The sequence below is a fragment of the Papaver somniferum genome, chromosome 1, assembly GCF_003573695.1.
Source record: "Papaver somniferum cultivar HN1 chromosome 1, ASM357369v1, whole genome shotgun sequence".
Taxonomy (NCBI): domain Eukaryota; kingdom Viridiplantae; phylum Streptophyta; class Magnoliopsida; order Ranunculales; family Papaveraceae; genus Papaver; species Papaver somniferum.
Genome location: NC_039358.1, coordinates 39,752,746 through 39,824,834, shown reverse-complemented (window position 1 = coordinate 39,824,834; position 72,089 = coordinate 39,752,746). Strand labels below are relative to the sequence as shown.

General features: G+C 36.3%; 6 protein-coding genes, 1 long non-coding RNA gene and 1 pseudogene across 29 annotated transcripts; 6 read left to right on the top strand and 2 right to left on the bottom strand.

Annotated features, from left to right (window-relative positions):
- The first annotated feature begins 1,323 nt into the window (after positions 1-1,323).
- LOC113283879 (probable mitochondrial saccharopine dehydrogenase-like oxidoreductase At5g39410) lies at positions 1,324-4,275 on the top strand. Its single transcript, XM_026533264.1, has 2 exons — positions 1,324-2,121; positions 3,283-4,275. The coding sequence occupies exons 1-2, from the start codon at positions 1,453-1,455 to the stop codon at positions 3,976-3,978; spliced, it is 1,365 nt and encodes a 454-aa protein (XP_026389049.1). The 5' UTR covers positions 1,324-1,452; the 3' UTR covers positions 3,979-4,275.
- Positions 4,276-4,807: 532 nt separating this feature from the next.
- LOC113328017 (monooxygenase 2-like) lies at positions 4,808-6,630 on the top strand. The gene is made up of 5 exons (XM_026575117.1): positions 4,808-5,068; positions 5,154-5,216; positions 5,307-5,502; positions 5,601-5,832; positions 5,926-6,630. Exons 1-5 carry the CDS (start codon positions 4,839-4,841, stop codon positions 6,483-6,485), a joined length of 1,281 nt encoding a protein of 426 aa, XP_026430902.1. The 5' UTR covers positions 4,808-4,838; the 3' UTR covers positions 6,486-6,630.
- Positions 6,631-13,070: 6,440 nt separating this feature from the next.
- LOC113283864 (putative F-box protein At5g62660) lies at positions 13,071-18,290 on the top strand. 3 transcript variants are annotated; one of them, XM_026533247.1, is made up of 5 exons: positions 13,071-14,458; positions 15,886-16,225; positions 17,138-17,203; positions 17,399-17,571; positions 17,684-18,285. In XM_026533247.1, the coding sequence occupies exon 1, from the start codon at positions 13,123-13,125 to the stop codon at positions 14,440-14,442; it is 1,320 nt and encodes a 439-aa protein (XP_026389032.1). In that variant the 5' UTR covers positions 13,071-13,122; the 3' UTR covers positions 14,443-14,458; positions 15,886-16,225; positions 17,138-17,203; positions 17,399-17,571; positions 17,684-18,285. The 3 variants fall into 3 exon arrangements, with proteins under 3 accessions (XP_026389032.1, XP_026389037.1, XP_026389026.1); XM_026533252.1 differs by having other exon boundaries at positions 16,129-16,225; positions 17,684-18,283; XM_026533241.1 differs by having other exon boundaries at positions 13,071-16,225; positions 17,684-18,290.
- A 919-nt stretch (positions 18,291-19,209) lies between these two features.
- LOC113290253 lies at positions 19,210-20,244 on the bottom strand. The gene has a single exon (XM_026539871.1). The coding sequence runs from the start codon at positions 20,242-20,244 to the stop codon at positions 19,210-19,212; it is 1,035 nt and encodes a 344-aa protein (XP_026395656.1).
- A 934-nt stretch (positions 20,245-21,178) lies between these two features.
- On the top strand, positions 21,179-22,945 carry LOC113327997. Of its 4 annotated transcripts, none has more exons than XR_003349260.1 (2): positions 21,179-22,494; positions 22,612-22,945. XR_003349260.1 is itself a non-coding variant. In XM_026575108.1 (2 exons), exons 1-2 carry the CDS (start codon positions 22,086-22,088, stop codon positions 22,631-22,633), a joined length of 411 nt encoding a protein of 136 aa, XP_026430893.1. In that variant the 5' UTR covers positions 21,179-22,085; the 3' UTR covers positions 22,634-22,945. The 4 variants fall into 4 exon arrangements, 2 of the variants coding, with proteins under 2 accessions (XP_026430893.1, XP_026430885.1); XR_003349259.1 differs by having other exon boundaries at positions 22,609-22,945; XM_026575108.1 differs by having other exon boundaries at positions 21,179-22,474.
- A 19,184-nt stretch (positions 22,946-42,129) lies between these two features.
- LOC113283833 lies at positions 42,130-49,753 on the bottom strand. Of its 18 annotated transcripts, XR_003327737.1 has the most exons (10): positions 49,422-49,753; positions 48,000-48,213; positions 47,178-47,220; positions 46,541-47,020; positions 46,027-46,075; positions 44,767-45,877; positions 44,621-44,626; positions 43,114-43,785; positions 42,910-43,038; positions 42,130-42,528 (listed from the first exon to the last, which is right to left on the bottom strand). It is a non-coding gene; the product is annotated as an uncharacterized LOC113283833 (long non-coding RNA). The 18 variants fall into 18 exon arrangements; XR_003327725.1 differs by having other exon boundaries at positions 43,114-45,645; positions 45,760-45,956; XR_003327761.1 differs by having other exon boundaries at positions 43,114-45,651; positions 45,862-45,956.
- Positions 49,754-54,404: 4,651 nt separating this feature from the next.
- LOC113327989 lies at positions 54,405-55,472 on the top strand (annotated as a pseudogene).
- A 3,439-nt stretch (positions 55,473-58,911) lies between these two features.
- Positions 58,912-63,623, top strand: LOC113290193 (F-box/kelch-repeat protein At1g57790-like). The gene is made up of 2 exons (XM_026539793.1): positions 58,912-59,182; positions 62,926-63,623. The coding sequence occupies exons 1-2, from the start codon at positions 58,912-58,914 to the stop codon at positions 63,621-63,623; spliced, it is 969 nt and encodes a 322-aa protein (XP_026395578.1).
- The last annotated feature ends 8,466 nt before the right edge of the window (positions 63,624-72,089 follow it).

Here is a 72,089-nt window from a genome sequence, read left to right as displayed (position 1 = left end):
TTCATTCTAGTACCAGTCATTTTACTACTCATAATCCAGTGTCTTGCATAAGTATTACAAACCACTGGCAACCTCCTCCTTTTGCACGGTTAAAGCTTAAACTTGATGCATCTATTATCCCTAATACTAATAAAACCGGTGTCTCTGTTGTTGTTTGCAACCATTCAGGAGCTTTCATGGAAGCCAAGGCTTGCACACAGAGGGCAAGGGATGTGCATCAGGTTGAAGCTCTAGCTCTACTCATGGCTGCTCACTGGATAGAGGCTAAGGGTCTCAGTAAAGTAGTACTGGAAGGTGATAATTAACAAAACTATAATGGAAGTTTTGAGAATCAAATAGAGAATGTTAGATGGGAGGATAAGTATATTTTGTTTAAATGTTTGAGTTTAATTAGGTGTTTGTATGAAGTTGAAGTTCAGCTTAGTCTAAGAGTTTGTAATCGGGTAGTTGATGCCTTGGCTAAATATGCTAGAACCAATGCCTGTAATCAAGAGTAGTATGCTGATCCTCGTAGAGTTATCATTCCTTTCATTCTTAGAGATAAGTATGAAATGGTTATAAGAGAACAAGAAAGGGATGAATACCGCTACTTGGAATCTTAGTATGTAACAGGAGTATTCTTTCAAGTTTGTGCCTGATTATGTATTTGTATTTGTATCATTTGGTTATGCTCATAAATTTTTATGTTTCTTGAAAGAAAAAAACAAACATTGTTTGGCTATTTCAACATGCGGATTGTGCTTGCCAGCGATCTATTTAGAGATGCAGAGAAGGAAAAGTTGTGTGAAAGAGTGTGTACCTAGTTAGAAATCAAGAAACTCAATTTTGAATAAAAGTTACATATAGACTTGGACTTCCACCTTGTTTGTTTGGGTCTGACTCGTGATCTGAATCTGACTCGGCGTCTGACTCAACCAGGCTAGATGTCAGATCGTTTGTTTGTTTGTTTTTTTTTTTTTTTTGACTCGGCTCATAAATCCGACTCGAAGGTGTTTGAATCGGGTACCATTTTCTATCTGATTCGTCGGACACATATCTGACTGGATTCAAATGCTTTCTATAACTCTACCACATTTAATAATTTTTGAGTTAGTTATGACAAGTCAAATCCAAATATCATGATGAGATAAATTCGGATGAGATAGATTCAGACGAGACAGTCGAGTCATGAAAAATTAAACAACCTGTTGGTCAGGGAGTCTATTACGATTTTTATTCTCTTCAAATCACGCCCTCCTACTAACAGAAATCTTTTAAAGCCTAAAAGGTGGGTGGGAAATGAAAACAGCGTTTTGGCATTTCCATTAATACGTGCAGTCAGGTTGTTGCAAGGGGAGGTGACAGAGAGTTGACTTGACTTACCCGACTCTGCTTTATTTTCTTCATCTAATTTGATGCAACAAGTGGAGTTGATTCCCAATTCACTTCTGTAAGAGAAGCTCTTGAAAAAATATGGCGAATTCCTGTGACGTTGTAATTTTGGGTGCTTCTGGTTTCACCGGTAAGTATGTAGTAAGAGAAGCTCTAAAATTTCTTAATACTACTTCTTCTTCAACATCTCCACTCATAACCCTAGGTTTAGCAGGAAGAAACCCTACAAAGTTATCTGAAACACTAAAATGGGCATTATCAAATTCAGAATTTCAAAACCCAGATTCAATTTCAATTATCAAAGCTGATGTTTCAGACCCATCTTCTCTAAAAGATCTCTGTAGCAAAACTAAGCTTATCTTGAACTGTGTTGGTCCTTTTCGTTTATATGGAGAACCTGTTGTTTCTGCTTGTGTTGAAGCTGGTTGTGATTACTTCGATATATGTGGAGAACCTGAATTTATGGAGAAAATGGAAGCTGTGTATCATCAGAAAGCAGTGGAAAATGGGTCTTTGTTGATTTCTGCTTGTGGGTTTGATTCAGTTCCAGCTGAATTGGGGTTCATGTTTAATTCTAAGCAATGGGAAGCACCTGCTGTGCCTAATCGAGTTGAGGCTTATTTGAGCTTGGAGTCTGATAAAAGGATTGTTGGAAATTTTGGAACCCTAGAATCTGCTGTTCTGGGTATCGCTAATGTGGACCAGTTGCAGGCATTGAGGAAGTCTAGACCTAGAAGAGCTAGACCAGTGGTAACACTCTATAAACATTCATTCATTTCTTCTCTTTATTTTTCAAGGATTACATCTATTTGTTGCTAAGTACCTAGGTTCCTTAAATTCCGGGTATATAGGATTGTAAGCAAATGTCAACTCTGGAGTTACTTCAAAAGTTTTTGTCTGGGATCTCACTGAACATTTTTTGGTTATAAACATGCCATATACTGCCAAAGATGGAATGTAATCTAGATGGAGAAACAAACAGTGGAAGGTATACTGCCTGATTGCCATGCTTATGATATTTAGCCAGTAAGAAATTTAGATGTCTAATTTCGGTTCATGTCGTCACATTAATTAGCCAGATGTTTGATGCTCTAATAGTGAGTTTTGTGTTTTTCACATCAGTTTCAGATTATGAGCATATATATCCAGTCGGCTAGATTGAGCCACCCGTCTCTAATAAATGCGAACTCTTGAAAAAAAAAAGTGATCAAGTTTACGCTTGGAATATCACTACCTGAGCCAATCCCTCAACTATAATAATCCTTGTTATTAACACCATTATCTTTATGGAGATTTGCGAGTCTACTGTTTATTGATTTATATTTGGTGTTAATGCTTGGCTAGATTATGATGCTAAACATTAAAAGATGTTTGCGTCTGTGATTTGTATAGAGGAATGGGAATTAGTTGTAAGTGTGCGAACGACGTACAAATAAAGAAGTATTAAGAAGAGTTTTTTTGAACTATCTTGCTATAATGGATAATGAACAGAAAGTTTTGTTACCTGGATTTGAATATATGATCCGTATAGTAAGGATAGAATCGATTAGATAAAATTCGGGGTCACCAAAAACAGTCAATGTGGAGGGTAATCATGAAAACCTTCTCGGTTTAAGTCAGTTTTCCTTGATGTATGATTCACCCTTGTGTTTCTGCAGAATTTGTAGGTGAAATAGTTAAGAATATGTTCCTGTTGATGTTTGGTCTTCAACACTACCTGGATACTTTCACTTTGTGCAAACCTTTGTATTCACCTAACCTAATATGCATTTCTTGTGTTTGCGAACCTATGTATAATATACTCTATGGTATGCCCGATTTTCTTCGCTGACTATTTTCACTTACTCATATGATTAATGGAACATGAGTTACTATGGAGTTTAACAGTAGAACCGCATTATTTGTGTGCAGATTCCAGGACCCCCTCCTTCTAAAGGACCATTAATAGAACACCAGAAAAATGTTGGGCTTTGGGCAGTAAAGCTACCTTCAGCAGACGCCATTGTTGTCCGCCGTACACTTTCAACACTGACTGAAAACCCTCATGGTCTTTCTGGGGTTAGTGAGAGTGATGAGCATATTGAAAAGCGAAAGAATTTCTGGCAGGCAGTGAAGCCCGCTCATTTTGGAGTGAAGTTAGGGTCCAAATCTCTTTTTAGTATCTTTCGGTATATCATGGTTGGGGTCAACATTGGCCTCCTTGGAAGTCTCAATATTGGGAGGTGGCTTATCCTGAAGTTCCCATCAATTTTCACCCTTGGATGGTTCAGGAAGAAAGGTCCGAGTGAAGAGGAGGTTGAAAGTGCTACATTCAAGATGTGGTTTGTTGGACAAGGTTACAGCAGCGCAAATCTTGCATCACAGGAGGCAAATAGCAAACCAGACACGGAAATAATTACAAGAGTCATGGGGCCTGAGATTGGATACCTGACAACACCGATAATCCTTCTGCAGTGTGCCCTTATTGTATTGAGCCAACGCAAAAACCTACCTAAAGGTGGCGTTTTTCCTCCTGGGATTGTGTTTGGTCCAACCGATCTCCAAGAACGACTCCAGCAGAACGGGATATCCTTCGATGTTATCTCAAAAAATGCTCTATCTTCTTGATTGTGTCTCAGCTACGGACTGTTTCAAGAAGGCTTCTGTTCAAAAACTGTAAGAACTGTCAAGGTTTTTCAATAAAATAGTCGTAGTTTTAGACTAGTGACAATTTGTATCTGCTAACAGGTAACAACTCTTTTCATGTGAAACCAAATAAAATGCTGGAAGCGATAAATCTGGTACTGGCTTCTATAGCCCTGGATTTTTATCTTCTATCAAATGCTTCCTGTTCTTTGGTTCTTTCAGGAACTTGTTGTTCTTTGGTTATTGTGCTTTTTAAATTGTCTACTTCATTTTCATAAATTCTGATGTTTGAAGCTAACTACTGAGCTGTCTGCCAAGTATGTAGCAGTGACTCATGGGCAGGTTTTGTACATTGACAATTGACACTGATAGATTCCATCATTCCAAACACGTTGGAAATTCTTAACTCCGATCAGATGACTCATGTGCCGTTCATCGAAGTTTCCCCCCTTAGCAGCTCATGGAATCGACCAAAGATAAAGAATACCCATAACAACAGAAAAAATTCATGCACTTTTGAGTTGCGTTTGTGTCTAGAGTTCTTGCATTGACTATACTAATGGATATAAAGTTAAAACCAAATTTGTTTTGCTTAAAGTTTGTCCAGAAAGTGCAAAAATGTCACTAAGAGTCACTGTCATTAATGTGTACCTAGCCAAACTGTAAAGACTAATCTACACATTCAAAATTGTACAAATCTTTTTTCCGTGCATACCAAGAATTCCCAAAATCAAATTCGTTGAAATTTCAAAAACGTGATATAGTGTCAAGTTCAACTATTCAACTATAAATACACAACCAACAGAGGTAAGCCACACAATTATTACAGGAAGAGATTAGATATGGAAAAAGTGGTGATGCATGAAGAAGTGGTGATAGTAGGAGGAGGGGTTGCAGGATTAGCAACAGCCTTAGCATTAAAGAGAGTTGGAATTAAGAGTTTAGTGTTGGAGAGAGCAAATGAGCTGAGAGTCACTGGTGCTGCCTTAACTCTGTTTCCAAATGCTTGGATTGCTCTCGAATCACTTGGTGTTGCTCATAAACTTACCTCAGTTTATAAACCTTTCAAAGGGTAATTGCTCAAAATCCACACCTGTTCAATAATTCTCAGTTAATTTATAAATGGTTTTTTCTTCATTTTGCTTTTCCTTTTGCAGGGGAAGAGTGACTGATGTTGCAACTGGAGTCACCCAGGAGACTGTCTTGACTGAAAATGAAGGGTATGTTATTTTCCTGATTCCGTTCGTTTATCATAGACATGAGCCTGTGGAAGACACAGTTTGTTAAGGACTGGAATTTGTAAAATGCAGGGCGGAATGGCTTGCAAGAGGATCAAGGTCAGTCCATAGAAGAGCCTTACTTGAAGCTTTATTAGAAGAATTACCAGATGATACTATCCGTTATTCTTCAAAGCTCCGGTCAATTGAAAAAACAAAGACATGTTATGAAGCAGATTCAAATGCAATAATCCTACATTTAGAAGATGGAACCACTATCCATGCCAAGGTCAGTTATCAACACCAGAATGGCAGAATCCCAACTGCTGTTTTGAAATATAAGATTAGTTGGTTTTTTGAATTTACTGAAATTGGGTTACTTGACAGGTTCTGATAGGGTGTGATGGGGTGCATTCTGTGGTGTCAAAATGGCTAGGCCTAAAAGATGTGGCAAATTCAGGGCGATATGCAGTGCGTGGAGTGGCAGTGTTTCCTGAAGGTCATGGAATCACACATGAAATGCATCAGTTTGTTGATAAAGGCTGGAGGTTTGGTTTCGCTCCCCTCACTGACACAGATGTTTACTGGGGCATTGGATACCAAACCACCGCCAACAAAGGTAAAGTATAGTCCTTATCAAGTTTCGTGATGCGTCCTAGGATAAAATGTTGCTCTATGTGCAAAATAATCATGTCAGAATTTTCAATTTCAGAAGAAGAAATGGCAAAAGGAGACCCAAAAGTGATACAAGAGAAAGTCTTAGAGCGTGTTGCTGATCTCCCGCAAGAAGCAAAAGATGTAATACAGCATTCGGATGTGCCCGCTTTATCATGGGCACCACTAGTTTTTAGATACCCCTGGGATCTTATATTCGGAAAGGTGTCCGATGGTACAATAACTGTTGCAGGTGATGCAATGCACCCAATGACACCAGATCTCGGTCAAGGTGGTTGTACAGCATTAGAAGATGCTGTAGTGCTGGGACGCTACATCAGAAATGGAGTCATGTCCCAAAAAGACTTGGAGAAAGAAATCAAACTATATGTTCAAGAGAGGAGGTGGAGAAGTGCTACTATGATTACTGCCTCATATATATCAGGGTGGGTTCAACAAAGTGGTGGTGGTGGAACATCGTCTTCAGGTGGCATAGGAGGATGGTTGATGAAGTTCCTTCGCGACACTGTGTTTTATAAGACTCTGTACCGTCGAATTGTCGGTTTTGTGTATTACGATTGTGGGAAGTTACCTACTTTCGTGCAAAAATCAGACTGATTATTCATATCATTATGTGTATTAGCATTTGCATTGTATTTGGTAGAGATGTTCTCTTTAGTTGTGTTATTAATCCATGTAGTATACGTATATTTTGTATAACTTTCTGTACCATAAATTTATATTCGTGTTTTGGATGCGTAAACAAACTCTGGAGCGGAGACTCGATCCACCGGCCTAAAGCATGCATGAGAGTCGGACTCACTCCTGGCCAACTGACCTCGCCAAACTCACTGTCCCGAGGACCAGGGAACTTATGCACCACGTCAGACCGGAATGGAATTATTATTATTTTTTATTTTTATTTTTTTTTAAGGAACAAGATAGCTTCTAGATTTCATTAATTTCATTAAAATAATAAGAATTCATACATCATCTTCAAATAAATCAATTATGAAAAAATAAAAAGATTACATATCAAATACATGGATTTCAAAGATAAATCTATGATGCCGGAGGAATGGCTTGTGATTTAGTAATCTACCATTTTGAATTGTCTTCTTCTTCAATAAGATTTAAGTGTCCCAATCGGGAGTAATTTGCCCAAAATATTGTCACCACAATCAATTTCGGTAGCCCTTGTTCTTCACATAGATAAAAAATCATATCATGCCGAAGTAGCTTGCCTTTGATGAAATATCTGAAACGATTGATGCAATCGATTGAATCTCCACGAAGGCTAAGGAATTCTTCTTGGAAAGCATACAAGAAATAATCTAAATGGCATATAAAAACTATTACAGGATAAAAGAAATACATACTAAAAACCTAATATCGTTTTATAAAAACGATTGTTTTATTTAGAAGTAATATACATATAATTACAAGTAATTTTATTCAAATCCAATCAGAAGATCTGAAAAAATTAGACGGAATCGGGTAGATTTGAGATACAAGAAAGAATTTTTGAAGATTTAGGAGAAAACGGTTACAAGAGTTTTTTTGCAGAGAGAAAATGGTACGAGAAAAATGGGCCCCTAATGCCAGTAGAATCACCGGGGTGGAAATATAGAATACACTCCCAGAAGCCCAAATTTATAAATGTTACGGTCGACATTTTCGCATTACCTACCACCGTTTCCGAAACGTATGCATTTTTAGATTTTAAGGGTTTGTAACTCCACTTGCCGCTCCCCAGAAACATTTGTTATAAACTCAAATTCTAGGGTTCCTCATAAAGTTTACACAAGAGCCACTGAAGTGACTGATGATGGCGATAAAGAAGAAGCAGAAAGAAGTTGGCGATTTTGATTCAGAAGGATCCAGTAAATTTATTCTTCCTTCTCTTCCTTTCGATATTATTGCATATGATATACTTACCAGAGTTCCAATTGATTGTTTAATGCCGTTTAGATGTGTATGCGAACCATGGTCACCTTTAATCCTTAATGATTCCGATTTTATTAAGTTACATTCAAAACGAACTTCATCTCCTGGATTTATTAATCTTTTACCAAATTATCCTGATTCTCACTACGATGATGATGCACCTGAAGAGAATGAAGCTTTTGAGGATTGGAAGTGTGATGTCACAAAATCTATTGGAATTTATTTCTATGATATTGATAATGTTAAGTATGCCACCTCATCTGCTCCAGACTGTCAACAGAAACAGCTACCAAGCCTAATATAAAGCATTGGACTGAGTATTCTGAACATACCATTTCGCAAAATCTTTTCTCTTGTCAGCAAGGTCAGAAGATTTAGTAGCATAGTTTCTTCTTTTATTTTATCTTTTCTAGATCTTTTTACTATGTTACTATTTATATATCCAAAGTTTTTTTTATTCCCTAGTGAAAAGACGAGGGTATCCAAATACACCACAATCTTTTAAATATCAACCTATAAATCTGATATCTTAAATGATCGTCTATGGACAGAGTCAGAGATGATACAACTTAATTGCTGTACTTGGGAAACAACATGATTTTGATTTGGAGAGAAAGCAGATAGGTTTTGGTTTTGAAATTGACGAAAGATCGAGCGAACCGGATTGTCTTCGTAAGTAGGTTATGGAAATTAAAGATTGAATTGAATTTCTACCAAATATCGCAGAGGATCGAACAAATATAGATTTCGCCCTTTCTCAAAATTTAGGATTTTACTTTAGTTGCTGCTTTTGGTGAAGGCTTTCTTGGTTTTGATAGAGTTTTGGGCTTTCTTTTGGCCATGGTTGTACTTTCTGTAGTCATATAAGTCACTTTTTTATGATTTTCAGCCCAATGGTTTGATCTTGAGTCAAAGCCGGTTTAACTCGGCTAAAAAGATTGATATGTTTGCTCTTAACACTTGATTCTCCAGCTTTAAATGGTAGAGTTGGACCTGACCAATAGTAAGATTTCTGTAATCCCCTTTGGTTGTCTACTTATATAATAATTGCTTCGTTTAAAATGGGTAGCTTAGTTTATTCCACTTTTTGTTTTTTGTCCGATTCCTGTTCACACCACATTTTTATAGAGCTTGAGATTGAATATATTTTGTAAGAGAAATCATGCCATTCATATTTAAATAGATTTGGAAATACCTATGACCCGTATGGCAGAGAGTCTTGCACTTTTATGTCAAAAAGACATCCAACATTTTCTTCTTCAGCTTTCCTTCCATAAAGAGTTTTATGCTTCAGATACTCATCAACAGGTGCATAAATATCAAATAGGTTTAATTCATTAATATAATCAACAAGATCTCGGCTTGAGAAGGTGAGGGTGCCAAGTACACCACCAATTTTTTCGGCTAGAAACTTGTATGGACAAAACCTAACACAATTGCAAGTATATTTAATTAAAGATCCATGAACAATATGTATATAGAGTTTTCTCTTATCTCTTAGTATGTAGTATGTAGTATACTAGTAGTAATATGTTATATATTGATACTACATATTCCTATGTAATATGTTATGTAGTGATACTACATATTGACATGTAGTATGTTATATATTGATATGTAGTATGTTTGATATGTAGTATGTTATATATTGATACTACATATCAAAAAAATTGTTATGTATTGATACTACATATTTTACTACTAGTACTAGTTACTACTAGTATACTATACTATAGTAGTATACTAGTATACTAGTTTAGTATAGTAAAGTAGTTACATAATTTACTAGTAACAATAAGATATTTTTGTTACTACTAGTACAATACATATTAATATGCAGTATCACCGTATTGATACTACTAGTATGTAGTAACATACTACTAGTAACATTTACATGTGGTGATACTTATTAGACCTGGAAGGGTGTTTTAGGAATTTATAAAATACACTTTATAGTCTCCACGAAGTTTTTGGACTAGAGAGTAAATAATCTAGTCCAAAAACATGTTTTTGGACTAGAGAGTAAATCTTTTTCACGGGTGGACTAGCCATTAACTGGTATGTATTGCTCAGGAAATTTTATTGTTAGGTTTCTAGTTTAGCAAGTTCCTATGCGTGCAACAATGTTAGTTTTAGGAAACAATATATCAACAAATATCGCTGGTTTTGTCGATTATAAGGTCTATCCTTTGTGAAACATCAGTCTATGACCACTCTAATGATTTTCATTTTCATTCCCAATCTGTTTGCATGTTTTTAGAATGTAACTGTGCTAATTGCTTCTGCGTTTCTTAGTGAGTGTTTCAATGTTTGTTCTAATAGTCTGGGAGATTTTTAGATATTTTATTATAGTTTGTGACTCTGGATTTTGAGTAAGGTCTGGTGATTTTGAGAAACAGTATAGATCAGATGTACCATCTCTGCCCTTTGTGCATAATAGAGTAACTTCAAAACATACATAAACTGAAATATAAATTGTTGTTGTAGACATCTTGGGTGTGGTTCAATTGTCAGAGGTCTTGGATGCTTGATGCTTGGAGACAAAGTTCGTTTCTTGTTGCAGCAAACTTATGGAAGTGGTCAAGTGCCAAAGCCGAATTGCGGAAGTGCTGTTTTTTACTTTGCTTTCTGTTTTTTCTACTTGAAGTCTTAAATAGTTGAAGTTGTTGAACTTATAACTTTGAAGATGTTTCTTAAAGTATGAATTTAGGTCTTAGCATTTCAAGTTGTTAAAGTTAGAACTTTCAAGATTTTTTGTTTTTTTTTTCTTTTCCCACATATGCTACAGGTAAAGAACCGGTTCCGTCCCATCCCGTATTGAGTTAAACGGGTACATGTACCGCCCATAGGGAGGTACAGGTATTGAGACAGACAAAAACCCGTCCCAAGCCCTAACTCGGTTAGAGAGCTTGAAGCGAGAAGTAATAAATACGGACTTGTAAATCGCCAAAACTCAGTCTAATACTCGAAATATATTTTTTAGATACTCATAAATTGCTGCTCATAAGTCATAATTTATATCTAATTAAAATTTTAACAATATCATATAATTACGTGTGTAATACGTCGAGTAGTGTGAGCTTGTACCCCAAGCGGGGATATTAGGATGGTTAGATATTGTGTTGGATTCACCGGGAAGGTTCTAGCACACTATATATCGACTTGCCCGTTCCAAGTTGGGAGTTGGCATGCATGATCCTAGCATAGGATGGGGTTGTGCCTATACTGAAGCAGAGGGAACCCCGTCAGGCTGGCTTCATACAGCCAGCAAACACCTCCCTCTCTTGGATTACGGGTTGATGTGTCCTAGTTCCAACTCAGCCTCGTGAACTGGCTTCTGTTGAGCACCGAACTAGATAGTAAGCCTTAAGTATGAGTAAGAGGCGTAAATCTGCTGAAATTGATTGGGAATCATACTGTGGCTAGGTAGCGAGTTGGATCATGATAGACTACTATATAACAAAGAGTTGGATCCGTGATACTTCATTCTACAACCAGCAACTCGCTGCATCTGTTCGAGTTTAACAAATAATCCAATGAAGCTTTTATTCTTTGTTTCCTAATCAAGATATTTGCACTATTGAATCAGACCTACTACAATTTGCATGTATAGTTGATGACCATGTTAAATAATCACAATTGATCATATGCCGCAACTACGACCTCAATATCAAAAAAAAATTGATAACTCAAACAATGTAAAAGGTTTTTAATTTGAGGTTAAATGTGGCTCATCTATTATAATTAAAACTAGGTATCACGGGGGCCTTACGGCCCTGGCTCAACCTCTAATTAGTCTCAAGCGTCACGTAGTCTTCCGTATCCGTCACATGATTTTTAGCTTGACATTTTTCACAAAGATATTATGTATATCAATTATATGATTTTTATCCAGGTATCTCCTACGCTAATTTAGATACAATTATGTGTAATTATCCGTTGGGTCTTTTATGTCTCCAATTCTTATTATGAGATCATATATTCCTAGTTCTTTGATTATCTTTCTTTATGGACTTTCAAGACCATAAGTAGTTGTGAACTCAAGATAAGATAACAAGCTTCCGGGGATATAACTAGGCACAACTGACAGGAACTTTTTCTTCTCATCGTACCTTTTTCCCCGATAAAAAATGAAACAAACTATAAGAGATAATATCTGATGGATGCTTGGAGAATAACAAAGTATGTACGCGGTAGCATGAGATCATCTCACCCACGTGCGATATCTACCAGAAGAAAGGGATTGTGACGCATGGAAAGTATTTAAATGAGCCATGAAGATCAAAGTGAGCGTTGAGACATTTAATGAAGGGTCAGAACGGTCAACTCGTGTAAGACATAGTATCTAGGTAAGGTTTCAAGAAATAATAAGTTGGTCGGGTTGGCAGGACGGTACAATCGGGACAGTTCCTGAGAGCATCACAAGGAATATTCTGGAGAATCTATGGAGTCCGACATAGTCAAATGGGCTATAAAAAGAGACTGTACGAGTCTATTTTGAGAGAGACACACAAGTTTGAGAGTGAGAATACCCACCTAAGAGTAATATTATCTGGTTCTTGAGTGCCGAACCCAAAGCTCATACTTGTAATTATTCCGTTCACTTAGCTTGAGTATTACTATCAATTTGTATAACCGTATTATGACTAGTACAATTCATGTGGGCGTAAGCTTACTTAACAACCAAACCACGTAAATTTCTGCTTGTTGACAACTATTTTACTTTATTTACACACATATTTTTGTTCATGCATATTATAATTAACATCATAATTTCATTATATAGCATCTGGTTTGCATGGTTAGGTGGGATTTTACGCTATTATACCAACATTACATTGGTTGGTCGGTCATTAATTTATTCTAAAATAAGCATTGATCTAGTCAGGTTCACATTCACAACTACCGAGTTCATTACTCCAAGTATAGTTGTTAATAGGTATCAGTTTATTTGGGAGGATACGAACAACTGTGTAAAACAAGCTAAAATAATCTAGTAGGAGTATAAATTTTTAAACACCCTACCCAGTAAATGGTTTCGCATTAGCAACGGTGACTCCTGGAATCAAACCATTTATGCACCACGCCAAAGCTCTCGTTTGACCATGAGAGGAATTGCAAAAAATTATATATATATATATTATAAATAAATAAATTTATAAGTCCACTTACGTGGCATGTTGATAGGCTATCGTTTTCCGAAACGTTTTTTTCTTAAAGATTTTTTTGTCACTCCCGGGAACATTTGTTCTCATTTTTTCTAGGGTTACTCAGAAAGTGTACACAAGAAACACAGAAGAGACTGATAATGACGACGAAGAAGCAGAAAGAAATCGGTGACGGTGGCAATTCTGAAGGGTCCAGTAAATCTCTTGTTCCTTCTCTTCCTTTTGATATTATTGCATATGATATACTTACCAGATCACCGATCGATTGTTTAATGCCGTTTAGATGTGTATGCAAATCATGGTCTAGTTTAATCCTCAATGATTCCGATTTTATCAAATTGCATTCAATTCGAAATTGTGCATCTCCTGGATTTATCGATCTTTCTGGAAATTATCCCGATTCAGATGATAGGAATTTCAATGGTGAAGGGCCTGAATCATTTCAAGACTGGCAGCGTGGTGTTAAAAAATCCAAGGGAATTTGTTTCTATGATATTGAGAAACAAAAATACATGTTGTCCTATTTTAGACAGGGTTTATTTAACAAGAAACTCAAGATTCGAGGATCGTTTGATGGTTTAGTAATTTTATCTGCTGAAGAAGGAGACCGTGAGTTTAGTCATCATGTTTATAATCCAATTACTTGTAATTCGATTAAGCTTCCCATTCTTGATGGTCCAGTCGTGCAAAGACATATGGATGATCTGTATTTTCATTTGGTTTTTGATCCAATCATGGAAAAGTTTAAAGTTATTTGTATTGGTTGTTATTATATCGAAATACTGCCTAGACAGATTGTGCCGGTTGTGACTACACAGTGGTTCTTCAAGATTGTTACTCTTGGTACCCGAGATGGAAGTGATTCATGGAGAGATATTAATATTCCGAAGATGGATTTTTGTTTAAGAGGCAAATATAAAGCATTGTCTGCAAATGGGTATTTGAATTTTTTGTATCGTTTTGACAGGAAAGTACTTCGTATTGATGTTAGTAGAGAATCATATGATACAATAGAATACCCAGAGGGAGCTTCAAAAACGTCCAAACTACTAGAGATTGAGGGGTCACTCTGTATCCTTGATTACACGAATTCTAGGCAACTTGACATGGATCGGTATCACTGTCACTACCTTGATATTGACTATATGGGGAAGTTTGCACTATGGTTTTTGACGGAGGATGCAGAAACGAAGAGATGGATAAAGAAGTGTGATATTAACATGTACCATAACGCTTATGAGGCAACACCGTGTAAAGCTGCTCCTGTTTTTGTAGCAGCTATTTCAAATCCTACACTGAAGATCATCTTTTATGTTTCTACTAGGGAATATGAGTACGACCGCTTCACTGAGGATCAGTACTACAGTTATGACGTTGAGTTGAAAAGGCTGGAATCTATCTTCAGGCCAGATGCATCAAATTATCGTCAATGGCATTTTCACCGTCTTACCCACATTTAATCAACCTTTTCAGCTGGTATGTATTGATCAGGAAATTTTATTTTTAGGTTTCTAGTTTAGCAAGTTGTTATGCATACAACAATGCTAGTTTTACGTTGTAGTTATTTTTTTTCCATATTTGATTGACAGGAATTTCCCTATTTGACTTATAGTAGTTTAGAAAAGTAATTTCCATCCTTTTCAATTCTGTCAGCAAGTTACCCATGCTGTTAATGTTCCATGTAGCTATAATTAAAAGCAAAAGAACAGGTTTCTTTTCAAACAGTTTTGATATAAACATGTTGATGGCAGCTATTCTTCCTCATACCGATCCTTTCTGCACTATATGCATGAATGGTATGGTAATGAATCTCTAACCTATTTATATATGAAAAGCATTTTTTAAACAAGTTTCGGCCGCTATGTACACTGATTTAATCTGTGTCTGGTATCCAATCACTAGATTCAGATTTTCATTGCTTAGTTATCTCTTTTTGTATCTTTCCCCTATTTAATTTAAGTTGAGTTATAGTTGAATTTAGTCAAGCATTTTAGGTACATTTCAAATTTTGAAGGCAGAGAGGACACATATAAGATACAACTTAATTTACTGGTAAACCAAAGTATGCTCTCGCACTTTATGAATGTCGTATGAGACTATTTTTGTGTTTCTCTTGGAATCCACAGAATTGCTCTACTGCCACTGCTTCAAAAATGTTAGTGTCATTTTTCTGGTCATAGGTACTTTTGCCAAAACTGGTACTGTCAACATACATCTGTATATGTCATTGATATGGCGATTTTGGATTTAACTTACATCACCTGAGCTTTATTGGTGGTTTAACTGGACTTGTCTACATTAGTGTTCGCATATACTTGTAGTTTCATTTGTTTGATTGGAGTTGTTGAGTCCTAGAAGGTGGAAGCTTATTCAAACTATAGATGACGCATAAGTATAGATTCAACAAAGTTTGTAAGCAGTGTTTAGTTTTGTTATACTCGAGTTAGTAGAGAAGCTATTAAACCCAGGAACTATATTGGACTGAAGAACTAACACAGGATTCATTATTTTACTTTTACGGGGTTGCAAGAATCGGTAAGGTTCTCCATAAATAATCAAGTAATTCACTTTCATGAGGCTGCAGGAACGATACAATTACTTTCGAAAAATTGCAGACTGTCACAAGCAAAGAATTTGCCTCTTTATCAGCAGAATTGTTTCCGTGTCTTTGACTGACTCCCTATTTGCAGATTATCTTGAACCCTTTTTGCATCTTTATTAGCAGCTTCAGCGTCAATAGAAAAACAATTAGCAGTTCTCTGCCTCGTCTCGAAATGTGAATGTTAATAGTTGGTCTAGCTACCATCTCTGAATTCTGGAAAATTTGGGTACCGAATTCACTAAGATGCCATTTGGATAAATAGTTAGTGTCATGTTTGATTTAAACTTTTCCATAAACACAGGTTACGGGTATATCGGCCATTAAGCTCAAACAAAAATGAAGTTTGTCATGTTAGTCTCATCCCATAATATAGATGGAGATTCCAATAAATTTGAAAGGGCTGTGGAAAAGGTTAAAGGTTAAAAACAACTGAACGTCATAACTGTAGTACTGATCCTCAGCATAGAAGATACCGTCGTGTCAGGACGTCTACATTAGAAATGAAGGAATTATGTCCCAAGATTACTGCCTTCATATATTTCAGGATGGGTTTCTCAAAGTGGTGGTGGTGGTGGTGGATCGTCGTCGTCTGGTGGCATTGGAGGATGGTTGATGAAGTTCCTTCTTCCATTACAATTGTGGTAATACTCTCTTTAACAATCAGACTTATTATTTATGTTCCTAGGTATATATGCCTATTGCAATATATTGGAAGAGGTGTTCTTTTGTCATGAATACGTGCACGTTTTTTGTACAATTTTTTTCTGTACTCATATTCAGTTAATATTTGGATCAAATAATTGAAGATATAAAGCCAAAGATTCTACTAGTTTCCATTTAGGAAAAAAGATTCCTCAGTTTGTCTCATTTGGTGACTACAGCTGACCTCAAAAGTTTTCATTATTCACAAAAAATATTCATAAAAATTAGAACCTTTTGTTTACTGCAATTATTAAGTTGAATCCTTGATCTATCTGTTTAAATGCCTAGAGATTAAACACATTAAGACCAATAGAATTCTAGAGAGAGATGGAAAACATATTGATAAAAGAGGAAGTAGTGATAGTAGGAGGTGGGATTGCAGGTTTAGCACTAAAGAAAGTAGGTGTGAGAAGTTTAGTGTTAGAAAGAGCTAATGAGCTTAAGAGTCACGGGTGCTGCCTTTATTCTCTTCTCAAATGCTTGGATCTTGATTCTTGAATCACTTGGCGTTGCTCATAAACTTGCTGCAATCTACCCTCCTATTACTTTCTTCTATCTGTCTTTGTTTGCATATTTTCTGGTATACCTGTTAATTGTTGGATCTTAGTTTTATCGAGCAATAGATTTTATGTGCCCAAGTGCTCTATAATGTGTATATCCACAAAAATGCTAGGGAGATCAATTGAGAGACAACGAGCTGAATGATCCTTTGATTTAGCTAATTGATTCAGGTTTCATACTGCATGTTACCCAATTTCGGATACCCCATCTAAGTTTTATCGATTTATTTTTATAGTATCTGCTCAAAGAAAATTAATAAAAGTTTCTTTGTTGCTTGTTTCGATTCGAAGGACATACATCAAAAATGTGGCAAGTGGAGTTAAGACAACCGGCTCATGAGTTGGACCTAGAGGAAGGTAAGTTCAATTTAACCAATCCATTTTCTACTCCTAAATGTACTTTTTCAACTTACCCGAGTAGACAAATAAATTTGGGCAAGACTGGGCTCTGTTTGAGATCCAGAAGTGCGATATGTCTGATTTATGCTCTTGATTGCCGGAAGCACGACATATCCCGACTCATGCTCTTTGTAACCCCGGAATATTTTGTAGGAACGCGTGGCTTTCAGGTGGACCTAGGTCAATTCACAGGAAAGCCCTACTTGAAGCTTTAGCAGAAGAACTACCGGCAGATTCCATACATTTCTCTTCAAAGTTGATCTCAATTGAAACACAGATGAAGCTGCATTATCATCGTCCAAAATTATCCTGCATTTCATACCAAGGTGAGTCGTGAGAGTGCAAAACTGCAAATGAATGTCCAGTTGTGTGAGAATCCAACTCTACTGCACTTGAAACTTAGTATATAACATTTTGGCCATATATGGGTATTGACAGGTTCTGATAGGGTGCATCGGGGTACACTCAGTTCAGGACGAGCTGCAGTGGGCGGGCTAGCTGTATATCCTGTAGAGGATTGTTTGGAACATGCACCTCTAAAATTAATAGATTCTGGCAGGAGGTTTGGTATTGTTCCCATCACCGATAAAAAAGATATACAGAGAAGACCTGTCTTCAACTTGGTAATTTTTGACTAATTATGTAGATTTCTTCTTGATAAAGATGGATAGATGCTGTTCAAATTTGGGGAATGTAGCTCAGATCAGATGATAGAGCGCTAGCTTAGCATGTCATTTTCTCCAGTTTTTCTAGAAAACAAATGGGCCCAAACTGCCACAAAATGATTATTGGGCTGACCAAATATTTTCAATTTCATGGGGACGCCTGTTCGTTTGGATTTTTTTTTTTTTTGGCACGACTTTTCGAAGTATTTTGCTTGAATGCATCGGAATGCTGTTAGTCAATTTTGTATCCGTGACCTAATGTGGCCATAGTTGAATTGAGAAGCTTTGTAGGTTTATTTCAAGTCGGGCCATTTATGCACTATGCTCCATGAAAGAACTAGAGTCTCTTGGAGCAAGTCTTAATATGGAATCCAAGTTATTTCAAAACAGAGGATTTTCTAGCTTGTCTATATGGATTTTCGGTAACTTGAACTGATACCCCATTTTATTGACGTGGAAATGCACATTTTTCATAAAGTTTCTCTTTCTTAGAGGTTTGGGACCATAAATTTGGACAGTGGTTAGTCGCTACCCGGAAACATCTGGCTCTATTTCTGCGGTTTTAACATCAAAATTCTAGGGTTTCTCATAAAGTGCACACAAGAGACCTTAGGAGCGGGGACGGGAACGAGAGGAGGACGGGAACGAGAATCGTAAGATTTTCAAAAAATGAAATTCGAGAAACTAGTCGGGAATGTAAATTAAATTTTTTAGAAATCTTAATTATATTACTAATTATCCAATTTTATAATCAATAAATAAGACATAAACCTTAAATATTTAGAAAATGTTAATTATGGGCGAGAATATATCTTATTCATTGATTTTTTTTTGCCTCTTGCGTTTGTTACGAGCACTCTGAACTCGAATTGGTGCTTGTGTTTCCTGCTCTTGTGGACTTGGAGGTGCAGGTGGAGGTGGAGGTGTTGGTGTAGGGGAGGATGGAGGGATAAGAGCAGGTGTTGGTGTTGTAAAGTAATTCAATTCATCATCAGATGCTGCTTCTCGTTCCCTTGCCTCAATAACTTCAATAGCTTCTTCAATGTTGTATTCTTCGGGATTTACATCCCAATTTTTATACCGAGTCCCATAATCTGCTCTTTGCCTTGCAAGAAGACGTTGATTATAGTGAACGTACACAAGCTTTTCAGCCCTATCAGCTCCCAATTTGTTTCTGTTTACGCTGTGGATGTAGCTATATGTGCTCCAACATCTTTCTGCACAAGACGAGTTGACACTTTGGGACAACACTCTCATAACTAAGTTGTAAAGCTCTGGTGCTCCTCCACCGTATAAACCTCACCACTGTTTTACACTCATATTTTCCCTATCCGCTATAGCTTGTGGGCGCGCGAAACAACCTCCATTACTCACAAAATCATTGATCTGATGCCGTATAATCGCAGCTTCTTCCGGCATTGGAAACATCTTATCTATAGTAGGTAAATACCCATCCTGAACTTCTTGGTCAAAGTTAGGCTTCTTCCTACTGACGCCACCGGGAGCTGGTTTCCTTAGCCATGCATTCGTGTAATACTTAGGGACAAGCAAACAAGCTAAACAGTGCAACGGAATGTTCGTTTTACTCCATCTCTGAACCACAATTTGCTGAATAATATCTTGAATCATTATATCATCTGCAAGTATGTCTTGTAATTTTACCAACATCATATCCATTTGCTCATATGCTTCTCCTATAACGGCCTTGTCGGAATCTGAAAATCTAAGCATTATATATATCGGCTTCGTTATTCGCAACACCTTCTCCGCATTACTCCAAAAATTCCCATCCATGACAATTGAGGTGATTTTTGCATGTTCTTCTGCATTTGCAGGTTTCTTAAGCTCCTTCCATTCTTCCGATAATACCATGGAAATCAAAGAAGCTCTTACCTCAACAATCCGGGACAACACGACGAAATGAAATCCAAACCGTGTCTTTTTTGATTTGAGAACTTCTAAAGGAGAAAACTTCTTAAATAAAGCAAGACATTGAGAATGATTCCTCACAAACTTCACAATATCCTTGTCTTTTGTATATGTTTCTTTCACAAATGAAATGGCTGGTTCCTTGGATTTTGCTATGTCCTTCGTCAATAAAATTAGCGTGTGCGCTAAACATCCTGACCAAAAAATATGGGGATATTTTTCTTCTATGATTTCTCCAGCCAGTTTGCAATTTGCCATATTGTCGGTGAGTACTTGTACGACATTTGAAAGCCCAATCTCTTCGATTTCTTTCAAGAGTATGGCAGAAATGTTCTCACCAGTTTTCTCTATTCCTGAGACATCATGAGCACTGAGAAACATTTCCTTGCCGTCCGATACCGCCATAATATTTATTAATGATTCATTTTTCACATTCGACCAACCATCAGAAACAATTGCAACTCCATGAGTCTGCCAGCCAGTCACCAAAGGATTTAGGGCTTGTTTTACCAACATTTAGGGCTGTTCATGGTCGATTTTGGTTCGGTTTCTAGCGAAACCAAAACCGAAACCAATACTATAGGTTTCTAAAAATCTAAACCAAACCAATCCATTAACCATTGGTTCGGTTTCCAAATGGTTCCAGTTGGTTTCGGTTTGTCCCAGTGGTTTTTGGTTAACCAATAATTATGCCAAACCAAAAAGAAAAAATACACAAATTTACAGATAAAAAAATCGTAGTTGCCGATAGTATTGGTTTACACAAATTTACAGACAAAAACAATAAAATAAAAAAAAATATCAAGAATAGTTAAAGCTTACTCTAATTCTAGAGATCAAAAAAATATGTATTATATATCTTAATTTAGTTATTGACAAATAAAAAAGAAGGAAGACGGGAAGAAAAAAGTCAAGTAACAACAGCCGTAGTTGGGGGTGGAGAAAGAAGGCGACTGAGAGAAGAAGAAAGAGAAAGAGGGAGTGTATCATAATGACATATTAGATTTAGGGTTTCTATTTATCCTCTAAATTAATGGGTAGAATCTAATACTCGGTAGAAACTAAGTTTAAAAATTAATCGGTTTTCCAATGGTTTTTGGTTCGGTTTTAGAGATTAAACCAAACCAAAACCAATACTATCTGTTTTCCACTTTCTACACCGTAACCAATCCATTAGTAAATGGTTCGGTTTGGTTTTTTCCTAATTGGTCTGATTTGGTCCGGTCCCAGCGGAAAACCGAAACCATGTTCGGCCCTACCAACATTTGCTCCTTGTCTAATAAAGAAGTTCTAGCCTTTTCATAAGAAGGAGACTTGTACCCTTTTGGTGCATTATTAACGGCGGTTACCATTTCTGCCCAAGATGGAGACCGAAGAACATTCATGGGAATTGCATTTACATATAAGCATCTCGATCTTTTGATCCACATCATCTCTACTGTGCTTCTGAAACATTTTGTTAACAACACTTTCAAATAAATCACTTTGACCGATGTTCGTACCTGTCTGCCGATTTTGTCTCGTACAAGAATTTGGTAAGGCAAGGTTTTTTGATTGGCGATGGTGGTGATTCTGAAGGGTCCAGTAAATCTCTTGTTCCTTCTCTTCCTTTCGATATTATTGCATATGATATACTTACCAGAGTACCAATCGATTGTTTAATGTCATTTAGAGGTGTATGCAAATCATGGTCTTCTTTAATCCTCAATGATTCCGATTTTATTAAATTACATTCAACTCGAACTTATGCGTCACCTGGATTTCTCCGTCTGTCTGGAAATTATCCCGATTATGATTCCGGTGATAAGAATTCCGACGATGATAAATCCGATAGTGATAATTCTGCTGATGAAAATCCCGATGATAAAAATTACTACAATGATAATCATGATAATGATAAATCTGATGAAGTTCCGATGATGACTATGATCGTAGTGAACCGGAACTTGAAGAGACCGAAGCATTTCAAGATCGGCAGCGCGGTGTTGAAAAATCTAAGGGAATTTCTTTTTATGATATTGGTAAGGATAATTATAAGATATTTTACTTTGGAGAGGGTTTATTTAACAAGAAACTGAAGATTCGAGGGTTTAGTGATTTTGTCCTGTGAAGAACGAGACCGTGAGTTTACTCATCATGTTTATAATCCAAACACACGTAATTCAATTCAACTTCCCACTCTTAATGAGTTCGATAAGAAAAGTGCTGATGGTCTTCCATATTTTTATTTGGTTTTTGATCCCGTCATGGATAAGTTTAAAGTTATTTGCATTGCTTGGAATTATATCGAAATACAGAATACCCATGTTTATACTACACAGTATTTCTTCAAGATTGTTACTCTTGGTACCGGAATTGGAAGTGATTCATGGAGAGATATTGATATTCCGAAGATGGATTTTTATTTAGGAGGTGATGGATATAAACCAGTGTCTGTGGATGGGTCTTTGAATTTGTTGTGTCTTGATGACAAGAAAGTACTTTACGTTGATGTTAGCAGAGAATCATCTTATACAGTAGAATACCCTGAGGGAGCTTCCAACACTTCTCAGCTACTAGAGATTGGGGGGTCGCTCTGTATCCTTGATTACACGGAAGAATCACACAATGATATTGAGTCTGATGGGAAGCTCACGTATGGTTTTTGATAATGAAGTATGATATTGATATGTTCCATAATCCTTATTTGGCAAGACCCTATAAGTCTGCTCCTGTTTTTGTAGCCGCTATTTCAAATCATACACTTAAAGTCATCTTTTCTGTTTCTAGTAGAGAATATGAGGACGACGTCTAGACTGAGGAACGGTACTACAGTTATGACGTTGAGTTGAAAAGGTTGGAATCAATCGGCAACCCAGACCCATCAAATTATCGTCAATGGCATATGAACCGTCTTACCCACATTTAATCAACCATTGCGGCTGGTATGTATTGCTCAGGAATTTTATTATTAGATTTCTAGTTTAGCAAGTTGCTACATGTAGACCAATGCTAGTTTTACTTTGTAGTTCTTTTTTCTGTATAAGATTGACATTTTTTTCCATTATTGATTAACAGTAGTTTTGCAAAGTATTTCCCGTACTTCACTGTTTTTTCTAGTTTACCAAGTTACCCAATGTTATTGTTCAATGTGGCTATAAGCAAAAGCAACACAACAGGCTTGTTTCCAAGTAGTTATAGTTATGACTTATAATGGACATAGATTGGAATCCTGACACTCTCCCTCGAATAGAACTGTTTGTTTGGAAGTCTTGTAACTTTATAATTTGTAAAAGTTCTAGAGTGGCAGCTATTCTTCCTCATGTTGATCCTTTCTGCACTGTATGCATGAATGGTATGGTAATGAATCTCTAACCTATCTCTAAACAAGTTTGGGCCGCTATGTACATTGATTTAAACTGTGTTTAGCATCCAATCACTAGATTCAGATTTTGACTGCTCCATTTCTCTTTTTCTATCTCCCCCCTAATTAGTTTAAGTTGAGATATAGTTGAAATGAGAAGCTTTATAGGTTTATTTCAAATTTGTAAGGCAGGAAGGACATACATAACTTTTTGTTCGGTACATCAAAGTATGCCCTGCACTTTATGAATGCCGTATGAGACTATTTTTGCGTTTTTCCTGGAATCCACAGTATTGCCTACTTCCACTGCTTCAAAAATGTTAGTGTCATTTTTCTGGTCATAGGTACCTTTCCCAAAATTGTTACTGTCAACATACATCTGTAGATTCGCGTCAGTTGTATTTATCTTTGTCTTTGTAGTATGGCGATTTTAGATTTAACTTGCATCTCCTGAGCTTTATCGGTGGTTTAACCCTACTTATCTACAGTAGTGTTCACCTATATTTATAGTTCATTTGCTTGCAGGAACTATACAATTACTTTGAAATTGCCTCTTTATTAGCAAAATTGTTTCCATGTCTTTGCATTGACTCCCTATTTATTATCTTGAACCCTTTTTGCATCTTTATGAGAAGCTTCAGCGTTAATAGAAAAACAATTAGCAGTACTCTGCGTCATCCCAAAATGTGAATCTCAGTAGCTGGTCTAGCTACCAATATATGCGTATTGCATTATATTGCTAGAGATGTTATTTTTCCATTACTACCAATATATGCGGATTGCATTATATGGTCTAGTATAAAATGTTCCACTAATTTCCATTAAGAAAAAAGATTCCCCAGTTGTCTCATTTGGTGACTACAGCTGACTTCAAAGTTTTCATTATTTAGTTGAATCATTTATCTACCCATTTAGATGCATAGAGATTAAACATAATAACAGAGGAAGTAGTTATAGTTGGAAGTGGGATTGCAGGTTTAGCAACAGCATTTAGCACTAAAGAGAGTAGGTGTGAGAAGTTTAGTGTTAGAAAGAGCAAATGAGCTGAGAGTCACTGGTGCTGGCCTTGCTCTTTTCTCAAATGCTTGGATCGCTCTTGAATCACCATATTCTACTCTAGAATGTACATTTGCATCGTACTCGACGAGACAAATAAATTTGGGCAAGGATGGGCTCTGTTTGACAGTTTGAGATTTGCAGAAGCATGGCATGTCTGACTCGTGCTCTTGATTGCCAGATGCACAACACGTCTGGCTCATGTTCTTTGTGCCGTCGCCCTATTTTGTAGGAGCGCGTGGCTTTCAGATGGACCTGGTCAGTTCACAGGAAAGCCTTACTCGAGGCTTTAGCAGAAGAGCTACCTGCAGATACAATTCGTTTCTTTAAAGTTGATCTCCATTGAAACAACAGACGAAGCTGGATTATCATCGTCCAAAATTATTCTGCATTTGGATGATGGAATTAGCATTCATACCAAGGTGAGAGCACAAATGAGTGTCTGGTTCGTATGTGAAACGCTAAATGCTTGGCGATCTATAAGATTTTTTTGCTCAATACTGTACTGCACTTGAAACTTAGTAGTAAAATGTTTTGAACAGACATAGGCATTGACAGGTTCTGATAGAGTGCAAATGAGCGCCTGGTTCTTATGTGAAAAGCCGAATGCTTGACAAATCAAATATAAAAATGCGATTCCAAATTACACTTAGCGGCATTTCGGTTCACGCTTATATTCTAACCGTCGATCTGAGCTGGACCCAACGCTATGGAAAAAACGTAGTTCCGCGATTTATTCCAAATGCTGAGTAGGCATAGAATCTGAAACTAGGGTTGTCAACGGATAAATATCCGCCGGATATTGGACAATCCGATAAGGTTAAGGTTAAGAATTCTCGGATATCCGATATCCGTTAACATCCGGCGGATATCAAAAATACAAACCGATATCGTTAACGTTAATTTATCGGATAACGAATATTTATCCGCTAAAATCCGATAACGCCTGTCACAGAAGCAAATGCAGAAGTGCTGAAAATTTAGGTTGTTTTTCAAGTTTTTTGACAGTCTTTTTTGTTCAGGTGTAAGAAATACAAACCACACAAACACCTCAGTCACATCACACATGAAAAAACAAACAACAGAGTCTGCAACTACAAACAAAAAACTACACTCAAACAGTCTAGATCTTCTTTGTTGGTTTCATTTTGCATCAACTTCAGTCGACGACTTCCATATCTGCATTCACAATCACAAAAACCTGGTTAGGGTAGCTCAATACTTGGACACTATATTAGCTCATCTACTAGCGTATGAGATCTAATATGCTTTTAATATGTTACAGTTCTAATATTACAGTTCTGGAACAAGTGCAATATGGTAGCTCATCTAATGTTACAGTTCTAATATGGTAGCTCATCTAATATTAATATGTTACAGTTCTAATATGGTAGCTCATCTAATATTACAGTTCTGGAACCAACCCTGTACAATATTTTTTTTTAATTTCAGGTCAGTTGATATGTTACCAGTAGCTGTTTGAATGTTTCAACAATATTAGAACTGTAACAGGTCAGTTGAAATGTTACCAGTTGATAATCACTTCTAAATGAAAGCCTACCCATCAAAGGATGATGAGTGTTTCAACAATAACAATAGCTGTTTGAATTTGGATCTAAGTGAATATCAATGCTTAAGGAAAAGAATTAAGTAAAGGAAAAGAAACGAAGATTTACCTGCATCAAAGAAGTCTGGAAGCCAATCACTTAAGCATAGAAATGCTTGGACTAAATCTGGACTTAGTGAAGTCAGAAACCAACTGCAACCCCATGACCCTTTTTCTCATATAAACCAGATTTAGTGAATTCATAAACCAATTTCCTATACAAACTTGATACTTTTTTTAGTAACCCTAATTTTATCTGGAAAAAATTGATTTTCAGAATCTCAAAAATTAAAAACATAGAAACATTCATGACTTCCTTAGGGCTTAGGGTTTCGATTAGATTAGAAGAACATCAAAATTAAACATCAAAATATGCAGTCGATTTGGGGGAAAAATGAAACCTAACTTTGAACATCAAAATTAAACATTCATGACTTACTTCTGTGAGAGTCTCTGATGATGACTGATCATCACACTTCTTCTCTAATGAGAGTCACTTCCTTCTCAACTTCTCGAATCACACTTCTTCTCTGATGATGGTAAAAAACGCTCCTCCTCTAGAGTCTAGAGTCGAATCGAATAGAGAAGTCGAAGATCAGAAGATCAGATTAGGTTCTCCCTGCCGGTAGCATATATTTAGGGGTAAGAAATTACAAGTACACCCCTAGACTATCGGATATTAACCTAACGGAAAGGCCTATTCCAATATCGTTATCGTTAAGAGAAAATATCCGATAAAATATCCGATTCTGATATTCGATATCCGATATGTCGGATAAAATCCTATAGGATGTCGGATTTCGGAAATGGATATCGGATATCGGTTATCCGTCTCCAGCCCTATCTGAAACTGTGGAATTACCATGACTGACGTGGGAGTCCAAATCTGTTCACATTCCTATAACGAGTGTATATTTCACATATTCTTCTGATTGGTTGATTATTTAACTGATAGTCCCATTATCCTCCATGTTTAAAACCACACGTTACATAACTCTCTAAATTAAATATACACATGCCTCGTTACATAACTCCCTAAATTAAATATACACTCGTTAAAGAGTGTGCACGAATTCGCACTCCTGACGTGGCGCTTAGTTCTTTGACACGTGGAAAGGAGCCTTTCTCATAAAGTTTCTCTTTCTGCTAGTTTTGGGACCATAAATGTGGACACGGGTTATAAGCTACCCGGAAACGTCTTGCTCTATTTTTATGCGGTTTTAGTTCTAGGGTTTCTCCGATAGTGTACACAGGAGACACAGAAGAGACTGATGATGATGAGGAAGAAGCAGAAAGAAATCTGTGATGAAGGCGATTCAGAAGGATCCAGTAAATCTATTCTTCCTTCTCTTCCTTTCGATATTATTGCATATGATATACTTACTAGAATACCAATTGATTGTTTAATGCCGTTTAGACGTGTTTGCAAATCATGGTCTACTTTAATCCTCAATGATTCCGATTTTATTAAATTGCATTCAAGACGAAATTCATCCCCTGGATTTCTGAATCTTTCTGCATATTATCCCGATTCCTATTCATCCCCTAGATTTCTCAATCTTTCTGCATATTAAAGAAGTATAATATTGATATGTTCCATAACCCTCATGTGGCAAGACCCTATAAATATGCTCCTGTTTTTGTAGGCGTTATTTCAAATCCTACACTTAAGGTCATCTTTTTTGTTCCTAATAAAAAATATGAGGGGCGACGACGCTGAGGATAGGTATTACAGTTTTAATGTTGAGTCGAAAAGGTTGGAATCTATCTCCAACCCGTACCCGTTGGAGTATTGTCAAGAGGGATTTATTGTTTAGTCCAGAAAATCCGACCCGGGTTACTGGCTAGTCCAGCGTCAAAAAATATTTACTCCCTAGTCCAAATTTTTTTTGAAAAGAGTAAATTTACTCTACTAACCCTAGTATATAACATTACGTATAATAATACATATATTACTACATATTACATATGTAGTATACTTGTATACTTGTAGTAATTAGTAGTAACTAGTATGTAGTATGTAGTAATAACATATGTAGTATGTAATATGTAGTAATAACATATGTAGTATGTAGTATACTAGTAGTAATATGTTATATATTGATACTACATATTCATATGTAATATGTTATGTAGTGATACTACATATTGACATGTAGTATGTTATATATTGATATGTAGTATGTTTGATATGTAGTATGTTATATATTGATACTACATATCAAAAAAATTATTATGTATTGATACTACATATTTTACTACTAGTTTACTAGTATACTATACTATAGTAGTATACTAGTATACTAGTTTAGTATAGTAAATTAGTTACATAATTTACTAGTAACAATAAGATATTTTTGTTACTACTAGTACCGTACATATTAATATGCAGTATCACCGTATTGATACTACTAGTATGTAGTAACATACTACTAGTAACATTTACATGTGGTGATACTTATTAGACCTGGAAGGGTGTTTTAGGAATTTATAAAATACACTTTATAGTCTGCACGAAGTTTTTGGACTAGAGAGTAAATAATCTAGTCCAAAAACATGTTTTTGGACTAGAGAGTAAATCTTTTTCACGGGTGGACTAGCCATTAACTGGTATGTATTGCTCAGGAAATTTTATTGTTAGGTTTCTAGTTTAGCAAGTTCCTATGCGTGCAACAATGTCAGTTTTAGGAAACAATATATCAACAAATATCGCTGGTTTTGTCGATTATAAGGTCTATCTTTTGTGAAACATCAGTCTATGAACACTCTAATGATTTTCATTTTCATTCCCAATCTGTTTGTATGTTTTTAGAATGTAACTGTGCTAATTGCTTCTGCGTTTTTTAGTGAGTGTTTCAATGTTTGTTCTAATAGTCTGGGAGATTTTTAGATATTTTAGTATAGTTTGTGACTCTGGATTTTGAGTAAGGTCTGGTGATTTTGAGAAACAGTATAGATCAGATCTACCATCTCTGCCCTTTGTGCATAATAGAGTAACTTCAAAACATACATAAACTGAAATATAAATTGTTGTTGTAGACATCTTGGGTGTGGTTCAATTGTCAGAGGTCTTGGATGCTTGATGCTTGGAGACAGAGTTCGTTTCTTGTTGCAGCAAACTTATGGAAGTGGTCAAGTGCCAAAGCCGAATTGCGAAAGTGCTGTTTTTTACTTTGCTTTAAGTTTTTTCTACTTGAAGTCTTAAATAGTTGAAGTTGTTGAACTTATAACTTTGAAGATGTTTCTTAAAGTATGAATTTAAGTCTTAGCATTTCAAGTTGTTAAAGTTAGAACTTTCAAGATTTTTTGTTTTTTTCTTTTCTTTTCCCACATATGCTACAGGTAAAGAACCGGTCCCGTCCCATCCCGTATTGAGTTAAACGGGTACATGTACCGCCCATAGGGAGGTAAAGGTACTGAGACAGACAAAAACCCGTCCCATCCCGTCCCAAGCCCTAACTCGGTTAGAGAGCTTGAAGCGAGAAGTAATAAATACGGACTTGTAAATCGCCAAAACTCAGTCTAATACTCGGAATATACTTTTTAGATACTCATATATTGCTGTTCATAAGTCATAATTTATATCTAATTAAAATTTTAACAGTATCTATAATTACGTGTGTAATACGTCGAGTAGTATGAGCTTGTACCCCAAGCGGGGATATTAGGATGGTTAAATATTATGTTGGATTCACCGGGAAGGTTCTAGCACACTATATATCGACTTGCCCGTTCCATGTTGGGAGTTGGCATGCATGATCCTAGCATAGGATGGGGTTGTGCCTATACTGAAGCAGAGGGAACCCCGTCAGGCTGGCTTCATACAGCCAGCGAACACCTCCCTCTCTTGGATTACGGGTTGATGTGTCCTAGTTCCAACTCAGTCTCGTGAGCTGGCTTCTGTTGAGCACCGAACTAGATAGTAAGCCTTAAGTATGAGTAAGAGGCGTAAATCTGCTGAAATTGATTGGGAATCATACTATGGCTAGGTAGCGAGTTGGATCATGATAGACTACTATATAACAAAGAGTTGGATCCGTGATACTTCATTCTACAACCAGCAACTCGCTGCATCTGTTCGAGTTTAACAAATAACCCAATGAAGCTTTTATTCTTTGTTCTCCTAATCAAGATATTTGCACTATTGAATCAGACCTACTACAATTTGCATGTATAGTTGATGACCATGGTAAATAATCAAAATTGATCATATGCCGCAACTACGACCTCAATATCAAAAAAATTTGATAACTCAAACAATGTAAAAGGTTTTTAATTTGAGGTTAAATGTGGCTCATCTATTATAATTAAAACTAGGTATCACGGGGGCATTACGGCCCTGGCTCAACCTCTAATTAGTCTCAAGCGTCACGTAGTCTTCCGTATCCGTCACATGATTTTTAGCTTGACATTTTTCACAAAGATATTATGAATATCAATTATATGATTTTTATCCAGGTATCTCCTACGCTAATTTAGATACAATTATGTGTAATTACCCGTTGGGTCTTTTATGTCTCCAATTCTTATTATGAGATCATATGTTCGTGGGAACACGAACCTTTATCCCGTAAAATTTTTGTGTCCACATTTGCATATATAGTGTTCTAGTTAAATTAATAAATGAGAGAATCCAAATAGATACAAAATAAGAATAAAATATGTAAACCAAATTAAATTATTTCTTGGGATCTCCATTTTACACTTGCTTTTACAACTGCGCGAGATTTTTAGGCTCCATTATTCTGCATCGAAAACGTATGTGTCTATCTTCGTTATGGTAAATAGTATGACTAAATTTGTAAAATATAACTAAAAATATTCATCCTTCTTGATCATTATGGCTATCTTGTTGGAAGATTAAACAAAATTAATAGTTCATGACATGACACAATCTATTATTCGGTTTGGATGGTATGTGCGCCTAATATGTTGCATTTCCTAACTATCATCAATTTTTATACAAACACGGTAGAATCATACCTAGAAATTTACCCTTTGTAGTATTCTAATTCATGATCGAGATAATATATGTGTTGCGGAAGGGAGCTCTTATAACTAAATAATATCTTGATGATCTCCAAATGGAATATATATTTGTGGTACATTCTCCGTTAGGTTATTCTACAATTGTTATTTTTTATAGGACTTATATGCTAGTCAAATATGCCGACATTTGGTGTAGATTTCCCATTTTATACCTCTAGCATAAATGAGTCAACCTAAATGAGTTTGGAAACCATCATATTATCATCGAGTAAAAACTTCGTAACTACTACTATAAAATATTATTGTTCCCATCCCAGAGTAATCATAAACTTTTAATCTTTGGCTCTTGTTTATACTACAAAACTCAATCCACCAATTTTTAGTAAATAATCTATAAATATCTCACTCGATACTATTGGTATATGTTTTGATCTTGCAATTACATGTGAAGCACCATTCCACTCCACTTAAGTTCTCCATCCCAAAAACTGAATTCGGACGTGCCATTAAATATTTGAAGTTGGTATAATGTTGCTTCACATATTATTGTCGCTCGAATAATAAACTATCGTCTAATTCAAGGAATATGATATCGTTATACTTTAAAATATTGTAAATTACTGGGGTAAACTATCAAACACTTTTGCACTCAATTTGTCTTCGACGTTCGTCAATACAAACTTAGAATATCAAATAATAAATTATTCATCGAATCCAAGGAATATGATGTCGTTATACTTTAAATGTTGTAGATTACTGGGATAAACTATCAACCACTTTTGCACTTGATTTGGCTTCGACGAACGTCAATATAAACTTAGAATATCAAATAATAGATTATCATCGAATTCAAGGAATATGATGTCGTTATACTTGAAATATTGTAGATTACTGGGGTAAACTATCAAGCACTTTTGCACTCAATTTGGCTTCGACGTTCGTCAATACCAACTCAGAAAAAACATTAGGAACTCCAAATAGGTTAGTTAATTTATGTTTCATTTAATTCACGGTTATTGAGAGATCAACGTTAATGTTAACGACATGATAATTCCATTGTCTAAGCGATTTTTTCATATATTTGGATATACTCGGAGCCTATTAAGTATCTAGTTCCACGATATTTCTTGATTAACCGAGTTAATATCAAGTTTATTTATTTGTAGAATTTGTTTTTTGTCTATTCGGTGTGCACTTATTTATGGAAGTGATTCATAACTATTCAGATTTATGCCCTAAAACCTGATAGTTGATCCTAGCCTTCATGTTTTCCTAGACACTGATCCTACAAGTAATATATTTCTGGTTAGTAATTAGTTTTATTTGTGTATTAATAACTTATGTTTTTACAGCTTATAATCGACATCTATATGCGAGAATATCTATAGACATTCTGTTTATCCCTTAAAAGTGTATGAGTTCATTAAATTTCATATTAGTTTCCAAGAACACAATACGCTTTACTTTGATACATCGACCGTATTTTTAGGATGTGAAGCCTTCGACTTCAGATCCTGAATATATTCTGATTTTATAATTTAACCTAAGCAGCTTCCTGTGACATGCTTTAGTAGAAGCCCTTTCCCGTCGTTGTAATATTCATTTAGTTGTTTCTTTAGCATGTTTGGGTTTTCCATATTATAAAGGGAATAAACCAAACTCTTCGTTAAGTTCCAAATAAGTCCTTGATAACTTACACGTGATTTCTAATATTTTCTCCCGTACTCTCCAATTCAGATATGCTTTTCCTTGGATCCCCAATTTGGTTGTACATTATGGTGATTTCATTAATTATCTATGAATATTTTATTGGGGTTTTTCAAGGAAGCCTTTGCGATTCCTAACTCAATTTTAGAATATTTCTTTTAACCTTCAAAGTAAGAGCTCCAAAATCGCATAATTATGTTTATCTTTAGCTTCCTTCAGCTTGATTTTTGAAGTGTTAATTAGACTGTGTTATCTAGTTTTGAAAAAATCATTTCCAAGGTTCTCAACTGCTCCGCCATGTTTCAATTGATGAAGTTAATATTATTATGATTTGTTTTTGAAATGCTCATCAGTAGTACTGCTACAATTTCTGCCTCAAACAACATCTCTAACCTTAATTTGTTGCTTCATCCGTGATGTATGGATCATGTTATATATGCGGAGTATAAGTTTCTTGGAATTTCTTATTTACTATTTTTTATTAAATTAGACAAATTTTTAAAATTTTATTTCCACATAATTCTCCAACATTCTCGAATATATGTGTTTGTTATTTAACAATTTACGTCTTTAATCTTGTACTTACCGGGAAAATTCAAACTTATGTGGAACACGTATGTATTGTTATTCTTTATCAAGATGAAAGCACCAAGAAACTGAACTTTCTATTCCCACCGAAACAAACCAAATATATCAAGATACACCTACCTTAGCACATTAGGAATTAAGTCCCTTAACAACAAAAATTTGGCGTTTTTTCAAATGACTATATTTTGATAGCTGATGTGAATAGATGATGATGTACTATATCAGATTAATCTTTTATCACAAAAACATTTGAACTACAAATGAACTATTAATTTGCTTGCATAAAAATCATCAGTAAAGTTTCATTGTACAAAATAGAAATGGTCCAAAATCTATAATGCTTTACGAAATGAATTACCTACCTAACTTTGCAATGGTCTAATTCACACTATAAATCAGAATTCAGAAAACATGACAGATTAAAATGTGGCTGTAAAGGAGCGTAAGAGAAGTAGATTCAAGCAACTTCAAACCAATTGAGAGACAAGACTTATCCAGCACTATAGAAAATATCAGTAAATTGGAGATGGGAACAAATTAAGCTTGGATATTCAAAGTGTAAGTGCAGGTGACTGAATTCTAGCAATTGTGATGAAACTAACTACTGCGCAAGGCAACAGTTCTTAACAAAGTAACAATAAATAACAAAACAGGAACTTACATACTCCTAAACGACTACTTACAGTACTGGTAAGATACATGACAAATAGAATAAAAGGATACTAGTACCGTTAATGTGAATAATGTGTATATGTGTACAAACAGAGGAATAGTTGACGCGACTAAAACATTTCTAAAAAGGATAGTCGATGTTTTTTAGTTTATATGTTCTATTGGAGTCTTTGTTTTTCGTGTCAGAATGAAAATTGAGAACACAAATACCTTAAACACCGTTAAAAACTTAATTTTGGGTTGCAATTAATTATTTTGTTATTTTTTAATTTAATTAAACTTTAATTCAGTTTGGTACTATTAAGGATATGCGAAGAAAAAGAATATACTATGGATATCCATGGTTCTCCTAAGTATCACTTAGAGAAAGGGTTATGGGATAGACTGTTTTAGTAGTCTATCCCTTTCAAAATGGATGAGAACTTACTTGATAGAGTGGAAATGCCATCGCCGGATAGATGGTCAAGAGCTTATACGGCATATACATGGTTGTGCAAAATAAGCCAAAACCAAACTGTTCTGAACGGGAGAAGAAAAATCCAATGGTTACATTTACATTATGGGAAAGACAAATGCTATCCCGCACCGTTTTGCGGGAAGCTATCCCGCTCAAGCGGCTTCTTTATCGTTAGATGATCAAATCAACGGTTGGATTCACATTCAGGAAAAGACCCACCACTTTCAAGAAAGGACCCACCATTTCCCTAAAGGGTTCAAGGCTGTTGGATATGGGTTTTAACGCAATCTAACGGTAAACAAGCCGCTTGTGTGGGATAGCTTACCGCAAAATGGTGCGGGACAACACTGCTCGGAAAGACAAATGCTATGGGAAAGACCACAATCCCAGACCTTAGGTTAACGTTCAATGAACAGTCAATTTTTTTTTTTTTTTGAAAAAACAGTCAATGTTGTCAAACCTCCCTTTGTGCAGGGACATAAAGGTTTCACAAATAATAAAAATCAATCAAACGGCTAATAATAGCTATCAACAACCCGTATAAACAGTTCGATCACCTCTATTTGAAAACATAGTTTAAACGGGTAACAGTATGCCGTCTATTTTTATTTTATATCTTCACGACAAACAAACTGTCGTTTAACTTCTCTTTTACTCATATGGAAAACAATGTGTCGTGTAGTGAACACTTTCACTCACTCCTTCATTTGAAAGAGAAGGTGATTGAGTTTGGGATGAAATGGAGTTTCCCTCTGCCTATAGTAGGACCAAATTTGATCGAATTTGATAAAATCTTTCATTTTGGAAGAGAATCTCAACCTCATAGCCCTTGCTCTTACAAGGTCTAGGTGTTTTTCCTAAACAAACTTATCAATTTAGATTCTTGGGATGATCTACATAGATATAGCTTCAATGTTCCAGATATCTTCATTTTTTATCAAAAAAATTGTAAGAGAAACATATATGCGAAGGTAAACGGGTGATTTCCAGTATCGTTCAGCTTTTGAAAAATTTATCTAGGTTATTTATATTTTACTTTGATAGTTTGGAACCACTACGTATTAAATTGCATCTATGATTATTTGGGTTCCTCGAGATTGATTTTTCACATGGCTGATTTCCGCCAGCATAGCAATAATCCAATGCACTACAATTTAGTGTAGATTAATATCAATGTGGTTGTAAACTTTGGTTCTGTTTTAACTTGGGTTGTGCCTAATTATCCATCGCATGTAATTCTCTTTATTAACTAAGCATAATGTCATTATCCATCATTGAAACAGGTCATGGCCGGATTACCTAATTACACTAATATGCAAAGCATGACCATGGATCAAGCAAACTTACATGACACATCCTCCGTTTACAATTACATTGAACTTGGAATTTATTGGTCAATGTCGTTGACTAGACATAAACCGTGTGAGTCGATTTTAGGACATGAAATATGATGATGCATGTATGTATGCATTGATGTATTCAAGTTAAATTAGTACAAGACGAAAAATATAAAGATTGAAGACGGGTGTAGGGCTCTAATATTAATTGGGCATCGAAGTGTATAAACGTGAATCAAAAAAATGATTTCTTTTTTGAAAATAGAGAATCCCTAGGTTTCACAAATTCATTATCAAAGTTTCGCTATTTTCCCCCTCACCTCAACACATTTTCAACAAATAATAAATCATACTAGCACTTAATTATCTAATTGCATATCCTACCATCATTGTAGGTGTTGGTGATGCCATTATTATTATATATAAAAACGTGCCACAACTACCACCAAATTACAAACCATCTTAATTTTACCAGAAAACTAAAGTATCCTTTTCATTGATCTATTCTTGTGACTTTAACATATTCTCATTTTGATACATAAGTCTATTTTGTACTATTAACATATATTCACATCTCTCTGCTTGGTACCTAAATTGTATTTATAATATAAGTATGTAATGTGATATTGAAAGATAAGTCTATATTGTACGCTTAAACAGTATTCACATCTATTATATTCAATCCTATATTTCTTCTCTGTATAGAGTTTGTTTTGAAGCATTCTCTGTGTAATAAGTAATTACTTTGTTTAGTGTTTGTTTTGAAGCATTCTCTGTGTAATAAGCAACTGATGGAATACTGGTTTGGCTGATATAACACCTTTAAAATCCCCTAGTTTTTCCTTCTCCTGCACTTGGATTTGTGATTTACTCTCTGTTAAAAAGTTCATATTCTTAGTCTAACCATTTCTTTTCTTATTCCTCAAGAAGCCTTCTCTACTCTTAAAGCCCTATTAAACCTAAATATTCCATCTCTTCAAAAGCCCATTGAACCTATCTTCAAAATCTTCCTTAACTTCCCTAACCTTAGACTGCAAAGCCCACCAAAAATATCTCTCACAAATCTAGTTAGTCCTATTCACTATGAATATCCTTGCTTGGAATTGTCAAGGCATAAACCTACCACCCTTAATTCAACATTTAAAAGGACTAGTTAATCTTCACCAACCTAGCATCCTATTTCCATCTGAAACACTTGCTAACGATCAACACATAATAAGATTAGCACAATCCTTTCAATTCAATAATTACTTCAACATCCCAAAAATTGGAAGACGAGGGGGACTTTGCTTAATGTGGGAAGATAATCTAAATATCCAAATATTACTTCAATCTCAAAATTACATCCACACAAAAGTTAAACCACCGCCTCTGGAACAACCAAGGTTCTTCACGGGTATCTATGGTCCTCCACATACGGATATAAGAAAAAATCTTTGACAAGAATTTCCAGCAATCTTCAACAATATTGATCCGTCTACACCCTGGCTATTAATAGGAGATTTCAACTACGTCTTAAATCAATCGGAAAAAAAGGAGGAAGGCAAGTAACATTTGCTCAATCTCAACCTCTTCTCACCCTAATGGATCAGATGGGTTTTATAGATTTAGGATTCCGAGGAGACCCATACACTTGGACAAACAACCAAATAGGGAAAGATAATATCCTAGAAAGATTAGATAGGGCTTTATCGACTCATCTATGGAGGACAGCAAACCCACATGCAGCAGTTACTCACCTTCCTAGAATAACATCTGATCATGCCCCGATACTAATATAAAAGAAAGCAATAGACTGGCAAGGAACAAAAAATTACAAATTCGAACACCTCTGGCTCTCTCATCCCCAACTCAAACAGATAGTCGAATCGGCTTGGGAACAACAATAACATAATGAACCTACTCTCAACCTACAGCTAAAGCTAATCACAACAGGACAAACTCTCCAAAAATGGAACAAGGAAACCTTTGGCCACCTACCAACTAAGATCAAGGAATAAACAACCAAGATAAAGAACGCCCAACACCAATGTGCTTCCCAAACTAGATCAGATCTAGAACTTTGGCTGATTCAAGAAAAACAACTGAGAATAGAACATGAAGAATTATTACAATGTCATGCGACATATTAGCAACAAAGATCTAGAATTCAGTGGCTTCAATCGGGCGATCTTAACACAACTTTTTTCCATACTAAAGCTACCATTCACAGAGCTTGTAACAATATACAACAACTACAAGACTCACAAAACAACTGTATTAGCAAAAAGGAAGACGTTATTCAACTCATCCTAGAACACTACTCTCAGCAATATACGTCTCCACCGACAGTAATAAATGAAGATCTATTCACAAACATCAGACCAAGATTGACTCCTAGATAATCAGACCAACTTACGAAGGAAGTAACTACAGTAGAAATCAAACAAGCACTTTTCTCCATAAATTCTGAAAGTGCTCCAGGTCCAGATGGCTATACAAGTAAGTTTTTTAAAGTTTTTTGGGATACAACTCACCCTCAATTGATAGCGATGGTTAAAGCTTTCTTCAATAACCTTAATATGCACCCTCTCATGAATCACACAAACATAACACTAATACCTAAAGTCGAACACCCTTCAAAACCTTCACAATTCAGGCCAATAGGAATCTGCAACGTCACATATAAAATCATCTCAAAAATATTAGTCAACCGAATTAGACCTATTCTCCCCTTTTTAATAAGCCCTTTCCAAAGTGCTTTTGTTCCGCAAATATCAATACACGAAAATATAGCCATTGCTGGAGAACTCTTTCATAACATTAGAACCTCAAAACCCACCAAAGATCCAAAAATAGCTCTCAAATTAGATATCCAAAAAGCCTATGACAACCTAGACTGGGGATTCATCAAAACTTCATTTACAAAACTTGGATTCCCATCAGCCTTTATAGACTACATTATGATGTGCATCACAACAGTTACTTACTCCATCAAAATTAATGGTATACCTCATGGATACATCACCCCAAGTAGAGGCATCAGACAAGGAGACCCACTATCGTCCTATATTTTTTATCATCTGTGCTGAAATCCTATCCACAAACCTGGGAAACCTTCAAAACCAAAAATTAGTTCTAGGAATTAATATTTCACAAAAATCACCTCCAATAATTCACCTAATGTATGCAGATGATCTTCTGATAACTTTTAAAGCGTCAACTCAGAGTAACCATCACCTTAAAACACTTATACATGCCTATAGCTCCTCTGCAGGGAAAGTAATTAACATTGCCAAATCAGTAATCATCCACCATCCTAATTTAGATCCAATCAAAATAAGTGATCTTCAACAATTCTTTAATATGCCGACCACATCAAAACCGCAAACTATCTAGGCATACAGTTTAAACAAGGAAGAGCAGTAAATCACACCTTCGCTCTTCTCCTACAAAGATTGGCTAGAAAAGCAAAAGGATGGATGACAAAATGCCTAACCCCGGAAGGAAGACTCCTCCTCATCAAAACATCCCTATTCCCTACCACAAATCATATAATGCAAACATAAAAACTTCCCAAAAATATACACAAACAAATAGATCGTATAACCAGGAATTTTTTCTGGGGACATGACTCAACAACAAAAAAACTACACCCTATAGGATGGGATAAAGCAACAAAGCCATTAGCCGAAGGAGGATTAGGTATAAGGAAAAGCATTGACCATAATACAACCCTTCTATTGAAAAGAATCTGGAATTTGCATGAACAACCTAATTCCATATGCGGAAGCCTTTTCAGTGCAAAATACCTCAATGAAGAACCAATTCTACAAGCAAACATTAACATTCATTCCTCTTCCAGTCCTCAATGGAGACAACTAGCATCAATTATCCCTACCATGCAAAACTTAATTTTCCATCATATTGGAAATGGATTATCAACTCCGATAGAGGCTAATTGGATTCCATACTCTACCAATCTCGATCCGACGCAATGCTACCTAGTCCAAATGGTAGCAGATATCATTGACCCAATATCCCACTCCTGGAATCATGAAAAATTGAACACCTTTCCCAACCCAACAATTCAGAAAATCATCAACATACACCTACCCAAAACAATACTCCAGATAAAATTATCTGGCCGCACTCAAAATCGGGAAGCTACACCACATCTTCAGGATACAAATGTCTAACCCATGGTCAACCAACCCACACACCTCTACCACCTACCAAATTCTTATGGAACTTACCATGTCCACCAAAAATTCGGCTTTTATTGTGGAAAACCATTAATGAAGGATTGTCGACTTTCTCTCTCTTACATCGAATCCATTTGACCAACTCAGACATATGCTCTAGATGCAATACGGATACGGAAGTAGCAGACCACCTTTTGATTCATTGTCCAACAGCGGCTTCTTCCTAGAACATCTTATTCAACCAACTTCAAATTGCACCAAACACCAACCCCAACCCCAACCCAAACTTCTTAAATTCTCAAACAACCATATCCCAAATCCTCCAGCATCCAACATCAACATCTATAATCTCCTCAGTCTGTTTCCTATTTTGGACCCCATGGCTATCCAAAAATGATCTAATTTACCAACAAAAACAAACAACTTCAGAAGAAATCGTAGCCTGGGCACAAAAACTACAACAAGAATTTTTTTGGGCACTACACGCTTCACCACCAATCATACCAGGAGATACACCAACATTCAACAACATGATAACAAACAAAAGAACATCAACAATATTGGTAGGTTGGTCCACTCCGAATATCAACTGGATTAATATTAAAACAGATGGAGAAGCCATAGGACATCCGGGATTTCCAGAAGCTCGATTCATTTGTAGAGACTCTGATGCACGAACATTAATAACCATGACTCAACCACTAGGAATTACGATAGCACTAACTGCAGAAACATGAGCCTTATTATTGGCTTCAAGAACAACATCGGAGAGACAATGGACTAGAATCCTATTTGAAACAGACTCGGAAAACCTCCTGAGGTTCATCACATCAACTACGTCGCCACCTTGGCACATAGCAGGAATGATCGAAGAAATAAAAATGAGACTTAGGAAAATCCCGCAGGTCGCTATACAACACAACTACAGGAAGGAAATCAAGCAGCGGACGGATTGGCAAACCATGCAGCGGATAGAAGCCAGGCAGGAAATTTTTCAACCAAAATTTGGGACCAGGCAATCCCATCCTTTATCAGTCACATTTTATTTCAAGACTCTGTGGGTACCACATACCCACGACAAGTTGTAAACTAAATTTATTATAATAAATTGTATGCTTCAAAAAAAATCACATTAGTGTATAATTCATGTTTGATAAGTACTGACGGTCAAAGGAAAATGAGTCAAATATGATTTATTTCTCTTATACCGGTGGGTTATACTTAACCGGCTTGACAAAAGGTTACAATCTAAGATTAGTCACATTAATCGCTATTGAGTGTACTGAAGAAACATGTGTTATACTGGAAAGAAATTGGGTGTGATAGATCTTTTACAAAACAAATTTAGACTCCACCAACTCTGTGTAATTTGTCATGGCATATAATATATTACACAAAAACATTACTTATCACATCACCACAAAACCAAACGAAATAGAATTATATTGTACTCCGATTGCAATGGACTTTTTTTTGTTTCCAGGAGAGTAAGAAGAGAAGAAACTCAAATGTAATCAACCACATAAATAAGCAAAAAAGGGTCTTTAATCCAAGCACACTAAAACTGTCTACGTAAACAAATAAAAAATCATCTGACAATTCTAATACTGAATAAAATTTTAATAATCGATAAAATATATCCAGCAATAAGTTGCAATTTTTACTGGGGATTGTCTTCTATGAAATATAGAAGTCCAGGTCTGGTGGGATTCGGAAAACACGATCTCACGCTTCAGTAGTGATATGACATGTATTACATTCTAGTGCAATGCAGTAATCAAGAGTGTTGTACCTCTGAGAAGTCTTTATATGGTGCCCATGTTCTGAGGAAAGCACCGGTCATTCCCACCCTGACTTTAGAATTTTGATTACTGCATCCACTAATTTAAAAGTTCCGACGTTGCATCTCAAACATCAATAATTACCTCAGGTGTTTTCTGTTTCACTATATCCTTGCTCAAGTATATCCATTCCTCGGGGTTTGGGACGGTAGTCATGACTGATCGCGCTGTTTCTTTGCTAATGTTCCTAGATATATACTTCACCTCACGGCCATTATAGAGAATTTCTACATCTAACTCCTGCACACACAAAGGTTTAACTGGGAAAATACACCATACGTGGTTTAACTTTCAATGATGGATACATGCTGCCGATAAATTTTACAAACAAAGATGCAAAAACTATATGAAAGTCTACTACTTGCGGATAACCACCTCTAAGTTTCGCTTATATATATTCGTTTCCTTCAATAATATTATTGTGCTTTTGGATTCGTACATCCAAGCTGGGTTATATATTATTCATGGTCATGGAAAAAAATACAAACATTGGAAACTACATGCCTAAAATTGTGCATAACTTTCAGAGGATTTAGATTACTGGAGATATAATAAATAGTAACATGCTATGATCCATTAACACAAATCATCAAGCATATTCTACAATTGTAGAAAACCCTATAAAGAAAAACAAAATTGAGAAGAACCAAAAAGATACAATTATCAGATTAGGAATTTGGTATGACAAAACCTGTTTGTAAAAATTTGAAACAGAAGGCTTGCTGCTGAGGTTTGTGGCTAAGATCAACTGACATTCGAACTTCCCAATGAAAACTGAGAGTAATGAAGCTATTTAAAGAGGTTGTCACATGCCTCTACCAATCTCCCGTACTGAGAACTGATGTTATGTTTAACCTAGAATTCTTTGTCGTGCCATTGACATGCCCTGTTTTTCCACTGCCTTTATGCCTGCAAACATTTCACTTCACGATCATTAATTGAAAAGAAGAGAACGGATCAGACCCTAAAAGCACTGTTTGTACTCGCTTAGTTAAGAAGATCTAGTACAAATTTTTATCCTTGGAAACTGTTGTACTTCTTTCCTACAATTAAGTTGATGAAGTTATAGATAATAAAATTTTCCAGGCATTACATGCTCCAGAGCTATGTATCCACTGCAAATCCAGCAAACATACAAATAAAAAGTAAAATCATGGTTTTCCAAAGTGTTGCTTGATTTTGGGGTAGCAGAAAAGATATTTATTGAATTACTCTATAGCCTATACACATACTACAATAGTTAATTTTGGTTTTTTACTTTCTTCAGTTTAAGACAACAAAGAGCCTAACCTTAGATAGGAACCCTCGAGAAGACAAAGGAAGAAGGCCTAACTTTTAGAGTATGTGCTTTTGGGGAGTTCGACAGCTGATGTCGGTATGTTGATATAAATCTTCATCATCGAAGCTGTGATAATCCCTCTGCAATTAGAGATACTATCATTAATTATATTTAGTTATGTGTTTGTAAAGCTTTGAATCAAACAAACTACATACCTTGATAGTTTCGCAGATGGTATTGTGTGCTTTGATATATGAGGGATTTTTAGACAAAAACACCATCCAAAATGTTTAAAACGTCTATACTTTAAGTTTTTTCCACACCATCTTGGTCATACAAGAGAAGTCTGTCCTCATTGAGCTTTGTATCTTCTGCAAATCTCCATGCTTGATGTCGTAAAAACTGCTGGGAACCTCCGCAGTCTTGTAGAAAAGAAGAATCTCAGTGGCTCGCCACTTATGTTGGTGCAGTAAGTTTTATTTGAAGCAACCCAACAACAAACAACAATTTAAGGAGTACTAAACATATGAGTAATGTTCAAATTGCAAGCTCAAGTAAAAAATAATAACCGCAAAATTAAACAATCACCACATCAACGACTACTTCTACACATGAATAAAATCTTGTAATCGATTCAAAGATCAAACCTTGGAGTAGAAGGAGAAACATAAGTATACTTAGGCTTCCACCAACTATTTTTTCATGAGTTTTAGCCTTGTAACTAAACTATTTCTTGGTCATCAGGGATAGAAAAGGTTGGCCAATAGCTAACATAACAATACTGAAACAAATGAATATTGTACCTTCCCTTTGTTGTGGTACTACCATCAATTGAAACATGCGTCACTCATCAGGTTATCACAATCATTGGAGCTGTCAGAGAAACTCTGCAACGACATGACATCCAAAATAATTTGCACATATGAAATTTAAGTATGAACGCAGATGTCCATGCTAACCATATTGAACTTACAAATGATGATGATCAATTTGATGACATTTTAGAATCATACAGATGTCCATCCAAACTTATACATTCAAACACCGTGTCAAAGCCACACAAAACTTAGCAGTATAAGAGACGACCCAAATTTTCTTGAAACACAGCTTATATTAGCAACACGACAACCTACACAATCCAGGACAAGTACGTACTCCCTCCGTCCCTGTTTAGATGAAGGGATAGGTGTTTTCACACAGATTAAGAAAAAAGAAAGAGATTAAAATTTTTCCAAATCTACCCTCATTAATAATTCCAAAAGTATTAAAGTCTTTAATTTTTAATTCCTGCATTCTAGAGTAAATTTGGAATCTAGTGAATTGTTTAAGAATTTTATTTTGGGAAATTAGACTAACACAATATTTTATATTCGTATATGATTCCAAGGTAGGGATAAATCAGAAAGATTCATGGTGAAAATTATGAACACCTTCATGTAATTTGAGATTTGAAAAAAACCCTTCCCTTCATCTAAAAGGGGGCGCAGGGAGTAATTGATTACTATTTTTAACTGATATTGGGTTAGTATTTATACATCTAATATCACCGCTTCCCAAATCAGGGCAGATTAGATATACATACACTAACCCCATCTGTTTAATGATAGTTCCTTCCTCTACGGTCTGTGTAGAGCATTAGCGATGTGAGATTGTATCCCATCTTATTCTGAACCCATTGCCATCTAAGACTTTCGAAAAGCTAAAGCTTGAATTCAACCATACCTGCGACTATTGCCAAGTGGTGTTATATTAATATATTTGTTGCTATAATAGTTAACTTGCTTTTGGTTATGTATAGTGTTATGTTACTCGCAGCAAATCCACCAAAAAAGTTTAAAACCAAATATAAGAAAACCAAAGTGGTTTACCCGACGATTAATTCGAAATTAGAGCGGCTACCATTCATTGTACTTCGCGCTCCACTGATCTGCCAATAGCTTTACACTTTCAGAGACAAAGGAGCAGAGGAAAGAGCATCTCTTCAGCTAGGGATTTCATTTCGCACGAAAATCCAGAGCGTTATTCGGATCATATACATATAACTGTGAATAAATTAAGTCCTGTTAAATAGTAAAATTTTGGTTTTCATCCGCATCCAACTAAGACCAACACATCAACCATCTTGCCAAGAGGAATTAATTTTAAGTGTCAAAGAGTGATAGATGGGATTAGCAGGATATAATGTGAACCACATTTAGCATGTGCTTGTCAGCCGGAGAACACTTCAATAATGCAAATGGGATTGAAGGCCTTGACATTCTATGAAACAATGGTAATCCTAAATTCCAATTTAGACCGATTTAAAGGAGTGATGTATGAGATATGAACACAGCTTGCCAAGAGGTAAGAACCCAAAAAAATATAACTATGAAAACAGATGAAAAATTTAGAGTTATATCTATTCGGAAGTTCCGCCAAAAGAAATACAACAACCGGATACGTGGATATGTGGAGACCTTAAGATGAAAAGATGAGTGACATTATGGATGATGTGCATGATGTATATTTTTCAGGTACATTATAGGCTTCGTTTTCACGTGTACAAACCAATATTCAGCAATCAATTGATTGAATAATGTGACGATTTTCATACATACGCTATCAGATTTCTCCATAAGCTCTCGAACTCTCTTTCGGATGATCTATTCGGAAGTTCCACCAAAAGAAATAAAACAACCGGTCCATTGTGATCTTCTACCTCAAGGTTTAAGAGATACCCATATAGGGAACCTGTCATATCATTCGAACTATATCTTCCAAGGTAAAATAGAAAAAGCATGGATCAAAATTTCGGTTTAAATAATTCCATCGACAGAGAAATCCAAGCAGAGACCATCAAAAGTAATAACCTAGACTAATACCTGAATTAGATATTGTAATTAATATTGTTGTGTCTTCTCCAGACTGCCCCTACAATACAATAGGTTCTTTGAAGTGAAGTCATAGTTAAGATATCAGCTTACTTAGAGTTTTGTCCTTCTGCAAATTCATCAGCGGACTCATTAGGTACTGCTTTTGTCTAATAATAACCAACCGCCACAAAGCAAACATGAAAGTCCTGAAACGAAATTTCAGCATTTTCATTTAATAAGCATATAATACGCACAGGTTTGTAACATAGTTCATACCTTAAAAAGGAATTTGTTTCTTAGCATTGACGTCAACCACCGGTCAGTCCTTGTTGAATCCAAGACGAACAATTATCAGTTAACTCCATGTTTTATATGATTGGAATAGGGATTTGGCTACCAATTACTATATCATGTAGTTTAGAGCAGCGGATAGAATTGAGACATGATTGAAGTATCTTTTAACTTCAAATAAGTAAAGAAATATAAAAAAGAAGAAGAAGAAGAAGAAAAGGGAGAATTCGTAGCGATCCCAATGATTACTTTCATTTGTGTTTGAAGACTCGTTGGTCTGAATAGATACTTCAATTTGTGAGATCTCTGTTTCTATGGTAACAAACCTCTCTAGAACTTGGACTAACAAATCTCACAAATGTGTTTCAAAATACTAACCTACATCTACAGGTAAAAACCCTAATAGGATCCAGAATGATGTAATGTACCCTTGAAAAGACAATGAAACAACAAAACAGACAATCCAACCAAAGAAAAAGTGTGCAAGGGGGAAAAGTACCTCTTGTTGAGGGATATTCTTCATTGTCCGTGTCGAAGTATGCTCTGTTTCCTTTGCTCTTCAACATGGCTCAAACCTGCACAAAGCTGGGGCAGAACTGGCTAGAGTCTCTGTCGAGCACTTGATGGGCGTGTTTCTAAAAGTGCAGAGGTGTGCATTATGTTATATCTAAGCTAAGAACATTCATCTCCTTCAGAAACCCATTTTTCCTAGACTCGTCGGAACTCCAAAACATCTCTTCAAATTCCCTCTGTTCATCTCTCAAATCAACGGCTAGAGTCTCTGTCGAGCACTTGATGGGCGTGTTTCTAAAAGTGCAGAGGTGTGCATTATGTTATATCTAAGCTAAGCACATTCATCTCCTTCACAAACCCATGTTTCCTAGACTCGTCGGAACTCCAAAACATCTCTTCAAATTCCCTCCGTTCATCTCTCAAATCAACGGCAACAACTCACATCTTCGATGGCAGTAAACTCCCTCTTCATTGATTTTTCGACAAAACAATTTTTCATAAATAAGAAACACCAAATAAAAAATCGAAACAAAAATACATAATGACAAACAAACTCGTTAACACAATCGAATTCCTAATTTACCCATTCAACGCCAAAAAGACAGGGTGTTAGAGAGATGTACCTTGTTTAACAGTTTGTCTATTCACTCAGAATCTCATGAATAACTGCAGAAATATGGAGGCGATCATTCAATAAATTAGGATTTTAATTAACTCAATTGTCAGTTTATTCCAGAAATCAAAACAACCCTGCATTATCATCCCCTAAAACAAACACATTGCAAAAGAAGAAGAAAGATGAGGCGGTCTGGATGGTGGTGCCTCTTACAGTTTAGAAAAGAGAATGGATTAAAGTGAGAAGCAAAAATCTAGGGTTTTGCGTGAGCGAAAGAAAGTCATATCGGAAAAAAGAAAGAAAAAGGATCGGCGGAGAAAAACGACTTTTATATGATTTTCCATATATCCAATCGACGGACACAGTCCACCCCGGGGATCACCCCAATATATTTTTGTTCACTCATACCCCACACCGTAACAAAATCAAAATTTCCTGGCAGTCATTTGAGAAAACTCCATCCGGTTGATTCCGACCACAGGATGACATTCTCCAGTGAATCTTTTTCACATTCCTTTGATGTTTTCTTAATCCTACTATACTAACTGAACGTTTCTTCTACAACTCTCTCTCCTCTTGTGAATTGTTAAACAATTCAGAGCACTGTTCTATTCCTACAACGTCCATACAATTCACATTACCAAACTAAAGGATGATCCTTTAAGAAATGAACAAGAACTTTAAAGAGAGAGAACACCGCTCTCAATCTGGCTTTTGGTTTCGTTTGAAAATTCCCAATTTCTATTTTCCCTCTTGTGAACACCACCCTATATTGTGATTCACTATTTTACAGACAAAACAAATACATTACGGATAAGAAAGTACTTACCACTTATGATCCTTCTGAAAGTGAAGCCTGATCTTGCAGACTCTGTCACTGGATGCAGCATCAAGTGAACCATTTTCATCGCTGACTTCAGCGAGAAACCTATCAAGTTTCGCGTATAAGAACATCAGCCAGAACCTATATGGATCTGAGGCAAACCGAACTCTGTACTAACCACCTTCTACTCCAAAGAACTGAGAAGACATGGGAATGAATCCTGCATTCAGAACCAACCATTGATTAACAGTCAAATATATTTAATTTAACTGACGCAAGGATTTTGAAATTAAAAGTAAACTACATCAAATACAGTTGTGTACATTAACAATTTAAGAATTCATATGACATAAATATTAAGCTTAGCAAAAAAAATAAAAATATTAAGAAGCAAATTAGACCCATAATTATCTTTGCGAAACTCTAAACATATTGTAAAAATTCCATATACATCCTATTTCTTTGAAATGTCAATTGTTGTGGTTGTATCTGTCATTTGTTCTTGTAAACTACATGTTGTATAAATTTTGTATATATTAGAAATGAGTGCTTCTTGCATACTTCAGAATATATGGATATGATTAGATAATTTCTAAACATTGAGCATTAGTTCTCCGAAAGAAAAAGAAGAATTTGTATACCACGTAGCCAGAGATGTGGACAAAGCTTCATCTCTTCCAAGCTGACAATTCATAAGGTGTTTCTAAAAAATTAAAAGTTTAATATGGTGTTTTTTGGTTAACAACACCTCGTAAGTCATGATAAACATATTACAACCAAAAAACTTAAGCCTTAAATACGGGCACAAAAGAGTATTTTGCATCTTACAGAAGAAAAAACAAAGAAGAAGAGCTAGCTCCAGATATGCTGCTATACACAGTTGCGGACGGAACGATTTTTCGACAATCCTGAACTGAATCCTATAGTCTTCAATTCCACATATTTACAGATGTTAAAACTTGTGTAGTAAACATTCATGACCCATAGATGTAATCAACAAACGTTGCTAAATGTTATGTGTAAGGAACTAATAAAAACACTGTAAACCTAGTAAGCTAACTTCTGTTCTGCATATTGAATGCCATTGTCCCCAGGTTGTTAACCAATCTATCAGAATTCGTATTACCCGAAAAATTGAAAAAACTCATTCACAAAATTGCAGAAACAAATTGAATTAAGAATAATCAATAATTCGAAGCAAAAAACACGAATCCGAACCCTAGATATCATATAAGAAATTGATAAATTAGTATTTCTTAGCACGATAACACAACAACCTTTGTCCTTTGAACTACTTCAATTGTATAAATTAAACACTAAATACTGAAAAACCCTCTAATCTACCCCCAAATATCAAATCGTAGGTTTCAATTTCAGAAATCATTACAAAAATTTCTGAAATCAGTACAAAAAATCAATTACTATTACCAAAATCTCAGCAAATCCTTTCAAGTTCATCTGAAATCAACAAAAAGAAGTCGAAGATGCTGCAAGGACTGGTTCAAGTATTAGAAGATGATGATGTGGCTAGCTGATTCACTGTTGTTGCTCGAGAAGGAGAAGTAGATGAAGGAATGATTCTGGTGGTGAAACACCTGATACTGCCGGATAAGAGGATACGAAGAACCAAAGAAGAATTGAATGTGGAAGATGAAACCTCTCTCTGCTGGTTTGGAAAAATCGAGAGAAAATTGTTTAGGGATATCGATCCAAACGTCACCCACTGCATATTCCGTTCACACACATCCCCATGTGACACAACCGAAGTTTTCATGGCCGTCCAAGTCAAACGAAATCAGGACGATCCCGTCCGCAAGATGACCCCCTCCGGTAGATCCTAACCATCTAATGACTATTTGATCTCGGAGTCAAACACCACCTTTTTTTATTACAGTGATATCAAGAAAACATCTATATATATATAAAAAAATAATAATTAAAAGACCGCTTCGCTTATATGAGTCGAGCACAAAATTAAGGGTACATTATTTATATGTTCCTATTTTTGACACCCAATAAATATATCCTTATACAACAATAAATATGTTCTTACTTTTTAATAACCTTATCCATTTAAAATTAGATTACCTTAATACCCTCATCCATATAATATTTTTCTTTATTTCAAAATAGAACAAATTTTTCCACTACCACTTCACCACCACCACTAGAACCACCACCACCAACATTCAACTACCATTCCACCACCACCGTTCAACAACCACCACCTACCAACCGCTACCACCACTAATATTCCACCACACTCCTTCACCACCACCGTTACACCACCAACAGTCCTCCACCACCACTAGTCCGTCGCCGCCACCACCACTAGTTCGCCACCGTCATCGCCGCCGCCGCCACCACTAGTTTAGATATTTTTGTATCAACAACAGTAGTTGATCCAAATAAAAATAGAACCAACAGTAGAAGTTGATCTAGTTTAGGGGATCAACAATGATAGTTGATCAAAAACAAGGATCAACAATGGAAGTTGATCCAATTTAATGGATCAACAATGGTAGTTGATCCACTAAATTGGATCAACAATGAAAGTTGATCCATGTAAATGTAGTGAACTTGGCGTGAGTCGAACACGCATCATCTTACATGGAGTCAGTCATGCTACCATTGCACCACAAGTTCAACATTGGAAGAAATTTACATGATTTAAACTACAAAGCATGATTTAAGCTACAAGCATGATCATACTTATCCAAGGAAATATTGTCAACAATAGGAGTTGAAAGGATCAACAACAGTAGTTGATCCCATAAAAAATTGGGTCAACAACAGGAGTTGATCCCATAGATGGATCAACAATCATAATTGATCCCATAAAAAATTGGGTCAACAACAGGAGTTGATCCCATAAAATGGATCAACAACAACAATTAATCCCATAGAAACATAAACACCATTCAAAGCAACATTTATCACTTCCCTAACATCCACCACCACTGCCGCAAATCTTAAACAACCACAACCACAACTATACCTTCTACCACCATCAAAAACATCCAACACAAATACAATTATAATACAGTCATTACCACCAACCTAAAAAAAGGCGTCAACAACAGTAGTTGATCCAATAAAAATTGGATCAACAATAGGAGTTGATCCAATAAACGGGATCAACAACAGTAGTTGATCCAATAAAAACTGAACTAAGTAGTTTAATGAAATGACAATTGCTATACCTGGAACACCACCAACATATTGAACTCGATCTCGAACACAGGTTCAAACCTCCATTAAAAATAGCACCAATAGTTCCCATCACCAAATGTGACCCACATCAAACAGAAACTTCATCTTCTTTGCTAATCTAACTCGATCCCAATCTTAATTTCATCTTAGGAACCCTAATTTCATATTTTGTTCTTCAATCTCTCAGTTTAGATTTCACAACAACAAAACTTATTAACTTTAATAGATCTGTTGATAGCGGTTGCGGAGGCGATTGTGTTGGTTTTGGTAGAGGAACTCGAGATGATGATGATTCTTTGATAATCTAACTCGATCCCAATCTTAATTTCATCTCAGGAACCCTAATTTCACCTTTTGTTCTTCAATCTCTCAGTTTAAATTTAACAGCAGCAAAATATATTGACCTTGATAGATCTGTTGATAGCAGTGGCGGAGGTAACGGAGGTGGTGGTGCTGGTTGTGGTGGAGGCGATCGAGATGGTGGTGGTGATGTGAACGATGAAGATGGTGGTGGCGACAGAGATGAAGATGGTGAGGACGAGATGAAGATGCTAGTTCGTGTTTTGCTGAGAAGTAAAGAAGGAAGGGCGTGGAATTGATACATAAAGGATTAATATGGAAACCATGAAAATAACTTTTTTTGATAAAATTTCAATTATGCCACTAGGGACATATATAAAATCAGGGATAATTGTGGACAATAGTTAAATTTCCACCAAAATTAACTAGCCGAGTCAAATCTACCTCCAGCAAAATAATTAAGCATCCAAAATATCTTCCCTCCATCGAAGTTATTTAACCCAAAGAATTCCAATGCGCCAAAAAAGTACCCACATAAGCAGCGATAGGTACGGCAAATACAGATATTTGTAGAATACATAAGCTTTTTTGGATTTCATCCACTGCCTTAAAAAGATCTTGCCGGGTGACCGGGACATCAGTCATTGAGGAAGGGGAATCGGCGGACTTGGAGGAAAAGAAATTTTGTTCTTTTGCCAGTGATTTCTTTGAACTGCTTGAAATTAAGAAACTCCTAGTCATGCGTGCTGCAGCATTACTTAATGCCATCTTTCGTCTGATCTGCTTAGCAAAGGTTGTATAGCAGCAATATATATATATATATTACCCCGCTGGCTGGTGGGATCCTATTCCTAAAGAAGATGGGGAATCCTAAATCCACCATTTTTCAGAAATCCTATTCCTAACGGCTCTCTAATCGGGAAGTATTCACGCTTGTCACGGTTTCGACGCCCAGCAGGCGGCAGGGGCGTTATCTTTTTATTTTTGCCGATTTTAGAACTCATCACGCGGAACATCTAGCTCAGCAGGGCGAGTTTGTAACTCCAATTGGGGATATTAAGTAAGGTGGTTTGAACGCTGATCCTGGTGAGCTAACTCCGTGAACAGTCATTTTTTCCATTTTGGAACAATTTTTTCTTGGCAGCAGCATTATCAGTAAATCTCAGCACGCCTTAAAATTTAATACATCATCTTTGGAAAGTTTCTGTTTTGTAGCATTCATATGTATGTAATTAAAGATCAGTGCGATGTATAGAGTTGTATACTGCCAAAGCAACTCAGCCGGTAGTGTTCAACAGAGAGACCTTTCAAGAAATTTGATTGTCTTGCACAGAAATAACTCTACTGACAATTATTACTCAAAATTAGTGTGATGTTTCTAATAGCGAGGTGCTGCCTTGCTGGTGCCACTAAGATTCTGCGACTGAATTTTGAAAATATACAGTTTTGACATCTACTCTTTCTACATTTGTATTATCATGAAAATTCTATGATCTGGTGATGGGATTGATCTTATTATTCCTTGAAACATTAAGTCTGCTGTCAGGAAATTAATTTCATGGTCTCTATATATGATTCTTTCCGTCAGGGCGAGTTATTATGATCCGTCATCGTTGCATAGTCTGACAATAAGAAGTTGATGATTTGTTCTTGATAAGGTAATTGTAAATCAGCAGATTATAGATCATGACGAATCAAAGAATGTCCATCCTTATCTTTAACCTCATAAGCTACTTCCCAAGGGAGTCTAGCTATATGCTAGTAGATTACATTACATACTACCATGTCTTTGATTTCCGCTGTCATTTTAGGTATACTAATTGACTTGCAAAGTTCTGTAGTAGGAACGTTCCTTTTGTGAGTTAGCTAGCAATTTGAACACTAAAACTTTTTACAAATTTCAATTTTTTCGTGTGCATTTATTTTTCTTCCAAATTCTATCCAATTTGTATCTCACAAACAGCAATAGGAAATTTCTCGAGAAGATCTACCCACAAACAAGAATTTAAGCAAAGATACAAGCGTCTCATGCTCGAATTCGTTGTTCTCATCACAAGGACACGTGAAAAAAAACAAACATGTTTAACTGCACTCGCTCATACGTCCGAAACCTCTCGCATTCGCTCAGTTTGTCTGTCCAAGTTAAACAATCCCTTAATTGAACTGGGTCATGAAATAATATTCAACAGCAAGTAAATTCCCTAAAATAGAAACCCGTTCTGTTTAGAACTCCTTGACTCCTTTAAAATTTGTATCCCACCTCTTACGGAAGAAAAGAAGTCAAAGGTATTATTTTGAGCTTTAGTACTTCTATTGTTTCACGTTGAATTTGTGTCTCACAAACAGCAATAGCGACTGCTCTAGGAGATCTACCCACAAACAAAGATACAAGCGTTTCATGCTCGAATTCGTTGTTCCCGTCTTTAACAATCAGAAAGACGCGTACAAGTAAAACCGGTTTAACTGCACTCGTTCACACATCCCATGCCTCTCGCACTGGCTCAGTTTGTCATTCCAAATTAAACAATCCCTTAACTAAACTTGGTCATGAAATAACATTCAACAGATAGCGGACACCCTAAAACAGAAACCCATTCTAAATTAAAGAACTCCTTGGACTCCCTTTAAATATCTGTATCCCACTCCTTGCAGAAGAAAAGAAGCCAAAGGTATATTTAGGCTTTTAGCTGTAGTACTTCAATTATTTTTAGTTGAAGAGAGATTTCACGTACATTGCTTATCGATTGGCAAGTACAAAAATAAGTCTGACATTGTAGAAGAGATTCACACCGATCACTACTACTAGTTTATGAGAAATTTTCTTTCAGTATTCTTTCTTCAATTCTTGTCTTTGTTTATCATAGCATTTTTTTGTTAGATCTTAGAGCTAATAGAAAGATGGGTATAGAGTACCAAGAGGAGTACATAAGGAATTCAAGAGGAGTTGAGCTATTTACATGTAGGTGGTTTCCTTTTTCTTCTCCAAAGGCCCTTGTTTTTCTCTGCCATGGTTATGGCATGGAATGCAGTGCTTCCATGAAAGATTGTGGGACAAGGCTAGCATCTGCAGGATATGGGGTGATAGGTATTGATTACGAAGGACATGGACGGTCAAGAGGAGCCGGGTGCTATATTAAAAAGTTCAGCAACATTGTAAGCGATTGCAGCAACTTCTTCAAATCAGTGTGTGATCAGGGAGAATACAAGGACAAAGCTAGATTGTTGTATGGAGAATCGATGGGAGGAGCAGTTGCACTCCTCATCCACAAAAAAGACCCGACTTACTGGAACGTCGCACCCATGTGTAAGATAACAGAGAAGCTGAAACCACATCCAGCGGTGGTTAACATGTTGACAAGAATAGAAGATATTATACCTAAATGTAAAATTGTCCCCACGAAAAATGTTATTGATTCTGCCTTCAAAGACCCGATTAAACGCGAAGAGGTAAGGAACAACAAATTAATATATCAAGACAAACCGAGGCTTAAAATAGCTCTAGAGATGCTCAGGACCAGCATGAGCCTCGAAGAAATATTAAATGAGGTAACATTACCATTCTGTGTTGCACGGAGAAGCAGATATAGTAACAGATCCAGGAGTGAGTAGAGCGTTGTACGAGAGCAAGCAGGTAGTAAAGACAAGACTTCTAAGTTATACCCAGGAATGTGGCATGCTCTCACATCTGGAGAGCCTGACCACAACATTGAGACCGTCTTTTCTGACATCTTCTCTTGGCTCGACAAACGTATTGTTGACTTCACTGGTGATCATACATTCTGCAATACTACTACTACCACCACTGCTGCTGTTGGCCAAGTTCATCAGAACTCTAAGAATCCTCGGACGTATGAGCATCCCTTGGAAATTATTGAAGTAGACAAGCAACAACAAAAGACACGAACGCATGGAACATATCTTTGTGGGTGGAAAGGAAAACGAATGCATCTTCATTCAGCAATGTAGAGGTGGAGGTAGAAGGATGGGAAGCTATTGGACGGAATTGCAAGAATTTGGAACGCCTCACAGTGTATGGTTCCAAGCTTTGTGTAACGGTGATAGACGTATTTATGTGTCTAATATATCTCAATTGTATATATTTTTAGTGCTCGATTTTGTACTTATTTTGGTTATTTTATGTCTTTATAGGTATTTTGGAGAACCAGGCTTTTGCGGCGAAATTGGCTCGAAAAGCGGTTTTTCTCTCGTGGGAGAAAATTACTATACGGACTCTCACTTTGGATAAGGGGTAACCCATTTCAAGGCATATGCTAAAGGGACTCCCAGTCTGGTTAAGGGGACACCCTTCTTCACGTTGGCGGGAAACTGGTTCACGTCTGCATGAATTTCTCTGAATGATTTTGGACGTGATTTCCTCTTGGATTTTCATCGGACCAAGTTGGTTTGGGCTTGGTTTGATCGTGTAGGAGAAGTGGTGGGCTTGGTTGAGTTAAGAGAAACAGATTTTATCTCAAGTTCACGAAACAGAGACGCAAAATACTCGGGATTCTTTTATGGGTTTAGGAGATTACGTGATATCTGGGAAAGTCTATTAACGGATAGGATGATATGCTGCTATCTATGGAAAGAGTTTTCAAACACTGGAACTCTAAGTTAACGCGTAACAAAACAGAAAAAAAAGGAAAAGAAAAAGCCGTGACTTTGAGAGAGAATAAAGGGAAGATTGGGGAAGATTTGATGGCCCTGGATGGTATAAAAAGAGTTTTTCGAGTATTAGAGAAGTTTATCAAGAGTTTGGGGTCGATCCAGAGCCAGGAGGAGCGAAGAAGAAGGAAAAACAACAATGTTCACCTGTTGCTGCTGCCATTAAAAAGCTTCGAGAACACGAAGAACAGACTCTCCAGGGCAGACTTATTCTTAGCAGCATCAACAGCATCAGGGAAGTGTCGCAGTTAGCTGCAGTTATCTTTTGTCGTTCTTCTCTGGACGCCTTATGTGAGTCTCAGAAACAATGTTTTATAATTTTTAACTCTTTTAATCATACTTTGAGCATCAAATATATTTTGAGAATATGATTATTATGGTTAGCTAAACCCCAACACTGGGATGATGGAAGAAGCCATATTTCACGCATATAATAATTTATTATGACTTCTTGCACTTTTTATAAATAGTTTTATGATTTTTCTTAATTGATTGTCATTTCTTTTGATGGTTTATGCTTGGTCTTAGTACTTTTGATATGCCATGCTTTAGATTTACAGTTAATCTTCTAAAAATCTACCTTGGCAAGAATTAGAGTCCCTATTTTTATGTGAGCTATAATTGTTTTGGAAATAAATATATTAATTATATGAATGATTATGGTGGAATCCTGATTCCTAGTGTCTCTTGATCCTGTGACAAACGTTTGTATATATTTTTATGTTTTTAAATCTTTACAAGTCCGAGCAACGAACCCTTATTTACCGCAATCTTAATATTACAACAAACGGGTGTATAAATTAAGCTCTTTAGATTATTTGTTGATGAGGACATAGCAGTAGCAGCTCTACGATCTTCTGCTCTTTAAGCATAAAAAACCAGATGTGATGTGTCATCTAAACGATTTTGAGTGGTTAGTTCAAGTTTACAATTTTTGCCAAACTTACAAGTTAGCAATGCAACACACTGCGAAACTAATTACATTTCTTCTACTGTTTAATCAATTATTTTTTTCTAGTTTTCTACTGTAAATAACTTCGAGATTTTGAGTTTAAATACTTGTGTTTTTGTGACCTTTGTCATCTCCTTTGCAACTGTTGTAGCTTGATTTTGGAATCAATTTTTTTTAGCAAACCTCACTAGGAGAAAAACAGGTTCCTTTCAAATAGTTATGATGGCCAAAGACAGATTAGGGACTTGTGAATGTAATTTCTGGTATTCAAATTGATTTAACTTTAATAAGGGCACAATTGGCCGCTAACCAAGAAGGGTATGTTTATGGCTAATCCCTTTACAAAGATTTATCATAGAATGGTGGAATTCCTAACACTAATCCAAACCGGTAGGTTATATGGAAACTTGACACTATCCCTAGAATAAAAATGTTTGTTTGGAAGCGTGGTAGTAGCTTTTATAATTCCTACTAGTGCCAGAGTTGCATCTTTTCTTCCTCTACCGATCCTTTTTGCACTAATGGAGATGAATATCTATCCCATCTGTATATGCAATGTCAGCTTCATATATAATTGGTTACGAAGCAATCAACCCCCATATAGGAAACTAATACTCCTAGTCTTTTATACTTTTTTTGGTATGAGTATTATTCGGTTTTCCTTCTGGCTAATTGTTGGATCTTCGTCTAACCGACCGATAGATTCTTTACCATGGTGTTCTAGCTAGTTTGGCTTAAACAGATTCAAAGTTGTATTTATCAACAAAAATGTTAGGATGACCAGTTTTTTTCTCTTTACTTTTTAATCAACAAAACCATAGCTAAATTACATAAAAGAATGAATAAATCACAATGAATAAATCTTAAGAACCATATTTACAGTATAATGTCAATCACTTACCTCATTACTCCTCCTAGTTCACCACATGGGCTTATCCGACGTCTTCCAGAGTGTGATCAGTATAGTATGCCAGCTTCACTTCATTTATAATCCGTCAGGTGTTATATCCCCTGGTTACTCTGTAAGGCATTATAACATGATTTAACAGTGAACAAGCCATCCGGACTATGTTTATACTTCCTGGTATCTTCCGTCACAGATTTCTTCAATAAATTTGTGTCTCTCGCTCGGTACGTCTCCTCAAATCCAGGTCCCAACATGTATGTCTCCTCAAATAGTAACATTTATTGACTGAGAGACCATACACTGATACACACAATTAGTTAGGGAAAGTTACTGGTAGAGCTTCCCTCTTTAACTTTTATCGGTCGCTTCAGTATTCGTGAAAGCGTAAGTTCAATTCGTACTGAGGGAACGAACAAATTATTAGCTAGGCCGGGGCTCTGTTCGAGATTGCCAGAAAAGCACGGCATAATGCAGATTCATACGGCAAATAAGATCGCCCAACAGCCCCACTATCAAACGATTGAAATCATTCCAGCATGGACGGTCCTAATTATTTCAACAAAGGATCGCGATCCGTATGACTTTAAACTCACCAATCAGAATGCATTTACCATTATAGTAAGAAACCCCAAGTCGGGCAAGTGTTTTTTTATGGAATGCTTCGACAAAGATTTCAAATTCGAGGTTTCTTGTTTCCCCTCCTTGAAGAAACTGTACCATAAAACTACAGCCTTTGTTTTTTTCCTTGTATAAGAAAGAGATTGATTGGAGTAAATTGAAACCCGCAAAAATCAGTCTAACTCTCTCATAAAGGTACAAACCTTTACTCAGTTTCTCATTATTAGTCCCTAGATCTCAATCTATCTCTCTGCAGCTCTATTATGGGGGAAAAAGAAGCATCTTCAAGAACAACACCTTGGCTTGTTTTTCCATATGGAAAAGGTAAGAAGAAACAAGCCCTTTATAATATTTGTGAACCAAATAACACAAATTGTATAAAAATCATTCCTGAGTTGAGTAGGAAAGCCTTTTGGCAGAAACCTTGTCATAAAGGTTGGTTAGTTATTCTATGTGATGATAATGGTAAAGACGGTGATGATGATGTCGATGTTAATCAGTCTTCAAATATCCCAAACTGGAATTATGGGGATTGTTCTTTGTGGAATCGGTAACATCAGAGACAATTCAGTTACCAAATTTACTCCACTGGATTAATAAACCGGATGAATATCATCTGCTTGATTGTGTTTTGTCATCACCTCCTGGAGGAATTCATAAAAGGTGATGATAATCCTGTAGTTTTATTTCTTTTCATACAGGAAGATGAAAGGTTCGATCATGCGTTCGTATTTTGCCACCCTGGAGACAAGCGGTGGAGAAGCCAATTGTTGTCTCGAGATATCATAAATATGAATCAAGTTGTGTCCCTCCAATGTTTCCAAGGTAAGTTATATGCTACGGGTGTTGGAGAGGAACACCTAGATATACACCTCCTTAGAGCTAATCATAATAATGTTAGCCTAGCTATAATGCCAATCAAGGTAAGACTCTGTAGTTTCATTCAATTTCGAGGAGGAGCAAGGAGTGATTCTAGGTGCTGTTGGATATAAGTTAATGGGCCTGACTAGTCGGTGGAGACAAAGTTGGGATAACAACTTTGGTCGGTCATGAGTTAGGATTAGGATTAAGAGTTTTATGATAACTCTTAATTAGTTTTCTTAATCCTAAAGTTTCGTAACTTATTAGCTAAGTTATGAAACCTTAATCCTACCTATGTGTATATAAATAGCCTAGTAGAGAATCTAGAAAAAAATACGAAAAACTTGTAGAGAGAGGATTTTGGTGTTCTAGTGTTTAGGGTTTGGGGCTTTTCCCTAAACCAAGTTTCTAGACGGTTTCCATGTTTCTCCTCTGTTACTAGCGACTGTGAAGACGGTGTAGAAGAGAAGACATGAGGCTGGTTTGAAGAATGGTTAGATAATTGGTGTCTATGGTTTCTTCGATGGTGTCTCGGGTATGTCTTGTTAACTCTTTGGTCTTGTTTTGAGTTGCGGAAAGAGCATGTAATGGTCTTTGATTAATGGAAGTTTTTCTGGTGGTGTTGGCCGTGGATGTAGCCTGCAAAAGGTGAACCACGTATATCTTGTGTTGTGGTTGTGTGCTTCTTTATCTTCTGTCTCTCTCTTATTATTTCTCCCATATTTGGTTCAAATCACCAATTTCCCTTTGTGATCCTGTGATTTCGCTGCGCTAGGGTGCCAATTTTCCCAACAATTGGTATCAGAGCAAGGTTGGGCTGGTGTGATTGAACATGGAATTGAATGATAGTTTATTGTTCGGGTGGAGAAATTTGTTTTGAAGATAATGTTTCGACCGGTGTTTACACAAAGATGGATTTGTGGTGTGATTTACAAATCGGAGGTTCAACTTGGTAGAAGTTTATGTTCTTCGTTTGTATTATGATGTAGTATGGGATGCAGAATAAGGCTGAATGAGGTGGAATACATATTTACTTCTTGAAGGGTGTTAGTGACCATACACTATAAATAATGAGTTACAAAGTTTGAAGAAAGAATGAGGTCGTGAGATCTCATGTAGAAGCAAGTCCAGCAACTTCGAAGTTATGCACGAGATGTGATAGAGTTATGTTCTTAAGTCTATGTTAAAGTATTCTTGATGGCTTGCACGTAATATCAAGAATGTACCCGATCTCGGAAGCATGTACCACAATAATATGGGCATTCGCACGGTATATATTTTGAGCGAGTATGTTGGGTATGATGGTGGTAAAAGTATGTCGGATTGGTGATGGCTTTGGGAATCGCTCAAAGGATTAAGCCTGTTAATCACAGTGGATATGTCTGATGGTTTATTTCAGATATACGAAATCATGACATGTGTTGGAGTATGATATTGAAGCTAATTCTTCCTTTCTGGGTTAGAGTTCAATATGTTGTTATCTTACTAGTTAGGTGGAACTAGCGGTGATTTTTATGGATGGTTCTCTTGGTGATTAATGTTGGAGTTGTGCAAGGATTCGTTGATGGTGATTAAAGATTTTCATGGTGTTTGTGAAACATGATTAATTTCGCAAGTATTCTTCAGGTAGAAGATGGTTTGAAGACTTTTATTAATGTCATGGTATTTTGGTTGAAGAGATGGTTTCTATGAAGATGGAAGTTTGGGTGTGAGCTTCAAAAGTGAACTACGGTCGGCTTGATTCCTTGCAGAGGATACTTAGGAAGCCTATGGCGCAATCGACGTTGGAAGACGAAGGTGCTTTTTATATTGGTCGTCTCATGCATGAATGCATGATCCGAGATGGAGAATTGTTGGATATAAGTTAATGGGCCTGACTAGTCGGTGGAGACAAAGTTGGGATAACTACTTTGGTCGGTCATGAGTTAGGAATATGATTAAGAGTTTTATGATAAATCTTAATTAGTTTTTTTAATCCTAAAGTCTTGTAACTTATTATCTAAGTTATGAAACCTTAATCCCACCTATGTGTATATAAATATCCTAGTAGAGAATCTAGAAAAAAATACGAAAAACTTGTAGAGAGAGGATTTTGGTGTTCTTGTGTTTAGGGTTTGGGGCTTTTCCCTAAACCAAGTTTCTAGACGGTTTCCATGTTTCTCCTCTGTTACTAGCAGCTGTGAAGACGGTGTAGAAGAGAAGACGTGAGGTTGGTTTGAAGAATGGTTAGAGAATTGGTTTCTATGGTTTCTTCGTTGGTGTCTCGGGTATGTCTTGTTAACTCTTTGGTCTTGTTTTGAGTTGCGGAAATAGCATGTAATGGTCTTTGATTAATGGAAGTTTTTCTGTTGGTGTTGGACGTGGATGTATCCTGTAAAGGTGAGCCACATATATCTTGTGTTGTGGTTGTGTGATTCTTTATCTTCTGTCTCTCTTATTATTTCTCCCATATATGGTTCAAATCACCAATTGCTCTTTGTGATCCTGTGATTCCGCTGCGTTAAGGTGCCAATTTTCCCAACAGGTGCTTAGTACATTTTGTTGAGTGTTGCGATGAATTTTTCAAGATTGAGATGGATTATATCGAAAGGGGGTTTGAGAAGGTAGTAATCTCAATATTGGTGATGAAGTTAGATTTCTCTTTGATGCAATGGAAGATGGTGAATAGTCTCCGTAATCATGTTCTGTTTGTTGGCAGCAACACAACTTATTGCTTAATTTCTGACTTGGGACTCAAGGGGTTGTTTGTGTTACACACTTCCTGAAGATCACGGGTTGTAAAAATTTGACGTAGAAAACGCCACTGACACTGTTATCTTGCCGTGTCCAGAGATACCAACACCATGGTTGTCTTCATATTGGATCACGTTACCTAATGGTCTGGGAAGAAAGGAAGGTATGTCATGTAAATATGAAAAAGGAAAATGCTACATACTAACAAGGACGAATAAGAATGAGGATGCAAGTCAGGGTGAGAAACAAAAATGTCGGCAACTTGAACAAGGAAAGCAGCCCTGGCGTATCCTTAACGGTGACATGGTGGAGTTGATAGCAAGTTATCTTGATCCAGTGGATTACGTGCATTTTTCGTTCGATCGATAAAGCGAATCAAGAGGTAATGCCTGTAGTAAAGTCTAGGTTCATTCGTACTACCCAAACCGTTGAAACCAGATATTTATTTCCATGGTTGGTCTCTCTAGAGATAACAGGTGCGCCATCTATAATTTTGTAGATTTGATGCATAATAATGAGAACTACCTAATAAAGTTCTCGGAATTTCTACTAGGTGCCACAATCCGTTATCAAAAGGGTGGTTGGATACTTATGTCCAGAGAGATAGAGTTATTCTTTTACAATCCTTACACTAGGGAGACAATCCAACTTGCCCGATTTTACAGGGTGTCATTGCTTGTCAGACATCTCTTTCACCTCTTTACCGACTGCTCCAGACTGTATAGTTTTTGGCATTGATGGAAGGGGCTTTGGTATCACCATCTACTCGATTAGAAGAGGAGAACAAGAATGGGAAGTTGTTAGCTTTGAAGATTCTCATGTTGAAAAATATTCGCCTTTACGAAATACTCTGACTTTGTTCGACGGGGTCTTCTACTCTGTAGGTTATGATGGAACTTTAAATAAACTTAACTTATCGGATGATACATTTGAATATCTTAAGAAACCTCTGGAACTTTTTAATGACTCGTTCCCAAGTTTCTTGGTCAAGTGTGGAGAAGATCTTCTGTTAGTAAAATTATGTCCCAAAATGTTAGTTAGAATCTTTAGAATGGATTTCTCTGAAATGGAATGGGTTAAAGTTGAAAGTTTGAGAAAGCATGTGTTATTCATTAGCGACATCACTTGTTTCTCAGCAATCGCTCCAAATAGTCGGATGGAGAACAAAGTATATTTCCCTAGATTATATCTGGAAGGTGAAGGGATTTTATGCTATTCACTTGAAACAGGAAGTTATCATTCTTTTGGTGGTACCTCTCAGCATTCTGCTACTAATAACATATATGGCACTAAGGGTTGGCTTTCAAACTGCACTTGGATTCAGCCTAATTGGTCCAAGTCCACTGCTCAAGAGCTCGACTGGCTGAACTCTCTTACTTAAACCTGTAATAGTTTTATCTCCTTGCTCTACACATCTAAAGTTTATTTTCTTCTTCAATATTTATAGTATTTTTCCTTCTAGGATATTAATTTAATACCTATTCATTGTATTTTCCCTTCTAGGATTCAATTTTTAATAACTATATGGTACTATTTGTTATAGTGTTGTTTATCCAGGTTTTTTGATCTTTTTTCTCTTTTAATAGGCCCAAACAACTAGGCAAACAAATGGTATGTAATATTACATGTTCTGGAGCACTTTGAGTTTGCCCCTAGGTAGAAAAAATGAATCAGAATTGTCATATTTCATTTGTTAATTTAGATTTTACAATTATTTTATGTTATTCATGGATTTTTGCCGTTAATTTTATTAATTTTACAATAGTAATTGGAAATTTGCAACATTTGTTAAGCTTGATTTCCCATATTCATTATAGTCCCACCAATCATTTCTAAATTATTAACATACAAAAACATGGTCTCATCCTTCACAACTTCAAACTCCAGGATACAAACAGTTAATCTTGACAGGATAAGAAAACTGTGAAAACAATAATACGCTATGCGAATCGAGAGTCATCAAAAAACTCAAATTTGTCCTAAATCTACAACCCTAATCCCTAAATCAACAACCATGTTCCTCCCAACACTTTCTAACTAAGCCTCATATCGACCGGCGTTTCGCGATATAGTCCAATAAGTTTCGGCTGTGGTCTGATTAGATGTTGATGTTACTCCAGAACCTGATTCCATGGTGTTGCTGATTCTAACCTGATTCATGGTGCTGTGGTCTTTTCCATGAAACTCTCTCTCAATTGCTTGCTGGATGAAAAATTCTGAAGATATTGATCTATCTGATTTGATGGCTTAATCTTTACTTGGATCTGATTAGTTCTCAAAAGTGTTTTTGTCTGATCCTCCTTGAAGAACAGTTTCATCACGAGCTTTTCACCTTTTTCTCATCTCAGTTGAGACATCGATTTTCCAATCAAGTTCCAAGGAAACACTGTTCATCCTCTGATTATTTTTGCTTTCTTATCAGAGGCAATTTCATATACACCCTTGAAGATGAAGAAATTGAAGTGGCATTAGAAGAATTAAACAGGTAACCCTTGTTGTAACCCATACCAATCCATCAATTATAGCTCCATGTTTTCTGCAAAACCTAATTTTTCAGAGAACTAATTTTTTATCAAATTCATATTATGTATTGAAAACAATATTCTCTATGCTCATTTCACTTATAAATACTGCTCAAAACCATCTCTTTTACCTTCATCCCTCTTTCTTTCTTCTCTCTAATTCATTGTCTATGTTTACCTATTCATGTTCCTAAATTTTGTTTTAATATATGTTGTTATCTCTCTGTCTAGCCGTGAATTTAGAGATGTTTCATACAATAGTTTTATTGATCATCATGCTAGGAAAGATTCTTTTCCTGTTTGACAATGGCAAGATCGCTTGGTTGGTTGTTTTTTAACAAAAATGAACAAAACTCTTTTTATTTAAGAAATGCTTTAAAGTATAGACGGAAGTTATTTGGTAAGCTTTCTATTAGCAAGCTGGGTAGGGTCTTTTATCTGATTAATTTTAAATCCAGTAATGAAATGTTTAATGTTCTTAGGCCAGGAACTAAGGTGATTTGTGGAGATACTTTCTTGTTTCATTTTTGTAATTTATCAGTTCTCCTTGAAAACTTTGATATCACCAGTGATATTTTTGAGATAACCCTTCACAAACTCTACCCTGAGCAGACTACAATCCTTATTGTCATAGAGAACACTCATGATTTTGGAGAACTAATAGCTTTAAGTGACCCTATACGCCATTACAATGGTTACAACTCCATGAAAATAAGGCTCAGAATTGATATTTCTCAACCACTTAAATTTGGTATAATTGCTCCTAATGATTGGAGGAGTGTCAAATGAATTGGTTTTGTATTTTAAGAGCTTCCTAAATACGCCATTACAATGGTCACAGACTAGGGCATGAACACCAAGACTAGTAGCTGCAACAATGGAAGCAGCTGCAACAAAAACACATTTTTCATTAGTGTGACCAAACATTGCACAATGAGAACATCTAGGAGGTCTCCATTCATATTTCTAAAGGAACCTTGATCTCAACTTCCCAATTAGAGCATCAATTTGGCTAGGAAAATCAGATTGCACATCAATTTCAACATATATTATTGCATATGACATCCTTGATCTTGTTGCAGTTTTCTTATCCAACATAAGAGGCACTCCAACAAAGCTATCAACCTCCCCAACACCTGACATCCACAAATGAAGCGGTACACCCCTCAATTTCAACCAAACATGAATCGACTTAAGCTCGGCTAACTCCTTCTCCTACTCACTTATAGTAGTCCAAGGTCTCGCAACAAACAATTAGACTCTAATGAGAAAACATCCATGTTCCAAAGATGTATTTCTATCCTCATCTGAGTCAAAATCAAACACAAAAACCTTATCACCGTGAAGAGACATTAGAAACTCATCGTTCAGCTTCCAAATTCTCGGAATAATGTATTTCAACATTAAAAACGACAATCTTTGCCCTGCAAAACTACCGAATACAAGATTTTCACATATACGCACATCTCCTTCTACCTCCTCATCAGAAAATACCATTAGCTTCTCCGTCTCCACCATTAAAGGAGCTTCAAACGGTAAAGGATCATGAACGACCTCCTTTTTCGTCAAGCCACACAACACTTCAGACCACTTGAGCCAATTTGAAGAAACACCCACCACATAAAATCTAGAATCTCTATCCCCAAACCCCATTTGAAAAACCTTAAAAAATTGAACACAAAAACAAACTGGATCTAGAAAATCGAAGAAAACAAGAGAAAAACGAACCAGATAACTAATCAAAACCAAATCAAGAAGAAAAAACGAAATCTGGTGAAGCAATCGACAGAAACAGATCGATTTTTTTTTCTTGACTTCAGTCAACATCGTCAGAAAAATCGCCCTCACAAGCCCCCTTAAGCATTCTCGCTTATTTTTGGTATGTGCCGGGTAGATCTTATAATTACTTTAGTTAAATATGACCGAATATATATAAAATATAGTATTATATTAAAATAATTAAATATAACTAACTTAATTAATCTTGTAACTACTCTAACTTTGATACCGTTGTACGTAGCTATATACGTAATTTAATCTGATGATATATAGACTAACTATATACTGCCAGAAATATATATATAATTAACTATGTTAATTAACTACTTTTCTGTAGCTTTACTTTACGAAGGGAATACGAAGAGTCATAGTACTACTACTAATTAAGGATATAGCTGTTGGAGAGAAAAAGACACTTCATTTCTATCTCAAAATTATTTCCGTACAACAAACTAAACAACCCTTTTTATAGGGGTAAAAGCATGAAGAACTAGAATCTTAAGAAGACACGTACATAAGCTGGTGTCATTGATACATTTGGACACCTGTCTTCATGGTGGTCAGCCACACCAATAGACACGTCACATAACACTCCCCTTGGATGACCACCATTTTATATATGTTGGCTCATTAATACTTTGCCAGAAAAATTCAACTAGGCCAAAAACTGGTCGAAGGAAAAAGAGTACAACACTGGTAGTTTTAAACGGTGCGGGCTCGCCTTAAATTTCTCTGTTTGTCAAAACTGCGTCAAGAAAACCATCTAGAAAAACTTGAGCTTTGAGTGAGGTTGGTCTCCGCCGTGAGGTACTTTCTCCGTCAGAATTGTGTTAGGAAAACCACTTGAGACAAAACCTGTATGCCTGAATCAGAATATAAATGTGATTATCCGATATCGCTTTCAAGAAACTCTATGGATATACATCTCTTTAGATGTTGATCACCGCTCTAAGATTGTTATCTCATTAAAAACCTCGCCAGGATAACCCAAGGATAAACCTGAACATATGAAAGCATGAGTTCTCAGAACAATGATGACCCGCAGATGTTTCCTCGTTAAAACCTTGCCCGGAAAAACCCAGAGGGACAAAAAACCAGGACGAAGGAAAAAGAATACAACATTTCGAACTGCGGATAATGTTGGACTCGCATGCCTCATTAAAACCTTGACAAGGAAAATCCATTGGTACAAAAACCTTGACTAAGGAAAAAGAGTATACAACGTAATGTCCAACACTCCCAATATCCATAGACTTCTGCGGATTTGCTCCCCCTGGTGACTAGCCAACTCAGTTGATCATTCTTTTCGATGGTGTTGCACATAAATCACAAACCATCTTCTAATGACTTCAGCAGCTTCAGCTTCCTTTAGTTGAAAAACTTGGTATGATCAACATTTGTGCAATTTCTTCATGATCATCTTGTTGTGTTAGCCTTTTATTCTCCACTAGCTTTGTCTGAACAATCATAATCTATCGGAGGATAAACAAGTATCCTCTATTACCAGACTATTAACTAGGAAATATTTAGCTGCTCAACGACCCTGCCAAAAATAAAAACTCAAACAGTCTGATTAGCTTTTCTCTGTGGGAGACATCCAGCGATCTTTTATGCAATCCAGATTAATGGTACCACGAAGATGAGAGGGGAATTTCTTCGGACCAATGTCTCGATAATGGTACTGGGTAGATCCAGACTTTCATGTTTACTACCAACCCAATATCTGGTACCTATAACATATCTCAGTTAATGTACCATTAGTTTACACATCTTTTGTGTAATACACACCACAGAGTGATACATCTCCTTGGTTGAGATGTAAGCCGATCAATCTTAAAAATAAGAGATCGAATGATTAACTTATCCATTTAAACATGTCTAAACCTTTATGGCTGACTAAATTAAAGGGCTTCTAGCTACAATGCTCAATCAAATTGAGCCCTTGTTTTACCGAGATTTTCCATCTCGAACTCCTGCTTTAAGCATTTTTGTGCTTTGGAGAATTCTTCAGGAGTTCCAATCAAATAGATGTTGTATATTTCAAATATAGTAAATGCACAGTTTATGAGCATATAAAACGGTTCACATATCCCTGGGTAATATAAGAATTCACTTAAACGATTGATCACTTTCGTCCTTATTGAGTAAATGCTATGACATGGTAATTCTACTGAAAAAACTTCAGGAATTTACATGCAGTTTTCTGTATCTAGTCTTTCATACGGATCCGCAGTAACCACATCAAATAGATGCACATCGAGTCCTTAAAGACTGCCAGACAAATACCAAAGAGGTATTTGCATCCATAACAGGGAATATGTTTCTTTGTAATCCATCTTATCTTTCTGTGAAAGACTTTGTGCCTCTAGTTGACTTTGCTTTTCTCACTATGCACATACACCCACCTGTAGCCACTAGGGGTTACATTATCGGATGTCGGAACTGCAAACACCCGTTTGTGGCCAAGAGTAGCTCACATTATCGAGTGTTCGAGACGGAATACCAAATTTATGCATTTTTGCGAGAAACTGTTATTCTGCTTTGATCTCCCCTGGTTTAACCAATCATACAATTGATGACATTCCCATAGAGAGTGGTTTAAACCAACAACACCTATGGTAGTATTAGTGGATACTTTGACTATGTCATAAACAATCATTGGATTACGATCGCAAATTTCTCTATTGCATGCATGCCTTATGGAAATCCTCTCATTTTGAGGTTTCACAGCCTTTGCAGGGAATTCTCTTATTAGGAGAACTATACTCAGAGAAAGTAGAACTTTCACTGATAGTCTCATTGAGAGCACTATCTTTCAATGATTGTGACTGGCTCTTCCTTTTAAGAGGTGCAGAATATTTCAAGTCAACTAGTCATCCACGCTCAAGGTGTGTTCTAAGTGACACACTTGCTACTACATTTACAGCTTCTCAAGGAAGCAATTTGATTTGCAATCTCTAAAGATGTCAAATCTTCGGCATGTCTTTCAGTGATGAAAACATCAAGATGATATATATCCTGGTTTATCTTTGTGCAAACCGGGATACTTCACGCTGTTTTTCAGGCGATAGCCTTTCCTCCCCCAAACGGTGGGAAAACTTTCTCATCAAATTTGCAAATCTTGTAATAGAGTAGTAACAGCAGTGGAATATAGCATGTCTCAAACAGAAAAACATGACAATGATTACATGAGTTATAAGTTCAAACTGCACAAGAACATTAAATGTGCTCACCATCAATGCCCAAAGCATTACTAGGATGATACAACGTCAACGGATGCCAAACAAGAGTTTCATTTAAAATCTATATGAGTATAGATACAAAGTTACTACCAGGTGAGATGTCGAGTCATTTATGACTACCAGACCATACTTCCATCAACCTGGTTAGTGTATGCGGAAACTCACTTTCAAGGGGTGGCGCTGCATAAAAAACGACCTCAATTAGTTTTCTCACTATGCTTTCACATAAGCATCAAATTTGTGACTGATGCTAAAACTAAGTTTCAAGAGCGTACACAAGGAGAAAACACTTCAATATGAACTAAGGTCCATGTCTTCCAATCATATAAACTTTGTCGATAATTCCTTTGCAAATGGGGGATATCCACCCACATAGATTTCAGTAGCTACTCAGAGTATTATCGACGACCAGTTAATAATCAGTTAATAACGATATTACATCATTCTCTAGAGTACGAGGATATCCTAGTCCATTGGTACCAAACTTTAATATGCGGATATTCTTTCTCAAAAGATATCAACGCACTTTTATGGATGTGCTCCTCTTAAGGAGAGATATCAACTCATCACTCAAATAGAATATGGACGTTATCTGATTAGATTGGCATAACTTATACAAGAGGTTTTTCGTCTATGCTTCTAGGCATATTTTCATACGAAACAATCGCTGCGATTCCATGGCATGCCTTGCAAGGACTTTAATTTACGCCGAATCAAGCAAGCGTACTCTTGCTAAATCTAGCAACCGAGTAATCTCCAACACCTCAGGCATTTCTCAGTGTGAGAATTTAGATGAGACACAATTGGATTTAACCAATGTCGTCGACGATTCTCCCCCTGATCCTTAGGCGGGATGTCTCATCAACAGAACATTCAGTTCTGCATGACTCAACCTATCAAGGGAGCAACTAGGTGCAAAAAATAATAATACACACAACCCAGAAGAGGTAACTGATCAGGTTTCCTCTCTCGTTTACTGTCCAGCTGGAATAATTTTAAGAATTTACGTTGCCATGTAATATTAACAGTAAACTATAAACGAATTTTGTGACCATAAACACTATCTCAATATCAATACCAGTCCTGCCAAGACGACCGATAGAAATCAACAATAATGAGCAGCATTTCAAATGCGCGTATCGTGTCTTTTATGTCACAACGATAGCAGAGCTCTTCCAAGCTCAAAGATGGTTATTCACCCAATCATTATGCTACCGTACCGTATTATTCCACTTATGGTGGTACGGTGCTCATCAGGTTATTAAACCCGAGAACTATTGTGGTTCCCATATTCAAATATGCCTACCACAATTGTATTTTCCTTCTTCGCTAAAGATAAATTTATTTGCATAGGTACTAGTGCAAATTTAATTCACCAAATTCAGGATTTTAGGTAATAGCTCAGCGACGAGAAGACATGATATTAACTCTAAATATCATTTACAAAAATGCAACACTCATTATCGCTCGACGTTTTCATATCTACGAAGTGCAATTAACATTTGCAGCACTCGGTGTTGTTGACACAACATATACGAAGTGCAAATTAAGCACTAGCTCCTTAAATCTCGTCGAAGCATATAATAGGCGCATATAATGCACGTCGTAAAGCTAGCGGAACACATAAGGGAGCAAAAATATGCAGCTCTCCTTATTGCTCACCATAGCATTTCATACGGTGCATATATCTTCTTCAAAAATTAGGCCGAACTATTTACCACAAAAATCAATGGTGAAAATAAGGAAGAAAACATTCCAAATGCAATATATACGGTTCTAACACAACACAGACAAATCTCCAACTTCGTCTATTAGGGTCGACGAAATATTAATTTATCAAAGTTGAAATATGAACACATTATTTTCATTAAAAGAAATTGTCTCGATATCAATTGTGGTCATTTCACAGACCATAGATAGAGACTGGTTAACCGTGTAAAGCTGGTGTCCATTTTTCATCGCATTCCGACCTTCGGTGGAACGACTTTGAGTTTCAGAGATTATTATAGCAAAGTAATATTAAAATTTTGCTATCCCTCATGATGCAAAAATTCCTCGCTCTGCCGATATAAAACCGTTAACACCACAAAATCATTGGTGTACCAATAAAGGTAATTTTATTCTCTACGCTATCCAAAAAGGACGCGGAAAAACCTTCCGTTGGCTGGCTAAAGCAGAAAATAGCAAAATGCTACAAAACTCAAATATTTGGCTAAATTCGAAAATCGAATAACATCACAAATATGAATCGTTGGTAATACGTACCTATTTTGGATATCCTTTCATATACCGCAACAAGTTTAT

Coding starts and splice junctions, on each gene's coding strand:
- LOC113283879 (XM_026533264.1), top strand. CDS start 1,453: ATGGCGAATTCCTGTGACGTTGTAATTTTGGGTGCTTCTGGTTTCACC. Junction 2,122..3,282: donor CTAGAAGAGCTAGACCAGTG/GTAACACTCTAT, acceptor ATTTGTGTGCAG/ATTCCAGGACCCCCTCCTTC.
- LOC113328017 (XM_026575117.1), top strand. CDS start 4,839: ATGGAAAAAGTGGTGATGCATGAAGAAGTGGTGATAGTAGGAGGAGGG. Junction 5,069..5,153: donor GTTTATAAACCTTTCAAAGG/GTAATTGCTCAA, acceptor TTCCTTTTGCAG/GGGAAGAGTGACTGATGTTG. Junction 5,833..5,925: donor CCAAACCACCGCCAACAAAG/GTAAAGTATAGT, acceptor TTTCAATTTCAG/AAGAAGAAATGGCAAAAGGA.
- LOC113283864 (XM_026533241.1), top strand. CDS start 13,123: ATGACGACGAAGAAGCAGAAAGAAATCGGTGACGGTGGCAATTCTGAA.
- LOC113290253 (XM_026539871.1), bottom strand. CDS start 20,244: ATGGCGGTATCGGACGGCAAGGAAATGTTTCTCAGTGCTCATGATGTC.
- LOC113327997 (XM_026575100.1), top strand. CDS start 22,086: ATGGATAAGTTTAAAGTTATTTGCATTGCTTGGAATTATATCGAAATA. Junction 22,475..22,608: donor GAGTCTGATGGGAAGCTCAC/GTATGGTTTTTG, acceptor TTCTGTTTCTAG/TAGAGAATATGAGGACGACG.
- LOC113290193 (XM_026539793.1), top strand. CDS start 58,912: ATGGGGGAAAAAGAAGCATCTTCAAGAACAACACCTTGGCTTGTTTTT. Junction 59,183..62,925: donor AAACTGGAATTATGGGGATT/GTTCTTTGTGGA, acceptor ATTGCTTGTCAG/ACATCTCTTTCACCTCTTTA.